Consider the following 72,089-nt stretch of genomic DNA (forward strand, 5'->3'; position numbering starts at 1 on the left):
CACCCCCACCAGCACTTATGCAGCTACCCAGATACACGAACTTCTCAACTACTTCCATCTGCTCACCATCCAGGGTGAGTACAGGATTAGAATCCTGCCAGTCTTGTAGAAGTACCTTGCACTTCGAAGGTGCAAAGCACATACCATACCTACGGACACTGATTGCCAACTGATTAAGTGCGGATTGCATGCCTTGGGCATTATTGCACAGTAAGACAATATCGTCCGCATACTCAAGGTCAAGAAGTCTTTCTCCAGGCAACAGATCCACACCCCCATTACTTACATTCATCAGAGCTGTTTCCAGAATGTCATCGATGGCAAAGTTGAAGAGGAATGGTGAGATTGGGCAACCCTGCCTAACCCCACTGCTCGAAAGGAACAATGGAGAGAGGTGGTTGTATGCCCTCACTCTGCCTGAGGTGTTTTTATATAGGGCTTTCAGGATGTTAATAAACTTCTCAGGCACACCCTTCTTCAATGGACAATCCCAGAGAACAGTCCTGTCCAACGAATCGAAGGCAGCCCTGATGTCAAGAAACACTACGATTGTTGGCCTTTGATAAGTATGGCGGTGTTCTAACATTTGGCGGAGGGTGAAGATATGATCAATACATCCTCGACCAGAACGAAACCCAGCCTGCTCCTCGCGAGTCAATCTTTCTCGGGTTTTGAACAGCCTACGAAGAATGACGGAAGCCAATAGCTTGGACGCAATCGGAAGTAAACTTATCCCCGATAGTTGTTACAGGAACAACGTGAACCCTTTTAAAGATAGGGACAACTATCGACTCATTCCATGACGTTGGTACACACTCTAGTTCCCAAACCTTTGTAAACAACGTCGTCAATTCCTTAGTCAAAAAGTCACCACCATCTTTAAAAAGAGCCGGAGGTAAGTCATCTGGGCCAGGTGATTTGTAACGCTTCAAGAGTTGGAGTTCCTTGCGGACTTCCTCCTCATTTGGTGGATCAGTCGTCACCGGCCATGGAGTGGAGGACAGTCTGACCGATGTTGCCGGAGCAGCAGGCCAGTTGAACTGCCCTTCGAAAAATTCTGCCCATCGTCCAAGACGTCGATGGATGTTAGTGATTGGCATCCCATCATCCTCGCAGATTGTTTCACTCACACCAGACTTCTTGCTGCCAGTGGCTCGGATGAGCTGGAAGAGCTTCCGGTAGTTACCAGATGCAGCTGCTGCTTCCAGCTCATTAGCACGCATCGACCACCAGGCTTCTCGGTCCTTACGCAAGCTTTGCCCAATTTCCTTACGTAACATCCTTCGTTTATGGTCAAACTCACGGTCACCCGGAGTAGACCGACGGGCTTCAATGAGTTGTAAGGAGCCTGGAGAAACCCAGTGCTTAAAAGCGGGACGTTTCGCAAACCCACAACTGACTGTTCCCGCCATTTTCATGGCGTCATGCAATTGCAACCAATGCTCATCTATACTTTTCGGTGGAGTGGTAGCTAGCCTAGAGGCTAGCTCGGTTCGATACTTACTTGCAACAGAAGTTGCAACCAGCTTGCTAACATCAATCTTTTGGTGGTGGTCACTTCGTTGGCCACTGAAAAGTAAGGCAAGATTGGCGCAGACCAAGGCATGGTCAGAGTCCAGATGGGTACTCCAAAAGGAGCGGCAGTCTTGTACACAACCACGCCAGCGGTAGCTGACCGCGATGTGATCAATCTGAGTCCAGGCTTGAGATGCAGAGGGAGGACGCCAGGTGGCACATCGGCGATGACTGTGCCGAAAGTTAGTGCTAGCCAGAAACAGGTTGTGGTCTGTGCAAAGTTGCAGTAGACGGTCCCCGTTATCTGACCTGCGACCAACGAGTCCCCATCGGCCACCTAAACGACTCTCTTCTGTGCCTAGACGCCCGACCTGAGCATTCAAGTCACCGGCTAGTACTACAATATCTGTCGAACGCACTTTCTGGAGAAGAACAGATAACTGGTGGTAAAACTCATCCTTGATTGCATCCGGGCTGCAATCTGTCGGGGCATAGGCGGAGATGACGAAAAGACATCGTTTCTCACGCCGATTTCTTCTCACTTTGATGGAACTTTCTAATCTAACAGCACATAACCGACTGTTAATGGGGATCCAGTCGACTAGTGCTGCCTCAGCTCTAGCGCTTAGTGCGACACCAACGCCAGCAAGACCAGACGAAGATGCCACAGGGTCCCCGGATAAGCGCACGTAAAACAAGCTTTTCGAAGCGACAGATGGAGATCGAATTTGTAGTACTACGCCAGAGTCTTGAATACGGGTCTCGGATAGACAACAAACATCAATATTAAGACTTTCCAAAGACATAGCCAGCCCTATCTGTTGTCCGACCTGCATAAGTATGCGAACGTTGAAGGCAGCCAGTTTGAATGGTGCACGTGGTTTCAGAAAAACTGCTTCAGTACTCATATTCGGTGGTAACATACAATTTTCAACCGGACAGTGACTCGAGAACGTTTAGATACAGTCGAATTTCCACCAAAGACGAGCCGCTGTATAAGTATAAAAGAGGGTGAATAATGTGGATAATAATAATAATAATGACAATAATAGTAACAATAATAATAGTATTAGTAATGACAATAATTGTAATGATAATAATTTGAATCAACTGATTGTTTTTCGAAGCGAGAAAAGTAATTTCCACAGACATAGAGAGTTCATCATTTGTGTGTGGGCTGTGAAACTGCCCGGGTACCCACACAAAACAATGCTCCACGCTGTCATTTGAACACCTGACTGAAATAACTACCGGTTTTCTCATGAAGACGTCAACGTCTGAAGGGAAGCGCGGGATACAATGAACATCTAAGATGCAGTTGGATGATCTAGACTTTGCTGATGATCTGGCCCTTCTATCCCAAACGCAACAACAGATGCAGGAGAAGACAAACAGTGTGGCAGCAGCCTCAGCAGCAATAGGTCTCAATATACACAAAGGGAAAAGCAAGATTCTCCGATACAACACAGAATGCACCAATCCAATCACAATTGACGGAGAAGATTTGGAAGATGTAAAAACCTTTACGTATTTGGGCAGCATCATTGATGAACAGGGTGGATCTGATGCAGATGTGAAGGCGCGGATCGGCAAAGCAAGAGCAGAATATTTACAACTGAAGAACATCTGGAACTCAAAACAACTGTCAACCAACACCAAGGTCAGGATTTTCAATACAAATGTCAAGACAGTTCTACTGTATGGGGCAGAAACCTGGAGAACTACAAAAGCCATCATCCAGAAAATACAAGTGTTTATTAACAGTCGTCTACGCAAAATACTTCAGATCCATTGGCCGGACACTATTAGCAACAACGTACTGTAGGAGAGAACAAACCAGATCCCAGCGGAGGAAGAAATCAGGAAGAAGCGCTGGAAGTGGATAGGACACACATTGAGGAAAGCACCCAACTGCGTCACAAGACAAGCCCTCACATGGAATCCTCAAGGCGAAAGGAAAAGAGGAAGACCAAAGAACACATTACGCCGGGAAATGGAAATAGACATGAGAAAAATGAACAAGAATTGGATGGAACTAGAAAAGAAGGCCCAGGACAGAGTGGGTTGGAGAATACTGGTCAGCGGCCTATGATCCATTGGGAGTAACAGGCGTAAGTAAGTAAGTCTGAATATATTTGAGTAAATTCGGACGCTTCACTTCAACTTGAAGTTCGTGCTGATGAAGCCATTAAAAAAACGGTGAAAGCTCCAAGAACGAGCAATTCAGCTCAGAGAACAAAGCTTCACCAAAATCATCCACTGATCAACAAATCTTCTCTACCATCTATGAAATAATATGATTTTCTTAAAATATAGACAACAAATCAAGTAATCTACAATTACGGATGACAGAACCTTGCTTATTAGGTCAGTATTGAAAAGGCTGGTAAATAACGAGTCAAGATATCCAAAGCTTTTCTTTTTCGTTGTTCTCAGGATATTATGGCCTCCAAATAACTCTCAAGTCTCACGCTAACTGTAACAGAAATGCCTTTCAAGCAAACATTGCAATGATAACATTGAAGAACATTTTTTGGCCAGTTTAACGGAAGAACTTTCTATTTAATCTTCAACAGTTTCCTTCGTCCTCATTTAAAGTACGGAAACATAGTATTTCTTCCCTCACTCCTAAAGGACAGGGCGCTCTGGAAGGTATCCAATGGCGAGCCACGAAATCAGTTCGGGAATTCAGATTCAAGCCTTATGAAGAGCACCTGCAATCGCTAAAACTTAACCCATTAGAGTACAGGCATCTTAGAGGTGACCTTTCAATGGCTTAAGCTATTCTTTACTTTTCTGAACATCCCCTTAAACACCTATCTATGTTTAGCTTCAACACAAACCTAAGAGTTAACATCCAGAAACTGGAGACACAACACGACAGAACGGACTGTAGACACGACTTCCACTTCTAGAGAGTAGTAGGAATTCGCTGCCGGCCGAGCTAGTCCAGGCGACTACCCAGGAGTTCATTAAGAGAAAACTTGTCATATTCTTAAGGACTAAGGACAGTGTCTTACTATGACATCAACTGCTTTTTGCTCTTTTGTCGTTAACATACTTATGTTTCTGCCTCAAAGTATTGGTGATCCACTTCTACTAGACACGGAAACCCGTCAAGCGAAAGCTTCTTCTATTCCGTCCACAGCCAATTGAACCATTTGAATTGCATTAGAATCAGTTCTTTTTATCCTTTAGACTATCTTCACTGAACGAAAGAACTGAAACCATACTTTAGCACAAAGATACAAACATCAGGAAATCAACTGTTTTTTACACATCGGTTATGAAGATATCAATTAATTGGTGTTGAAAACTGAGTTTGGGTTTATTCATACCCAACAACCTTGCTACTTGTTTAACTTGAAATTTTTATGATGAGTGGTTCGAGACCGCATATCAGTATCACCTTCCGTAAATCAAAGAAGCCACAACTCAATGACAGTGTTAGAATCATGCGAAATAGGGGGTTGTTAAATACATCGAGAAGATTACTGCAAAAGTCAGGTAAGTGTCGATCGATTGCCTCAGTTTTGTCAGTGTTTTTCGTAAACTAACAATACTAATATATCAATCCTGACATTCATAATGAATTTTTACGCGTATGTATTGTTAGAACATAAGCTTAAGACTTAATTGTAGTTCAGCAATCGCTTACTGTACTAGGGATCAAAATTTGGAGAAATGTTGATGCACTTGGAAAATATTCTAGGGAATAGGTTAACATATCAAGTTAACTTGAGATCATTAGGATTGATTGAAGATAATGTTCGAGTGTGATTTCAAACAAGGTCTATCTTTTTCCAGTTGTTTCCCATAGAAGCTTCCTCTTCTGTGAGTAGAGATTGTAAGGCTTTGATTCGGTTGCTGTGGGCTATTTTGAATGCGTTGAGTTTTTCAGTACCACGAAGGAAGGCTGTAATAAACCATTGTAATGCTGTTTCTCCAGTTTTCCAGTGCTTGTTTAGCCTACGTGTCATCTTGAAAACCACTAGGTGGTGATATGAAGCTATGTCAGCTCCTCTCTCTGTTCTCATGTCTTCCATTGACCTTTCGAATATTTTAGTGATGCTAATGCATGGATTAGTGGAATAAAAGTGGATTTATGAGATTTAGAAACTTAGGATCTAAAAGAAGACAGTAGATGCACATATGCTATTGCGAATGAGTTTGAGCCATGTCACCTCAAGTATCTAAATATTAGTCATAATAACCACTTGGACTTCAATGAGATAGTCTCCACCTACCCACCTATATGACTCGGTCAACAGTCATTACTTTCACATCTTGGTTTGACTACCCCTAGTCTTATTTCATGTGTAATTATCCACGTATCATTCAATAGCGGATTGATTAGCGTTGAGGTTAGGAATAGAGCGCTAGGCAAAGGCAGAAAATTAGTTGATAAGGTTGTGAATCCTCATCGCTTGAGGTCGCTAAGACATTTTCTACGTATGAATGAACACCGCTTACTTCGACAGGCGACATATACTGATGTAAAAGTTGTTTGAAAGAAAACTAGGGGTTGAGAATGTAAGATTTCATCCTGTATGATTTTTAACTATTGTTTTCAATATTTTGCTACCTGATCAATTGCTGTGCACCGCCAACGATTTATAAACAAACAGAACAAAATAAGACATTTTGCAAAATTTAAAGACATGGTTTAATGATTAACACTAAATCGTTTTATTTGCTTTAGTTTTAATGGCTGGCTGGTTTCATCTCACTGACTTGTATGAAAAAGAGAGTTCTTGACTCGAAACTGAGCATATAAAGTTCCGTTTGATAAATCAGGTGCCCTTAATTATAATTCAGAGAATTATCGCTGTTGTTAGCATAAAGGGTTCGTGAGAAGTTTTGGTTTTTACAGTTTATATCGCGAACTGACTTTAGTTAGATAACTTGTAAACCAATGATCTCTGAACAGCTGTCCCATCCTAGTGTAGAATTCCCCAATCGTATACGTTATTATTATTATTATTTTGATGCTTATCTGCCAACTTTGTTAATAAAGTAGATACCAACGAGGTTAACTGTGTGTTTTGTTTACTTTCTCCCTCTTGATTACTTGTGACTTTTATTTTCTTTGACAGTCAATCAATCTTTCACTTCAGCCACCTCTCTTCGTGCTAATAATGCTTCATTAGCGAAAAAACTAGCCGAATTGCAAGTTGAATTAAATAACCAGAAGATGGCTACACAGCAAGCGAATATTGAACTATTGAATTGTCGTATGGAAGTAGTTCGTTTACAAGCGTATAAAGAAGCCAAAGAGAGAATCAAGGTATCTTATACAAATTGATTCATTAATAAACTGTAAAAATTGTAAAAAGAACGAAATTTACCGAGTAAAATGAATTCGTCAATCTATTTTAAGGCTTCTTATCCACTGTAAATAGCATCAAATTACGAGGAATTGTCTAATTATAAATAAAGCTTTGATGTGCTTTAGTTAGTATAGTTGAGTTATGTGTCCAAAACGAAACTAAAAACCATGAAACAAAGGGATAAGATTTTCGAACGCGCATCCAGGAATGTTCATCTGGATGACAGTAAGGTCTTCACAAGTTTCATCGTTAGGCATTTAATAGTTAATGGATATAGTGCGTACGTCAGTGAAAATTCAAACCCATTTTCAAGCAACCAACGGCGATTGCTCTCCCTTCTAACATAAGTAATAGCTACCAAACATTTCCAATCTGATCTATTTTTGTGTAATATTGTTGATGCTTGCATATTAATTTAATATTGGCTCTAATTTTGTTGATAATCTGTCCAATCATTTATTTTCATTAATATTGCGTAATCCTTTTTTCTCTTAATTATGACTAATAGTAACCATAACATAACCTCCTCTCCTCCATATTACTATTTTTCTAACATGTAAATTCACATCCGTTTTAACCGTGCTAAATCATATGACTTTTGTCCAAATTCATCTGTTCATGATTTTCGGTTCCGTTTTAAATATTTGTCTATACTTCACATAACTAAAAGTATGTCGAATATTTGTCTCTTTATTATTACATTACTTCTTGTGGATGGGAAGCATTGAAGATTGACTAATGAAGTCATTTCATCTCACAAATGTTGTTCTTCAGTTTAAAATGGTTTAGATTATCCCGTTGTTGTTGTTGTTGTTGTTGTTGATATTTTTCAGTAAAGCTCGATCAATTTTGGTTGGCATATGGGAATACTGTTCAGGTTACCTTTACATAGCTATTATGACACAAAATAATATAGAATAGATAAAATTTGGCTAGCAGTGGGATAGAGGATACACGTCTTATCTTATTTGGAATGGGATAATCCGACCCGTTTCAAGTTGGATCGAATCTCACACCTGTTGCACAAGTGAGTGACTATCTAGACTAGGCAGCTAAGTGAATAACGCCACGGCGTTTAACGCTAAACGGTATCGGGTACGAGTCTCGACGTGAACATCAATTCTGGGATACAGGTACATCTAGCTGTCGAGTTTCAAACGATTCTTGTTTAGTTTAGATAAAGTTATTAAATAATTTTATATTATTTCTGTATGTAGTCATGTTCCCCCTTCTTTTTTTCAAATAATAAAATAATAATTGTTAGGCTTGTATTCTAAACGTACATGAATTATTGTGTTCACAAATTGAAATGGGAATGTCCATGATGAATTATGTGAAAGATTCAATATCGGTATTGGATAAAAATGATTCATTGGAGCTATTGTCAAATCCTACATCAAGTCTGCTTGGTGAAACAGTAGTTGATCCAAATGCATTTGATTCTGTTTGTAGGTAAGATAAAATGGTAATTGTTTATATTTCTTGCTCCGTAAGAGTTTATCATTGTTATTTGTTTCTATTAATTCTCTGACAAAGTTTATTGTAAAATACATTTTCGTCGTGAAATAGTCGGTATTAAAAGCGCTTTTAAACATAAGAGGATAGGTTTAGAGTTATTTATGGGGAATTCACTTCCAATAAATTCAGTGATAGATTACAGCCCATTGTACTTCATCTTGAATAAATGACAACAATAACTCACTGGTCCCCATAAAAAGTATGGCTAGAAAGTCGATAAAATAAACTTTTATTTGATAAATAGTTTATTTAGACTTCGAAATAGTCACATGTGATTCGTTCACCGACACTAATGATGCTACATGGAATTAGTAATTTATACGTTCTTTGTGTATTAAAGAATTATTACCCATATCATTTGTTAAGTGTGATAAATATAGTTAAATTTCGATGTACTATTTTAGATTAATGTGAAATATTTTGAAGTGTATCACTATGCAGTAATAGACCTAATCAGGTTATATAGGGTTATTTCAGCTTAGCAGTTAATGAACCATAAACGTTTTGGTGCTTTCTACTGATATGTTCGTTATGTGAAATATCACTAGAAAGGTTTTTGTGAATATTAAAGATAACATTTGAACAGTCAGTCGGTCACGAACGACTTAGAACCTGAGACATGTATCCATCGGTTCAAGTTTTCACACTATATCAAAACAGAGAGATGATATTGTTAGGATAGGTTCCAGAACAGTAAGAGAGTAGCAACGCCACTATTGGTAGCAAAAAGGGTTAGAAAGAGATAATTCGAGAGGAAGGAATGAATTCACAAAATAGTAGGTATAAAATAATTCTGAAACTCATTATCTAAGGGTAAACAAAGAATAAATGCATATGCGTTATTGTGATCAGTTCTGAGCCATATTACTCAGTATCTCTAACCCTAGGCAATGATAATCTCACGAACCACAGCTAGGTAGTCTGCAACTACCTACACGTTTCGATACTACTGTCAATGACTTCACAGACTGGATAAAAATGTGTGGGTTAATATTTTTTCCTACAGTACTCTCGTGTTAAGATGGTTTATTATTTTTTCTCCTGAGTAATAAACTTATCAGCATACGTGAATTAACGACATTAACTGAGTGTTTAGATCATTTGACTCTCTCTAACATTGTTGTAAATAAATAAATATCAATGATGTAACTCAAAGACGAATTTGACCTAACAATATATTTCTGACATTTAAAATGCCAATTCAATAATTCGATAGGTTTCGACTGACACCTTGATAATGATTGGTCTTACTCTTTGTAATTAAAAGAACATATATTCACTTTAATCTGCTTTCTACGATGGAGCTTCTTTATTGGTAGTGACACAAATTGAAGTTGATTGCGATGATTTTTTGTATCTCTTAAATCTGGAGTTCCAAATTTTGTCACATATTTTGTACCAACTTGCGCCATTTATGGCGTAGGCGAGATATCCGTCTATCAACCAAAGGACGTGTTTACTGCGCAGCAGTTCGTTCCGTCCTACTTTATGGCAGTGAAACATGGCCGGTAAGAGTAGAGGATATCCGTAGGTTACTAGTATTCGATCATAGGTGTCTTCGAAATATTGCTCGTATATCCTGGGGCCATCGACTAAGTAATGCAGTTGTTAGGAAACGTGTACTAGGTAAGGATGGCAAATCAATTGATCAAGTGGTGAAATTTCATCAGTTGAGATGGCTGGGACATGTGCTAAGTAAGCCCAAAGACCGACTGCCTCGATGTGCGATGTTCAGTGGTATAGGAGTAGGTTGGAAGAAAGCTAGGGGCGGCCAGACCAAAACATGGCACAAGTTCATGAAGTCACTGACAAGTAGACTGAGTTATATTGGTAGGTGTAGACTACCTGGTTGGGGACCGCGGGATGATATCAACCGATGGTTAGAGACCCTGAATGACATGGCTCAAAATCGTTTGCAATGGCGCAGGTGCATACACTCTGTGTTCTCCCAAATTCTAATCTTCTGAATTCTTCATGTCCCTTTCCTTTTTTTCTTTCCAAATTTATTTCACTGGATTATACTCCTTGAATAACATCTTCAAACCCTAATTTTTCTGATTACAGCTTATAATTTTATTACACTTAGCACTACGGGATTTGAATCGACAATTGTATCTCTGTGCTAATGTGGTGTGACAACTCAAACTGATGTACGTACGTACGAAGTTCTACGTTGTTACTGACTGACCGACTGACATATATTTTTGTCATATCTCTTGATCTCATTCATTTTTCTTAGGATTATATTCTCTTCAGCTGCTTCCTTTATTGCTACTGTTTATTATTATTTCAACTTGTTATTTTCTTCCATTGTTGTGTTGATTCGAATAATGGCGTACAACATGTCGGTGAGGATTTTGCTCTATGCTTGTGAATCCTTGCCTCTCTGAGGTGAGGATGTCAAAAAACTAAGTATTCGGTCATAATTGTCTCCAAAGAATCGTAGTGGTAACACCATTTTGGTAATGCAGGGGTTCAATAATGTGTGTTCAAATACAATGACGATCCCTCACTTGGTGTTACCATATTCAAACACTAGGTTTGGTAGCTGGGACACGTTTTACAATGTATTCTCAGAAGCTTCTATGTCGTGGATTATTTGCCGACTGTGGGGAGGAGTATAAAAAGTGTAGAAATAGTCGGTTTATGCCTTGGCACTGCATTATGAAAGAAAAGGAACTTTATATGACTGGAATCTGTCCGTTCAACACGACACTCCGGTTGGAATCCCGAAGGTGGTGTAGTCCTGCGACTTGAGGCGTGTTCAAACATGGGTCAGAATAAAATCCAAGGGCTACCCTGTTGCAGTTTTCATAAAAGTTGAAGGGTGTGTCCTTACTAAAAGAAGTCCTTGCTAGTTGTATTTTTAACTAAATTGTAACTCCTGTCTTAAATTATCTTTGTTTACTTATTTTGTTTTTGCCTATGCTCTCATCCCCTACTTTATTTCTATTCAATCTTATTGTTTGTTTGTATACCTCATGTCTTCAGTGCCCAATTGTACCAGAATTAGTGTATTAAATAAACTAATTTCAACTTGAATTCATCTATTTCATACTATAATAATGTTGTAGATTACTATAAATAATTTTAGATTGACATCAAACATATTGCAGAATATCTATTGTCTGTCCATCTTATGATGGAATTCTGTCGGATATTTTTCTCCATATGACATTGTTTGCTAGTCTTTTTTTCAGTTAATTTTCTTGGTATTGGGACGGTAGCTTAGTAGTGAGTAGTAGTTAAAGCACTCAACTTTTAACGAGTGGTAGTAATCGTAGGCTCGAAATCTGTTTCATCTACTTCTATTTGCGTGGGTGGGAGGCAATGTGATGTCCGCCTCTTATGTGAACAGATATAAGTAGTATGTAGCAGGATTAGGAAATGGAATGCTTACCAGCAGAAAATTGAAATGAATAGAACAGGAAGGAAGACGGAGAGCAGTCAGAATAACAACAGAATTGAAAGAATAATGGAGTGTGTAAAGGGCGATGCAAAGATTTGCAAATGAGGTATTTAATGTATGATTTTCATATTTTACAAAGGGACCGTGTGATTTTGCATAAAACAATAAATTGGTTTACCGTACCTGAGTTTTCGGTAACTACAGTAGTAATACCATTGTCCTTCAGAAAACTAAGAAATTAAACATACATGTACTTTGTAAATGAGTTACATTGAGTTAAATTAAACGAGAAATTTGAAGATTAGTTGCATTTATTCTTTGTTATTATTATTAATAATATTATCAACATTATTATTATTGTTACTGTTAGAAAAGAATTTACAAAGCCTGCTCAACAGATAACAGAACAGAATGTTCGTCAGCTATCTATTGTTTATCCTGAAGTTCAATCTCCATCATCATCCACTTCATTAATAACAGGTCCGGTGAAAATGGCATTCAGTCCTAACGATCACAGTATTGCTAAGAATATTAGCACTAATCATATTAACAATAACAGATTTAATGTGAGTTATCAGTTAAAAAGAAAAAAATGACTAGTAATGCAAGTTTACTTTTTACATGAAGTAACAAATTGAAAAGACAGTCAATAATATTGAAGATGTGAGCTTGTCCAGCAGTTTACGTCCCTATTCTTTTGACTAGACTGAAATTTTTTTCGATAATAAATCAGGTTTTAAAATTCTTTAGTTTCAGTGGTATAAATACACTTTACTGAGGAACTTCATTGACCCTCGAGATGATCTTGAGAATGGAATGAAAATTGGAATGTAGGTGATATAAATAGGTAATTTATTACTTAAGATTCCCAAAGAGCTTAGGAGTTAGATTTTGGGTCTAGTTAGGAAGGAAAAGAGTGAGAAAGTGCTTCCACAGTTATTTCTTCCATCTTTAAACTTCAAGATCCTTTGAGCCATTTTCATAAATCATGATCCCTATTATTTAGTCTTCCGATTCTATCAATTTTCGACGTCTTAATAATTAAATACTGATAGGTTTTATTCAGTTTTCAATAAACTATCGGTCATCGTGTTTCGAATTTCGCGCCAAGCTAGTAATTATTATTATAAACGTAACTGCTTCATCAGTTCATCATACTGTTACTGATTTAGTCTACTCGTAGTTTGAATATGTGAATGGTGTCGCATCACTAACACCTATACGTAACATGTACGTGAACTGTACTTTGCCTACATATATATTTTTTATAGCACATTCTAAACTAAAACTGTTGTACGTAAAACATTTGAAAGTTGGTCTTTAGAAACAATACAATTAGAGCAAATAGGAATATTTAGTCAAGTAGAATATGGTATAATGAAACATGTAGACACATAACAATAAATAAAACTAATGATATTCACACTTAAATGAACTGTGTCCAAGTGCTTAGTCATGATCAATGAATGCTAGTCGTCTAAGTAATTGCTATTGGTTAGTTTTTTTAATGCCCCATAACTAAGAATCTATGGATAAAGGGTAATTCATCTATCAAGTACAAATTTGTGGATTCAGTTTTGAGTTATTCTGCTATTTTGTGAAGATCATTAATACTACTCGTTCACCCAAATTGGATTACACAGAACGTGACTCTAACAATATATACTTATTCATAACTAATATTAGGTTAACTTAGGCAAAGTTACCGTCTGTTACAAGCGTTGTACAATTGAGTTGAGATTTGATTTAACAGTTCAATAAATTCGGTAATATTCAACATAGATTTGAACTCCACCAATTCACTCTTTCAAGCAATAAAAAAATATTAAAGGGTAAATCAAGATAAATAAACATAAGATAAATTTGTTATGCAATACTACTTCCACTGGTAATTACAGAGTGAGTCACGAATGAATATTTATAAAACTTCTCAGCATATGAGCTGTGTGATTGATCATTACTGTGATACGAGTTTTCTGTGAATCTTTTTTAGGAATCCTGAAATTGTGACGTAGCCTATTTCTCAGGATCAACATTCATGAATGGCTGACCTAAAGCATCTGCAACTTGCAAAGTTATTAAATTTACGATAGCAGTAACATCTATTGTAAGCCATGTTTTAAAGTTATTACTTTGGATGGGATGGTATAGTTGATCTACAATATAGTTACTTTCGAGTTCTACAGCAATGCATTTAGTTCTTATAAAGAACTAGAGTATTATCATTTGATCACCGAATTTCTGTTTTGACATGTTTGCACCAAGTCATACGTTGTTGATGTTTGACCTTTAGATATAGTTTTTCACCATCAACTATTCTATATGAGACATTTTCATTTGGAAAAAGTTTTTTTTTCTAGGTACAACCGATACCTCTTATTGAAACATTAAATACTGACGTAAAATCATCACAGTCTATCTGTCAGGAACCAGGTAAGTTATTGGCTTTTCTTACCATTCAAATTTAATATTATTTCTTATTAACAAGGTTTATTCTTTTAATAATGAAAATATTCCATGTAGTTTAAACTTGGTTTTATAATTTATATGCGAAGTACATCTCTCCCTTGTAGGATGTCTTAATGACAGTAAATTTATCATTATTATCATTATTATTATTATTATTATTATTATCATTATTATTATATAGAAATCCACTCTTTCCTTCATCAATTTCTTTTATGAATAACTGAATGGCATTATTTTTAAGTATTACATAACTGGTGAAATTTTTAGTTTTCTATATAAACTATTAACATGTTTGTTAGTATTAGAATGCTTGAAGTGGGAAATATTTGGCTATGTTCTTCATGATATATCTGTAATCTAATTAAAATATCAATCGGATGCTATAGGATTAATATGACTAGTTTTTTCTCCATTTTATTTCATATATCTAGTCGTCGAAGATTGTTATATGCCAGTTGATAACTTCTTACCCTTTAAAAGTTTGTAAACTGCAAAGAGACTGTCCTAATTTCATTCATAAATAGTAATGTAGAACCTGATATATTTGTTCACTATTTGCATAACAAGAAAGACAGTTAACAGGATAACGAAAAAAGATATATTGCTTATAGTAGTAGTAGTAGTATTAAGGTGTGATGAATGTTTCAATAGTTTTTCAAACTTCCTAAGAATGGAAGTACACCGTAGTCATACCTTACCGTAGTGAAACATCAGAAGAAATCAAACGGATTCTAAACAAACATGATATAAGAGTATATTTTAGAGCGAATAACACATTAAGATCGACATTAGTGAAAGTTAAGGACAAGTTAGCAAAGGAAGAACAACAGAACATTGTGTATGAGATTCACTGTCATGACTGTAATGCTACCTATGTTGGAGAAACATCCAGGCAATTGAATGTAAGATTGAAGGAACACAAACAATGCTTGAAAAATGTTCCAAAATCCTCGGTCGATTTAAAGAAACTTGAAAATAAGTCAGTGATAGCGTTACATGCGTTAGAAACAGGACACAAGATTAATTTTGAAGGGACCAAAATACTTCAGAAAGGTTTTAACACCCATAAAGAAAGATTGACAACAGAAGCGCTGCATATATGGGCGAACAAGAACAGCCTGAACCGAAAAGATGGTATTGAACTGGCAACTACCTGGCAAATTTCGTTTGACAAGTAAATTTGGAACCCATCTCTTGTTTAAACCTGTTTTTAATATCACATGCATCGTTATTATTATTGAAAGAACTCTGAGTATTTTAAACAATACAATTTATGTTTTGACATGTTTCATTATCAATTTTTCATCCTTGGGCCCCCAAACGCCCTGGTATGGCCGAGAGCGGGGTGGGTTCGCCCTCCCTCTCGAAATACTCTCACACGGCCGCGCGTATATAGCCTCTGCCAGGGAAGTCCTACTCACTGCCTTCTCGTGGCGGGGGTGTTGTTTACGAAAATGAGAGGACGAAAAGCGAATGTCCGGCGCTTTAACCAGATTCCAAATCAATGGTGCACATGGGCACCAGTATCCTGTGGGAACAAATGGCGTATGAACCAATTTTCGGTCACCGGCTACCATGGGACTGCATCTCCTTACGATGCTCCACTGCCTTGTGGGTTAGACCTTTAGGTCAAAGGCTCGGGGTGTGGCCCCCTAAGATAACCACCTGCTTCGGTTTGGGCACCCGGGCAGTATCACAGCCCACACACAAATGATGAACTCTCTATGTCTGTGGAAATTACTTTTCTCGCTTCGAAAAACAATCAGTTGATTCAAATTATTATCATTACAATTATTGTCATTACTAATACTATTATTATTGTTACTATTATTGTCATTATTATTATTATTATCCACATTATTCACCCTCTTTTATACTTATACAGCGGCTCGTCTTTGGTGGAAATTCGACTGTATCTAAACGTTCTCGAGTCACTGTCCGGTTGAAAATTGTATGTTACCACCGAATATGAGTACTGAAGCAGTTTTTCTGAAACCACGTGCACCATTCAAACTGGCTGCCTTCAACGTTCGCATACTTATGCAGGTCGGACAACAGATAGGGCTGGCTATGTCTTTGGAAAGTCTTAATATTGATGTTTGTTGTCTATCCGAGACCCGTATTCAAGACTCTGGCGTAGTACTACAAATTCGATCTCCATCTGTCGCTTCGAAAAGCTTGTTTTACGTGCGCTTATCCGGGGACCCTGTGGCATCTTCGTCTGGTCTTGCTGGCGTTGGTGTCGCACTAAGCGCTAGAGCTGAGGCAGCACTAGTCGACTGGATCCCCATTAACAGTCGGTTATGTGCTGTTAGATTAGAAAGTTCCATCAAAGTGAGAAGAAATCGGCGTGAGAAACGATGTCTTTTCGTCATCTCCGCCTATGCCCCGACAGATTGCAGCCCGGATGCAATCAAGGATGAGTTTTACCACCAGTTATCAGTTCTTCTCCAGAAAATGCGTTCGACAGATATTGTAGTACTAGCCGGAGACTTGAATGCTCAGGTCGGGCGTCTAGGCACAGAAGAGAGTCGTTTAGGTGGCCGATGGGGACTCGTTGGTCGCAGGTCAGATAACGGGGACCGTCTACTGCAACTTTGCACAGACCACAACCTGTTTCTGGCTAGCACTAACTTTCGGCACAGTCATCGCCGATGTGCCACCTGGCGTCCTCCCTCTGCATCTCAAGCCTGGACTCAGATTGATCACATCGCGGTCAGCTACCGCTGGCGTGGTTGTGTACAAGACTGCCGCTCCTTTTGGAGTACCTATCTGGACTCTGACCATGCCTTGGTCTGCGCCAATCTTGCCTTACTTTTCAGTGGCCAACGAAGTGACCACCACCAAAAGATTGATGTTAGCAAGCTGGTTGCAACTTCTGTTGCAAGTAAGTATCGAACCGAGCTAGCCTCTAGGCTAGCTACCACTCCACCGAAAAGTATAGATGAGCATTGGTTGCAATTGCATGACGCCATGAAAATGGCGGGAACAGTCAGTTGTGGGTTTGCGAAACGTCCCGCTTTTAAGCACTGGGTTTCTCCAGGCTCCTTACAACTCATTGAAGCCCGTCGGTCTACTCCGGGTGACCGTGAGTTTGACCATAAACGAAGGATGTTACGTAAGGAAATTGGGCAAAGCTTGCGTAAGGACCGAGAAGCCTGGTGGTCGATGCGTGCTAATGAGCTGGAAGCAGCAGCTGCATCTGGTAACTACCGGAAGCTCTTCCAGCTCATCCGAGCCACTGGCAGCAAGAAGTCTGGTGTGAGTGAAACAATCTGCGAGGATGATGGGATGCCAATCACTAACATCCATCGACGTCTTGGACGATGGGCAGAATTTTTCGAAGGGCAGTTCAACTGGCCTGCTGCTCCGGCAACATCGGTCAGACTGTCCTCCACTCCATGGCCGGTGACGACTGATCCACCAAATGAGGAGGAAGTCCGCAAGGAACTCCAACTCTTGAAGCGTTACAAATCACCTGGCCCAGATGACTTACCTCCGGCTCTTTTTAAAGATGGCGGTGACTTTTTGACTAAGGAATTGACGACGTTGTTTACAAAGGTTTGGGAACTAGAGTGTGTACCAACGTCATGGAATGAGTCGATAGTTGTCCCTATCTTTAAAAGGGTTCACGTTGTTCCTGTAACAACTATCGGGGGATAAGTTTACTTCCGATTGCGTCCAAGCTATTGGCTTCCGTCATTCTTCGTAGGCTGTTCAAAACCCGAGAAAGATTGACTCGCGAGGAGCAGGCTGGGTTTCGTTCTGGTCGAGGATGTATTGATCATATCTTCACCCTCCGCCAAATGTTAGAACACCGCCATACTTATCAAAGGCCAACAATCGTAGTGTTTCTTGACATCAGGGCTGCCTTCGATTCGTTGGACAGGACTGTTCTCTGGGATTGTCCATTGAAGAAGGGTGTGCCTGAGAAGTTTATTAACATCCTGAAAGCCCTATATAAAAACACCTCAGGCAGAGTGAGGGCATACAACCACCTCTCTCCATTGTTCCTTTCGAGCAGTGGGGTTAGGCAGGGTTGCCCAATCTCACCATTCCTCTTCAACTTTGCCATCGATGACATTCTGGAAACAGCTCTGATGAATGTAAGTAATGGGGGTGTGGATCTGTTGCCTGGAGAAAGACTTCTTGACCTTGAGTATGCGGACGATATTGTCTTACTGTGCAATAATGCCCAAGGCATGCAATCCGCACTTAATCAGTTGGCAATCAGTGTCCGTAGGTATGGTATGTGCTTTGCACCTTCGAAGTGCAAGGTACTTCTACAAGACTGGCAGGATTCTAATCCTGTACTCACCCTGGATGGTGAGCAGATGGAAGTAGTTGAGAAGTTCGTGTATCTGGGTAGCTGCATAAGTGCTGGTGGGGGTGTGAGTGATGAGATCAATGCACGTATAGTGAAAGCCAGAGCGGCTTATGCCAATCTGGGCCACCTTTGGCGCCTTCGTGATGTTAGTCTGGCTGTAAAAGGCCGGATCTACAACGCGTCGGTGAGAGCAGTTTTGCTCTATGCTTGTGAAACCTGGTCTCTCCGAGTTGAGGACGTTGGACGACTCTCTGTGTTCGATCATCGCTGTCTCCGAAGGATTGCTGACATTCAGTGGCAACACCATGTCAGTAATGCAGAGGTTCGGCATCGTGTGTTCGGGCACCACAGAGATGATAATTCAATTGGTGTCACCATCTTGAAACACCGACTTCGGTGGCTTGGACATGTTCTCCGAATGTCGTCCCAGAGAATTCCACGTCGTGCATTATTTGCCGACTCTGGGACTGGTTGGGAAAAGCGGAGAGGTGGTCAGTGCATGACATGGTGTCGTGGCATGAAAGAAAGCTACAAAGGACTGGCTTCTGTTGGTCCTTCACGACTCCCTGGTTGGGGTCTGAGAGATGGTGCTACACAGTGGCTAGAGACGTTATCAGATATGGCTCAGAATAGAAGCTAGTGGCTATCCTGCTGTAACCTTCTTTTACTTTCTTCATAAGAAGTGGTTGTGTCTCCCTTACCTGAAAGATTTCTTCTGATTGTACCTTTTCGTTCCGTCGTTACTACCACACTACTTTACTCCAATCTCTTCGTTATTGTTCTCTTTTCTTTTGCGCTCCTTAGTTTTTTTTTCTACTTCTCTTCGAATTCTCATTGTTTTGTGTGGCGCATATATATTGGCGCTCTCTTGTACCAATATTCATGTGTTCAAATAAATAAATTTCATCCTTGGACTTTATTTATTCCTTCATATGAATGTCTCATACATACATACATACATAACTACACACTCACACACATACAACTTGGTTACTCAGTTAAGTATTTCCGTGTAGTTGAATTCTTCACGTGATTTGTAGTTAACTGACTCATTCTATCCTATTTTACAAAAAATCAACATCCAAATATGATTGATTTAACACAGTATAATCCTGATTGTTAAAAAGCTATATATTTCTTTGATTATTACCCTGATGTGAAGTCCAGACAAGTTAGCTGGACAAAACGTTGGAATTAGTTAAATTTCAATCGCTGAGACTATTTCAAATATAATTTTCACATATATTTAATGTATTGTTTTCATGTTTTACAAAGACACTATGATTTCGCATAATACAATAAATTGGTTTATCTCCACCCAAGTCTTCATTTGTTACAGTAGTGCTCACTTCGATGATTCATATTAAAATTAAAATGATGCAGAAAAATGAAGAGATTATCTACTGGACTGAACCATGTTAGTGTATGTAGACTACTTGATTGTGGTCTGAATCATAGTGCCTATATCTAATCTTTTCTATTACCACTGATACCATTACTACTTCTATACTAGTGTGATGATGACCGTTCTTATTTCATGTTAAACATGTATGCTAGGTTTTTACTTTACTGTATGGCTAACTAAATGATTTCCAATCTAAGTAAGAAACTAGACATCAAGAGGGTGGATGAAATCAGTTCATAAGATGTTTAGACGAATGATATATAAACCTTATAATTGAAAAGAAAATGAAAATTAATGTATTTTAATCATGGTGAATAATTTGGTGAGTCATATCTCACCGTATTGCTTCCAACCATAAATGACTATAACCATGTGAACTTCAAATAGAAATCTTTGAACTCGTCGAAAGTATTCTGACCATCTTATTTTGTATAGTCTAAGGTTCTTCTTTAGATTTATAATTAATCAACCGGCATAGCATTCTAGTTTTTGTGTACAAACCTTCTTAATTTTTAAATTATAACCTTATCAGCTATAATTAACCACCATTACTAAAATGGCTTTGTTTAATATAGAGTGTTTGATTACAGTAAGGAGTCCTCAGTATAAAATATGTAATATTCCCAACGAAATTCTTGTCTTATGCATACAATTAACCTGTGAGTATAAAAAAGTTTTCCAACTGTGACTAGTTCCCATCCATCATCATCATCTACAAACGTTCCTAACTAAGTTTACTGTTAATAATATGTTCAATACATGAACTTCATTGTAATCACTAGTCTTTTCTCCGAAGTGTAAACAAAATGGACAATATACTCCTACCAATTGTGGTGTTGAGATTTGAATTTTGCTGTTAAACAGCTCCATGTAAGATGGACTGTAAGTTTTCTTATTAAAGGTCGAGTAGAAAGTATTGTGTATTTAACTAGATGCATAATTAAATCACTTGAAAAAATCTATTGCAAAATATATGATATCATTAATACTGTGTCTCTCTCTTTTTGTGTTTACCATTACATTTTAATGATCAACGATTTACTTTCAGTGGTCTCATTTTACGCAGGTTTTGTTTCTATGCTCTTTACGATCGCATTTTCTAGTGATCTTAAATTCTTAATGACTTCTTTATCACTGTTTCTTTTTGTTAAAAAAATCATTTTCATTGCAACAACAACAACAATGGTAGTAGAACCATCTTGTGAAGAAGTTTTACCTGAAATACTGACTAGTCCAATAACTTGTATTTCTGAAAATAATATTGCAAGCAAAAGATGTCCTCCAATAGTAGATACTAATGTAAATAATGTTGATTTAGACAATGATAATGATATTGATAATACCTACAAAAACATTAGTCCTGTACATTTTTCAGTTCAAAGTTTACCACAATCGTGTGTTTCTGTAAATAATAAACCTTCCGTCATTGATTCAAAGAATATTGATCAACTGGTCGTTCCTAATCTTGTCAATAGTTGCAATAGTAAGAACAATGAGTGTGTAGTTAACCCTGTTGATCATCATGAAATACAATCAGCTCGACCTCATCTGGTGCGTCAAGCTCGTCTAAATTCAAAACCAATCATTGACACATCATCTTTTATGGAATCGTTTATTGTTAAAACAACAACAAAAGAAAAGAAGAAAAAATCAGGTAAACATCGCCTGATTCGTGTCAGAGATAGTGATGATGAAGGTGAAAATGATATCAACATTAAAGGTGATAAATTAAAAAATAATATTGGTGTTGTTGGTGGCGATGAGGATGGAAGTGGCCGAGTCATTGAAACCTGTTTCCGTCGGCCTGGTGAACTTGTATTTAGAGTTGATTCAAAAAATGTCAATCCATCATCAACGATTGGTGTCAGTGACAAACAGACAACTCGATCCAAGTCGAAATTACCAGCAACGACAATCAATCAACAGTCAAGATCGAAATCAAAACCTCAAACTACTACTACTACTACTACTACTGCTTATATTAATAGTATCAATAGTAAGAAGACTAACAAAGATGTGAATAGTAATGAATTTAAAAAATTGTCGAAAGTAGTTGGAACGGAAATTAAAACAGTGGTAAGTTCTTTCTCTTCTTGGTATTTAATATAAAACTGACCCTTACAGAATGAGTTTGATTATAAGTCAACGTATACAAAGCTCTTGTTTGATTAAATCATGTTTCTTATAGGATTAACATTTTTCTATTTTTTTTCATTAAAAAGTTGGACATGAAACATATTTGTATCGATTCAGGTTGTCGCAATATATCAACACAGTGAAATGGAATTATGAAGAGATATATCTGGGCTGTAGAAGTAGTAATAGAAAAGATTAGTCATAGATAATGTGATTCAAGAAGAAACAAATAGTGAGTGTATCTGTGTAATTGAGGCAGATTTTAAATCATATTATCTAACTCCAACCAGGAAGTAAACATTTACTTATACAGTTATGTCCATTTGTCAATGACTTTATGAATTGATACTAGGTTTTGGTTGGGTTTTCCCCTAGCTTTCTCTCGAACTATTATATAAACAAAAGTCGCGCGTTGAATTAGATGGTGCCTGGTCATATGTATCATATTCCGAACGTATTACTCCATGAAAGTCTCACTAATTCACCAACCAATTTACCATCTTAACAAGGTGCTGTGTTTTAATTTCAGTATTATTGGTTAGGTGATCCCATTGGACGTGAACAATGTTCTGAAGGTATCAATGATCGCATACTAGTAATCTACAAGTATCCTCTATTTTTAAAGCCCACTTTTCACAGCCACTAAGTAGAATTAAACAATATTTCACAGTATATTCGTCCTTCAATTGCTACACAGAAATCTCACGCCACAGGTGACGCAAGTTGATAAAAACCAAGCGATATGTCATACAACTAGCCAGATGCATGAATTATAATATCTAGTTACTACAGTGGCCGTTGAATTAAATTCTCTGAAAATGAGTATCACATTTGTGTGTATTTGTAATGGGATTTCCGGCTCTTAGTTTCAAGCCAATTTTTATTGTACACATTCAGTCATAAAAATTCTAAACCTCACTCCAACTGTACCACTATGTTTGAACCACCGGGTGCTTTCACATTATCGCTGAGTTTCATGTATAACTGTTGTGTCCCGATAAGCATAATGAATGGTAACTTTAGGGATCTATTTGTGGACCAATACCATACGTATATTTTTATCGTTTAATTGTTAAATAATTAAAGTGTTCATATTCATGTCCCTCTTATTGTAAGCTTTATTTTGACCTATGAACTATTATTATACGATCTATCATTCTTGAATCATGCCCTGTGTATTGATTACTACCTCCCACATTCACAGCCACATTTGGCCAAATCTTGTATAAATGTTGTTTCCTATTTTATTGGTACGATGTGGTCTGTCTGGTTTGTATATGAACCCAGTATGCTTGGAATAAACGATTCATATCACAGAGGCTGAGATTTGTGTTGTGGACTTAACTGGCCGGGCTAGCCGGAAAGCAGGACTAATCAGGACTCTAGACTACTTGTACGGGTTTTACGCGTCCTTGGTCCGATCGATAATTCACTGCTTTCTAATTGGCGGTATCGTTACGTTATACATTAACAGGGCACTCAGGCTACAAGTTATAACTAATGGGATTGAAAATTTAACATCCACTAACTTTACAGGAATAATATCTGTACTTGGATATTCTTAAGTTGGGCTTGATTAGACGAGGTCATATTGACATGTAACGATCATTCTTGCAATAAATCAATTTTAGATGAGATTCTAAGTATTATGTAGCTTAGGTGACCTGATTAACTAAAGTTAAACACTGTTAGATGCAAGCTCAGTGGCCTCGAAGTTAAGCGTTCGCGTGAGACCGAAGTTATCGGGTTCGAGTCCTGTCTAGGGGGTTGTAGGTGCGCACTGTTGAAGAGTCCCTTACTAGTACGAAGCGGCCGTTTAGCGCTCTCAGGTTTGCGGTCGTGGTCTAACGGTAATTGGCTCATGGTCTCAATAAAAAAATCCACTTTTGTATGTTTTAATTTAAATCGTGTTTAATATTTCTGTTTATTATTATCATTATAACATGGTTTTCACTTTTATCTTTCTCTCCAACCTTTAATTTCTTCATCATCTCAAATTACAATTTAATTGTAGAATATTTTCGATTTATCAATGAATCGAACTGCTGATCTATCTGTTCTTCCGCCTACTTTAAATGATTTACGCATTAAGCATAAAGAACAACGACAACAACAAGTGGACTCAAACACTGAAGCCCAGAAAGATACCACTGCCAAGATGGCGATGACGACAAGGAAACGTTCTGTTCTTGGTGAATTACAACAACAAGAAGATGATAAACTCTATTCTGTTGTAAAGAATAATAATATTGTAGATGAACACCGTCGTCTTTCAGTTGTCTTGACTCCAATGTAAGCTTGTTTTTGGTTTTAACAGATAGTAAAAAAATGTAAGGTTAATTGAGAGTTAGATTAGAAGACTATTAAAGCAGTTTGTAATGACAATACTCATAGTAATAAGAAAGAATATAAATTTGTATCTAATCAAAATCATCATTTACGTAGTAAAGATTTATCTACATACAATTTAGTTGTAAAAAGAGTATGAAAACCAAATTCTATGAAGCGCGGCAATTTACATCCACAACTCGTTAAAAGTTTATAGCTTTAACCATAGAGTTATAGTGCTCCAATATTTCACGTATAAAGTTTAATGCAGACATCCGGCTCTTAAACCGAGTCGGTAGATGTAAGTAGTCAATGTAAACGGTATGAATATTCATTTCAAATCATTAGTGCATAATAGATTTAACCAACCTAAAAACTATGAATAACACATGAATCTGCTTTTAGTGACCAGCTATTACGAATAGAGTTTTCTTGATATTTCTGTACTGTCTTCTGTGTTTAGGATACTTGTCCAAACGATTTCGGTTAAATAGTTCCGTGGTTATGTTCTTCAACTGGTTAGTTAAAATGATATTTCATATTACTGAGAAGATTTCAAATTATCCATTTCTTTTAATTAAATAGCAGTTCTGTTATTCAAATATGTCATCAATAACTTCCAGTTTCACATTTATGCATTGACCGTTATTGATGTCTGATTAGTTTTTCTCGCTTTTAGTTTTCTATTTTTAATGCATCTGAGGGTTCAATATTTACTTCCACAATAAACAGGGCTGTTCTGTCATAATTTTGACACCCTTTCGGAATATTGAATCTGTCCTAAAAATCGTCTATTTAGTTCGTTTAGGTTCAATTTCATAGAAGAATCTCTAAGTCTTTCGTAATTCTGGCTCTCACACATGCACGTATTGAGGGATCTTTTCACATCAGACACTCGAATGGAAGCGAAAAGAATGGATTGTTTCGTCTATCAAAATATTTTTATGCTATCGGGCTAAAACTCGTTACTGAATAAGAAAGCGACAGACAAAGAAAGTAATATCAATCTGTCATCTCTATGCTGAAACTAATTGCAACTTAGGTGCGGTCATCAACTGAATCCCGTCCAGGTCAAGAATTGTGATGCTAACCAAGTACTTGAGGATACCCGGGTCGCTCATTTACGGACAAATTAGACCTGTGTAAATGGATTTTATTGAGTGAATATTAGCATCAGCTCAGATACTGAGAATTTTCTGTTGCAGATTTTTACATATCACATACAAATACTGTTTTCCTAGTGTCATCGCCAACTCCTTCAACACAGTAATCATGGTTATGCTGCGTGACTTGTATGTGCTCACATCATCACCTATAATGATCGATGATTACTTTTGGAAAAATAATTGGTCATGGTATTTCATGCATAGTTACAATTTGTTTATTTATTTTTCTAGATGTGATGAAAATCAACCTCCATTCGATGCACCAATATCCAATTCAAAAAATAATAAACGTCAATTTCGTCGATTATATTTATTCGATCAAGAGAACGAAGACAACGATGATAATGGCAATGACGTTGATGATGGTTATAGACTTAAAAATATGAAAGCTGACGTTGGTAATACTGCAGGTAAACAATCAAAAGATAATAACCCAACTTCTTCGATTGGTAAGCTCGGTAATAATCGTAATAGTAATCTACCAATGACGATCAACCCTAAAGTAACTACTAGTCGATCACGAAAAAGGAATTGATTGAAAAGAAAAGCACATTAATGTCCTGTTGAGTTATTTTATCCCAATGCAAAAAGTATCTTTTTTTGTAAGTTGATTAAATTTCTCTCTCTCCATTCCCGTACTTCGTACATTTCTTTCTTCTGTGTCTGTGAAGATTCACACTCACTAGGCATGCTTACAATTTTGTGGGTTTTTTTGAAGATTAAACCAATCAAGCTCAGAGTAATTGTTGTGTATTTTAAGAAAAATGTTATATTTCAAGATTCACGTCGCATTCGTTGAAGACTGATTGTACACTGAGTATTAACTACTCAGATTAATGTAGATAATTTAAACATGAAATGATATTAGAATATCATGATAAATTGTGGATTTATACTGTCTCTTTGATGATATTCAGTTGAAAGTAGTGAGTTGAAAACTGTAAATTTAGTTCTCATTACTAGTTGTGACACCAGTCAGGATAGTTACATCTGTTCAGATTCCACTAAATGTCACAACTAGAGACATGAGAAAACATCTCGGATAATCACTTTTCTATTATCGTTGATCTTTTGAATTGATTATTCAACTTGTTGTAGCTTGTGCAATGTAAATTATGTTGGTCATTTTAAAGGTTAATCATGGGAATATTAGTAAATTTTTAAGTATTGTCATCATATTATTACACATTGACTGATAGTTTGCTGTACACTGATTTTGTAGTTATAGTACTAGTAGTTCAATCAACCGGAATTTGAATTTATTTCTCATTCTGTTTTAAAATAATGGCTTAACAGTTAAAAAGCATTCAATTTTAGACGGTTAAATTGCAAATTCAAGTCCTTTTACATATCTATTTCAATCTAAACAGTTGTGTAGTGGTAGTATCATTAAACATCATGTACTGCCATTGTGGTATGTGCTACTTATATCGACATGATGAGTAGTATATAACGATAGTCACGATTAGAATGTCTGGCAGCAGAATGTCGAGAAGGAAAGAACGTGAACAGAAAGTAATTGGTATGAAAATGCAGGAACAATAAAGTCTCAGACGATTGATTAATATTTGCAAAAGAAACAGTCAAGTTTGAGACAATTAATTGATATTTTACAAATGAAGTATTTACTGTGTGATTCTCAGATTTTAGTAAGATGTTCTGTAATTTTGTTTTCAAATGCATTTGGTTGTCCTCACTTATGTTCTCGTTCACTACACTATGAGTATGTGTAGCTTAGACAACTGAGTTCTGTTTTTAGTAAAATGAGCATCACTTTTCAATCTTTTAAATGAGGTACGTTAGTCTGTCAGTAACAACGTAGAACTTCGTATGTACATACATCAGTTCGAGTTGCCATACCACATTAGCACAGAGATACAATTGTCGATTCAAATCCCATAGTAGTAGGTAGAGGAAGTAAAAGTTTAAGCAGTCATCGGAACGATTTACGTTTGAAGATGTTCTTCAAGGAGTATAATGCAGTGCAATAAATTCGGAAAGAGAAAAAAAGAAGGGACATACAAAAATTTAGAATATTAGAATTTGGGAGAACACAGAGTGGATGCACCTACGCCATTGCAAAGTCTCTAACCATCGGTTGCAAATCCCAACCAGCTAGTCTACACCTACCAAAATGGCTCAGTCCACATGTCAGTGACTTCATGGATTTGTGTCATGTTTTGGTCTGGCCCCCTTCAGATTTCCTCCAACCTGTATATAGAAAGCATTTAATTAAGACAGTTAGTTTATTTCTACCAAATGTTTATATATATATATATATGATAATAAATTATTTTAATTCCTTTCCAGATTTTGAATAAATGAAATAGATACTCTTATGGTTGTGTATATATTTTCTATGAAAACAGCATACTCAGTTATATAGAATTGACTTGTCTATTATTCTTTGTAAATTTAAATGAATAACTTCATGTTATCCGTAGTTATTCCAGTATCTAATATATTTTATTAAAGATTTTTAAATGGTGAATAATTTTTCTTTAAAACAAACAAACAATACAGTTTACTTGTTTTAAATCGACCTAATGGCGTTAACTGTACATTGAATTTTGTTTATAGAAGCTAGAAACTTCCTAACAGAAATATCCCATTTTATTTTTGTCGAAGTGTTTGTTACTGATTTTTTATGTGTGTTTATCTTTTTTTTCTTAATTTTCATTGTTCATCTTAATTCTTGTTTAAATTAATCACAATATTCTAATTCTTTGTTGATGATCATACGATACTTGTTATACCCAATTAAATCCAATGTTACACAACTAAAGAAAATAGTCTTTTTTTATTGGCGCTGTTAAAATGTACACTGATTTGGTAGTGATAATTTAGTGAAGGAATATTAACAATCATGTTTTATGGCTTTAGTATGTGTAGATATGAGTCAGGGTTGATACTTCGACGTACAGTGCTAACAGGTATAGAAAAGTCGGTTGGAAGAAAGAAAAATTATTAAGAGGTGATCTGTGAAAGTCATGGTATCAATTCATAAAGTTATTGACATTTGGACTGATTCTATATGTCGGAAGATACGAGCCTTTAGATAAACATCTTAATCTACGGTTGGAGACTTTACTATTCGTCCAAGTTATCAGTTAAAATAAACATGTCTTAGAGCTTTTCCTGGTTATTTTCTAAATTGTATATATTTCTGAGTTAAATATTGAGGAGTTAAAACTGTACTCTTAGATTTAAATAGTACTAAAAAGGAATTTCTACTACAATCAGCTCATGTGTCTCAATGCTGTTTATTTGCTTAAAAGAAAAAGTATATATTCAGAGAAATCTTCAAGATTACAAATGCTGTAATTTTTTAGTATTGATAAGATGTCTTAGTAAATAACAGTTCTACATGTTCATTGTGATCAAATTTTGAGGGAAATTGTAAATATTAAAATCCCACGTCGTTGTGAAAGTATCATTTCACATTATAAGACTATTTCATCATAAATTCAAGTTGTTTAATATTGGGCGAGTAAACTTGCAAGTATTTATCTTCCAGTAGAATTTCTATATCTAAGTCATAACATTTAGCTTCTATAATACGAAACAAATATAAGTATTTCTTGTACTATCCTAGATAAAAACATGGTATGATTTACATGATAAGAATGATTTTACAGACACCTTTCCTGGGCTTCTTGTTTACTAAAATTCTGCCTGGATCTCTGTGTTGTTTAATGTAGATAAATGATAATTGCTATAGAGACTTCATAAACAAAAACAGAACTTACTATTCATTCAAATATACAATCCTGAAAGCGGGGCTAGTGACAATATAGTACTGTATGATTACTCAATTATTATTTCTTTCAGAAATGAATGAATTCAAGAGCGACTTTTGGAATTTTGATGCGAAGTCATGACTGGTCATATCGGGAGTAAATAAACATAATCAGTAACACTATATGACATGAACTATTAGGTTGTTTCTCGTCGGATGAAAAGGTATTGTAGTAATTAAATGGTCTAGACTACGATATACAACTTCGACCTTGAAGAGATTTTAGCCAATGGGATGTTAGTAGATGGTTATATTGGGTTTGTTAATAAAAGACAGATGTACAGGCTTGACGTGAATGACAGGTTTTTCTGTGTTGGAAACGGGCTTACCCTGTGATATGAGGAAGCGTTCGTTTAGGAAACTCATTTACATGGCACAAATAATGTTTGGAAAAAGCCTACTGAGCTCTTACATTGTCGATTTGGACTGCAATATCTTGCTCCGTTATTGGTCGGCTGGAATGCCGTTACGCAAAAGTAACTTGTCTGGGAAAACAGGACAATTCGTACATCAGTAAATTCATGTTATACGGAGGACCTTGAGAGATAATCAAAGCATCCCTGGGTATGCCTTAATTTACGTGAATTATGCTCAACGTGTATTTTTTTCAAACAATCTACACAATTAATATAAAGCGTCCCTTATGACGTAACTTTCACATCCTTTAGTGTATGATTACACAAGAGACATGGTCCTAAGAACTAAGTGTTAGGAAGATTACATTACTCATAGTGAGGTGAAAAGACTAGCTATAAGTTTTTGTTGATCAGTATTACCAAAATTAGACTATGCTGTTTGAAAATAACCGCTGTTTACTCTACAACATAAAAAACCAAGAGTTTGAAGAACAGTTGAAATTTATTATTATTGTAACTGAAATATTCAAGAAATGTGCTTGTTATATTTACAATGTTTTTAAGAATATACAATTTTGTTACTGAAAATAAAGTTACAAGGATAAAAGGATTTGTTCTTTTTTATTTTCATAAAGATGGTTTTCCGTGTAATGCACAGTGCTAATCGATGTAGTTATTTGGCTAAACATGGTCACATTTATACAACTAATGCTCACAAATTAGTTATATCTATATGTTTGTTAATAGGTATTACGTCACTCATATTTATTTTAAAAAAGGGATACTGAGTATTTTGATGTTCAACAACAGAACGATTTTCCGACGTGAAATCTAAAAAAAAAGATTTTTAAACTCATTCAGACAATGCACATATATGTACAGTATTTACAACAACTTTATGAACAGAACACTGCAACTCATATTTTTACCCAACTTTCAACTGCACAGTTTGAACAGCAAATATATTCTGTTTTCAATAAAGAAACTAAATCAGTGAGGCATTTTATATGGACATATCTGTCAGATCAACATGATCTAATCACGTAGTTATTCTGATACAAAGAGTAAAACGAATCAATGTCTGAATGAAAAACTAAACCAAAATTCGTATAACGGGATGGCAAATATTGTTTTACATGAATTGCGCTTGTCAATGCATTTATTTTCTAGAGAATACTGTAGATCATTAGGGATAGAGATATTCTCTAAACCTTACATTTTTTTGACTATAATGTCCAGAGAAATGAGTTTAGCCAAGGTTATGCACTTTAACGGTTCGCCTAAGAAATATTGATAACCACTTACATTTATTTTAAGATATTTTGACAGTGACTTTATTTTAGCTACCGATCCCCATATTAGAATGTTTGTTTTTGAAAATGTTATGTTCTCTAGGCTGGGTGGTGTCTTTTCAGAAGACATAATCTGCCGAGCAATGAGTGATTAGAATTTCATTACAGTTGTTTAAAAGCTTGTTCTGTCAGTATGGATTTTAATATGTTTTCTGTAGTTATGGTTTCACTATCTTCTCTGAAATGATCTTTTATACTAAACGATCACAGTCTTTTGCATTATCAAGAATAAATTCAGACATATGGGACTGGTTAGCTGGACCCAACAGCTTTGTGAACAAAGGATTGTAGCAATTGTAGTACGCAAACATACAAGCTTTTTACTTACTGTGGTTGTTTTTACGAAACAAGTTATCCCGTAAAGTTAAATAACTTATATATCGTGCTTCGAATTTTGATTCATTAATCTGCGGAGTTTATCGTATTTTTAATTCAAAAGACGTTAATTAAGGTTTATTTCCGTGTGCACTACGTTTTGTTTATATTTCGGTTAACGAATGTTAAAATTCCTTGCAACAACTTATTAGTCTGCAACTGTAATAAACTTATAGCCAGTCAACGAAGAAAAAGGAAAAAGAGGCTGGATAGTGATGTGAGACTTAAAAAGCAAGTACGTCCTGGATTTTAGTGAAGGAGAAAAGTTTGGTTATCCTGAGGTTCTTATTTTATAACATTGTATTGCAAAGTGTGAGCTCTATACAGCAAAACAGTGGTTGACCAATTAGTTAAAAGAACATATTTGCTTCGTTTCGGAAAACTTGTATTCATAAAATGTGACTATTTACTTACTTTTCCACAGTTATTTCAACTGCTTATAGGATCATATAAATTTCCAAAATATGCTACACAGACAGATGATGAAAAATGTTGTATAGGTATGAGGACTCCATACTCGTAGTGCGCCTCCCTACGTCAAAAATAAAGACATTTTCATGCAAATAACCATAACATTTCGAAAACATTTAAGCGTGAGCGTGTAAACATCAAAATGTTTTATAAAAGAGATAAACAATATTTAGAGTTCACTGTAAGTAAACAGGCTCATTTATACTTTCCGTACATTATAAGGGGTTAGTTTAGTGACATTTATGGTCACTATGCATCAAATGATATGATGAAGTTAGCTCGATATTTTGAAGAATAGAAAAAGTACATTTCTAATTATGTTTAGCATGCGATAACTTATGTGTGCATAGTATAATTAAATGTATCTGATAAATTTTAGGTACAACTTTAATACACGGTGAACCTTGGGAATCATGGCACAGAGAAATTCTTAGAATAAGTTCCGGGAAATTATAGAAACCGCAATTAAGCTTCTCACCACTGAACTGGTCCATATTTATAAAATATGGGCACTCATCCATAACATTTACTTGTTAATGATGCAATCTAACTCAAATTTTGCTCAGCTTTTCTAACTGTAACAACACGTTTAGACTGACAACTATGTGCTTTTCAATATATACCAACTTGTGTTTTGGAATTTCTATTCTCTAGGCCAATTCAATTCCGAATGTGTTATTTGATGTCAGTATTATGAGACAGATATTAATGGTAAAAAGTTAACTGTAACGGTACTCATATTTTCATACGTAATATGTGTTTTGTAGTTGTAAAATCAAACATAAAGAGAATTAATGTTTTTTTATTGCTCATAAAGTCAAAACACAAATAGGTTTATTCATTTTTTCTCTAATTTTGCTTACATTATTTTCAAACCAGATACTTGTCTAACAAGTATTATTGCTTTCTTAAAGGGATACTTTATGTGATAGCTAGTAAAATAACTTACAGGCACATAGTAATTGCATCGATCACTGTTACAGCAGTAAGAACAAATCCAGTCACGGGTTTTTGATCTGGAACAACGCTCTGAGATGACAGACGATGTCATTTGACAAGCAGATGTTGTTGTGCAGCCTTTTGTAACAAATGCCCTTCTCTCAGCGAGAACGGTCCAGAAAGAAGGAGCTATGATATCAGAAGGAAAACATTCGGTTACTTCGATACTGAACAATAGACTGGCAGGTATCTTGTAAAGGTTCGCAAGTTTGGATAGTTCTAATGCAGTCATTCCAGTTTCCCTCCTCATTTGTACAAATATAGCACTCAAGAGCTTCTGAAATTTACGTAAGCAGTATATAAATCTTAGAACGCAAACCTAGATGAAAAGGCAAACTCGCAACTAAACTTAGAACCTCTAAAATCATTTCCTCCTTTTTGAAAAGTTGCTGTTTATATTAAAAATGTTAAACAACCCTATCGCATTTAATAAACATAAGATCAGCTGATCTTCGTTACACTTACAACAAACACATCTTCAGAAATTCCGACTTTGGTGTTATCTGATAATTCTCCTGAGTTCGATCGTTGGAATAAAGCTCTCATGCTGACGGTTGTTTCCTGGTCTATTAATGATCCCGTATATGCTTATAAATGATGGCGTCCCTTCCAAAGCTTCGCCATCTACTTTGATTTGGCTTCCGCTTACCGCGTTACACTTTGGGATCTTGCATTTACTTGCTCTTGTTAAAGCCTTCTAGTATGGAAGCTAGTACCTCCCGGGCAATTTCCGTGTATGGGGTAAAAAGACAATTCACTCTGCTTACTCTGAATAGTGTGGTTTTGTGGATAATTTCAACTGTATCCCATGTTTCTCCTATGTTATGAAAGCCTTCATGATCCATCCAACAGCTACAATAAAGATACGAAAGCAGGAGCCTATTCTGAGACCGGTCTTTACTAGGTAGACACCTCTGAACTTATCTGTATGCAAAATTTCAAACCCAGACCCTCATCAATATATCGTATGATGATATTAATCTTTTTCAGTACGTCACAGTGTCGAAGAGCACTCTGTACTCTATCCAACGTCCGAGACGTTAATGTATACCGACGCTTTTTACTAAGTTGGTGGTCGAACATGAACCCATAGTGTCGCAATTTGTCGGCATACGATCGATCCTTGTGAAACTCAGACTGTCAGTCTGAAAGTTCAGGGTCCATTGAATATTTCTCTGAATTAAGCGAAACTTTTAAAAACTTTGTCTAGTACTGATTAAAGTGTAATTCTTCTGTAGTAACTTTTGTAAGTAACGCTCCGATGTCCCGTATGTCCAATGTGGTTTTCTACAGAAAATCTATTCTAAGTTTTCCACTAAGCTGTATCATTGCTCATGAATCTCAATCCTTGCCTGATCTCTCCGGTTTACTCGCTCCTTATTTGATTTATGTAATTAATTAAGCTTTTTCTGCTGCAGCTGCCAGGTCTTCGCATATTTTCGCTTGTCAGCAACAATGCTCTTCTTTCCTAAATTTACTTATTCATTATGTGCCCTACGTTATTCTGATCACATTCGGTTGCCGTTGAAAGGTTGTTTATATGCTCTGTCCGAGATCCTACTCAAAATATCAGTAGGGATCCACTTGTTGCTGTAAACAAATCTGCGAAATCAATAGCTCTGTAAGCCTTCGACATTGGATGCTGACCACATTAGTTTTAATGGACTCACCTAGCTGTAGGCGCTCGGTCATGCATCCGCACCAGATCACGTGTGGGAACGCCATGCTCAACAACCCCTTCAATCGCTAGCCAGATTAGATCAGACGATTCTCGATATACTGATAGCCTATCAAACATATCTTCGGACCTCCTCTCTTCTGTCTTTTGATTTCACTTGGTGGGTACGATTCATATCAGGTCTTACTGGTCAAAGCGTTATCGAACTCCAAATACTTGTGGCAGCCTCACACTACTTACAGTTGTACCATTGCAGCCTATGACCTCCATAAATTTCGAAGTTATCGCCTCTTCAGTCTCTTACCGAGTTTGTCAGTACCTCGAGCTAAAGAGGAATCAAAATTTTGTAACTTGGTTTCTCTAGTTATCTGGGCTTGTTTAGCTGCAGTTTCGGCTTGTGTGCCATTAGATGGCGAGCTGAAACTTTACTTGTTTTAATCTTTTCCTTAGCTCTATTGAACTTTCTGTTAGGGGAAATGAAAACAACTTGGTTCTCCGTAACGTATATATTTCTGGAATTTTCTAACCATTCTCGTTCCTTAGTCAAAGTCCATATCATCACATATTATCCTCAAACTAGGTGTTCATTTCTGACCACTTCTCTACAATCGACTAAAACCTCCCATAAAACTGAACTTTATCGTATACAGAGCTATCACTGGTGAAAGCATAGTACTTTATAATAGTGATTTTAATCCATCCCTTCTTTCTTCTAATGAATCATTTGTATATTAATTCATGAAATTACCACTTTATAAGTACTTTTTTTGCTTCTTTGAAAGACCTCGGTCTAACTCTTCGTGTACACACGGCATTTTCAACTTCATTGAAAACAGCTTAATCACACCTTTTTTGAGGTTGGTATTTTCTGTAAAGCCCATTTAGCTCCGCACTTTCGGTACACTACTATGATATATTTATACATATAACTGTAGATCGCCAACGTAGATTATCTATGTCGAAATTTGAGACCTACTCGAGTTCGACGTGAATGGTGTGACAAACTAGCTAATGTCGTAGTCACACCTCATGGTCAGCACCTTACGTGGACTACCCCATCGAAGTATCAAGGTGCCATAGATGCTTTGAAGACTGTACAACGCAGAGGACGTTACTACAGAAATATATTAGTTAAAGTAGATACAATCGAAAGTAAGACCAATGCCGCATGGGCCAGTCCATGGCATACGACTAACTGATGCGCGTTGGTTGTCCCTGACCTTGATGAGGATCGATGATTTGCTCGATATTCAATGACCCAACTGCCGGATGACTTGGCTAGGGCTTGATGACATTTCGCTGGCCTCACATGATTAATGGAGTTACTCGGATGGTCCCCTGTCTCTACATCGTACATCCTCTCCATGTACACATGTTAGCTGTTTTCCTGGTCGTCAGACGTTTCATCGACCAGGAGATTAAGAGAAAACTCGTCTTCACCACGGAACGTTATAACAATTTTCCGTCAAGAATCTTTAACCGCCGGGTAGAACCTAAATTCTTCGAATGGTTTTTTTAGTTGACGTTTCTTAGGTAAAGTTCGTGTCTATCGGATGGCGTTGTTAACATCACGAAAACCCTCCTCTGCTTACTACTACCTGGTACAGAGAGCAACCCCCCTAGGAGTCAAGCAGTAGTTAACTGGTGGAGGAAGGAAAAATTATCGTTTGGTAAGAAATCTCGCTTTTTCAAACAGACCAACTCTACTCCCACTCAACGGAAAAAGATATTACTAGTAGACAATCGTCATGTGACATAATTCAGAACACGTGAAAGTCACGATTCTAAAAATTTGTTTGTGCTTCGTGACCACATTATCAGAATCTGAATATTGCAGTTTCATGGACAGGCTATCATAGGCGAGTCTCATTTAAACACACGATAAAACTGGTTATTTCCAACAGACTTTTTTTGTTTTATTATGGCGACGAGCATCTAAAATCTACGAGTATTTTAATCACTCGTGCCACGAAAAATCGGTTATTCAATATTGGTACAGTTTGTACATTGACGTAAGGAGAAAGTAGTTATCCTCTTGTTTCCTTCCTAGTTAATGAATATGTTTATTCTGTGTATAGATAAACGGGGCATAGGTCACTGGATTTACACATTTATTTGCGTACTAATGGCTCTGATTTTATCTTAATCTATGTTAAAGTTGTACGATTTTCGAAGTCGGTGACAGATGTAAAAACGTAAACAATATATTTGAGGGAAGAGACTGCAGATCAAATTTCGAATTTACTAACTAGTGTTATTACTTTGGATTTCTTCCTATCGGGTGCCGTGCAAGGATTTCAAAGTAGTTGTAGTAGGTTGCGTGGATTAGCCTATCAATCATGGTCATTCTGTATAAATTGTTTTAATTCACTCTATATGTATTTATCCTATCTTCAGTCTGAATAAGATCTTTACAAACTCCAGACATCATATTGTTAACTGTTACGATACGATGAGTCAGCGTAGACAGTGATGTGACTCATAGATTAGACAGTCATACCATGAAATATCTGCAATTTCAGGATTAGGTCTATTATTATAATAATATTAACAACGACGTAGACCATAATCCTGCAGATTTCCTCAAACTATTTCAACAACTAAGACTCTATGGTTGTGTGGTGTTTGTGCCAAGCAATGATTGTTTTAAACTTGATTCCTTCTTGATATCGAATTCTAAATACAGTACGTCCGTTTGTACTCACCTAGTCTTATTTGGTTTAACTTGCACTGTTCCAGGAATTCTTGTTTAACAATATAATTCGAGTACTTTTGATTATAATACCTCGTTATTGGTGCATCTCCCATATGGATGTTTGCAGTTTTAGTACAGAATAGCAAGCTTATCATTATTGTTCCTAGAAGATGATGCAAGAAAGGGCAAGGGTATTCCTAAACTGTCAAACTCAGAAGCTAATAAATCCAACGCTCTTGTCAGAATAAGTAGTTATTCACACATCTCAAATCACGTTGTTGGGGGATCAGATGGACCAATATCTCATGTACAGTCAGTCAGTGCAAAAATGTGTAGGTAACCAGAAAAAAATGTGTGAAAAAATACGAATAATTCACACTATTTAATGGTAAACATTTTTTAAACGAACAGAGAACTCACTTCAAAATCAACCTCATATGACAGAAGCGATCAGTCCACAAAGTACAAACTTAAGCAAGCAGTCTAAAATGTTGATCACCGCAAAGAAATGTAATGTAAAACAAATGTAAACACTTACTTGAGGACTTATCAACATCAGTCATTTATTTACTATTCAGAATTTTTTTTAACAATATAGGTGTAATAAATGCAAGCAAACCAAATATACGAAACTGCAAACATTAGTAGGAGCAGCAATAAATACAACGGAGCGAAAAGGTGGTGATTGAAGATGGCACAGGTATCCAGTGTTTGACAACGCTTTTACCAGTAACACCTTCTAATATAACGCGTACCAACCAAGAGAAATCAAAAGACAGAATCGAGGAGAACAGAAGTTGTATTTGACGATTGTCAATATATCAGAATTGTCTGATCTAGTCTAGCTAGCGATTGCAGTAGATGTTGAGCACGGCGTTCCCACACGTGATCTAGTGCGGATGCATGACCGAGCGCCTTCAGCTAAGCGAGTCCATTAAAACATATGGTCAGCATCCAATGTCGAAGACTTACAGAGCTATTTATTTTGGGGATTTATTTACCGCTACATAATCATAAGGAAAATTATTCAAGGAGGTATTTACTCCCATATTTGTACAGGGAAACGTCGTAACGAATCTTAAAGTAGTTGATGATAATTTTAATTCCGATGATTCTCTAGTCAATCCTATTTATGTACATAACTCTAAACTATAGATAGATAGTTCTCATTCTAATTCTGATGGTTTACTTATTATTAATTATGTTTTGATTGATTCCAAACGACTACACAGGCGATCTGAGGATCTCATTGTCATATTTAGATTAAACTCACTTAAACCTGTGAAATTTGAGACGCCCTACCTGAGAACAGATCATCAGTTAGATCAATACTCACTTCGGAGTTACCTGAAAAATGAAAACCACTGTTTTGAGGTCATGATCTAAAGCGGCATCCAAGATGTTTTATCCCAAGATTCCTGTCAAAACATTTCCATGTGATGTAACGGATGTTATTCTTCCTTGCATTTATTACGAAAAAAACCTTAATAAGACTAATCATGTTATATCAGAACTGGGATTCACGACTTAAAATAGAGAATCAAATAAACACTACACAATACTTTGCTGAAAGCAATCACATTCAGTGAGTTCGTAGTAGAAATCAATCACAAGAAAGGAAATCACACATTTAATAGTACGTGGGCTCTGTGTTTGTCCACGTTAAACGACGACCACCACACAATATGATAAATCGTTCCACAAATAGTCGTTCTCCTCATTATCTATAAAAGTAGTTCAGACTACTTCATACGTTTTACTCCCACCTTCTTGTCCGAAACCACTGCTTCTCCCGTGGATATAAAGTTCTTGTTGATCCTTTCAATAAAATTGATATGGATTTACGAGAGTGTAATGGTTGGTGAAATCCGAGATGAGAATATGACTATCAGTGTTTGTCATGACGCTTGGTTTTACTTCGTCTAATGTTATAACGGTTGGGTTTCCACGCTTACACGTATGGGACGTTAACTTACCTTAAACCATTATCTACACTAGATTCCCGCCCAGTGTCTATTCTACAGGACTTCAACACTACTCAGATCATGAACACATGATTAGCCTGACCACAACGTAAATATATTTCCACACCAAAAGCCCGACACAATCAAACAACAATGAACAATCAATGAGTCCCAATAATAATAAGGATAGGGGAATATATAACTCATCTGACACCTGTCAGACTATCTACATGTCTGACTAAGCAGACAACCAATCATTATCATTCTCGCCCACACATCAGTGTTCCGCGTCTGTCAATACTTAACAGGTTATTTACTATCATTAAGTGAAATGAAGGGGATCAGGCCATCCCAAGTCACTCAGTTCATGTTCAGGACGGAACATTATCCATTGATATTCTTCTGTGAAATAGGTATGATGGCTCGACTAGTATGACCTGAGTTGATAATACGTGGTTATTTTTCAAAAAGTCAAAATCCCATATATTAAGTCAAAAGTTGTGACAAGACACATGACTGAATTGCAACTACTTTTGTTACGTTAACCAACCACTGTAGTCTGAAATTTCAAAATAATCCGTCAGTTTGCCAACTAATGTAAAGTGGACCAATCTTCCTAAGTCGATCCACATTCACCTTATTTAGAAACATATTTCCCAAGGGGCTAAGTAGAAACACTATCATATTGTCTTAGAAATCAAATTTAGGTATATGTTTTGCAGAAAATATCTGAAACACAAGACTTAACAGATATAAACGATACATCGCACAGGTTCTTCTTGTCTCTCTTACACAAGTTGAACCATTAGTTAGCTTCTTTCGGGAGCATAAACAAGTAGCAAACCCAAATTTTTTTAAACTAACACTTCCTCAGATCATCTGAAATTCACTTTTGAAATGAACTTTATGGACTATCATGTTAAAACCGAAGTTTTGAACTAACCATCCATCGCAAGTTGACACTCGAATAATTACTTTAATTTCAGCTTAGCACACCCACTTAATGCAAAAATTTTTTTCGCTCTAAATTTCTTCAGATGAGGCACTATAATCGTAACATCAGCTGAGAAGAAAAACAACTAGCAAACTCCAGGCGAATTACTTTATCCTGAATATTACTAAACAAAGTACATAACTACTAAATTACTGACCGATCATCAAAATATTGTTAGTCCCTTCTCTTTTTTTATATATAATGCAACGTAGCACCTGGTTGATTTTCGAATAACTACTCTAATTATTATTAATCCTTTCTTTCAATTACTCAATATTAATGTATAATCGATATGTCATTATATAATTATTACGTAACGTATCTACTCGATAATTATTATTTCATTATTGTGAAACGCATAATAATAAATTGAATGGAATATCACGGGTTGGTACTACAGTTCTACCATACCTTTATGGCACAACAGACGAGCCATAACGAATCCTTAATCCCAAAAATAAAAGCATCCTATAAAACAACCAACACTTCGAAATGCTTTAGTTGAAATAAAAGTTAAAATCCCTACCAATTCGACACAGCGTTACGGATTGTTATGGATTCTATATTGCAGTCTTGATGTGAAATCATGACTTATGCGAGAGAACATCTAAGCTACACAAAGAGAACTCCAGGTAACCCTTTAGAACCATAAAATCAACAAAACAAATAAGCAATAGCAGTAAATGCCCTTCTATCAACCATAAAATCCTTATTTATGCCAAATTAATCCGAATATGATTTTCCGTTTATACAAAAAAACCAGTGGCTGGTTTTTGTATTGCTAAAACTTACAGCACTTGATAGAAAGGAAGGTTTAATGATCTACTTGATATGGACCATTTACACAATGTCCATACATATTTCATCCTGTTCACATCTCATACAACTAACAAACATACAAATATCTTTCACATCATTCTTCCAGATTATAATAATTGCATTTGACAAACCCAACAACAGATACAAATAAGTCTCAGACAAAAAACCATTTTGGCCAAATTGTCATGTCATTAACATCATCAGGCAAATCTTAATTTCGATCACACCAAAAATAGTCAACTTCGTATTATTTTTCATTCTCTGAAGAAGGAGCTTACACAATAAACAGTTATTAAAGCAAAATCATAAAAGTCATAAGATCGTTCATGATTGACTCGATCAGAAAACAAAAAGATACTAATAACAACAACAATAAAAAATGAAGTGATAATAACACAATAAGAATTGTTTTGAAGGAACTACATAACAAAATGAAAGATGTTTTTAAAAAAGTCGAAAGACACGCTTAGTTTCTATTGTTTCATTGTTGTTTTCCTTCTATTTTCTGATAATATCTTATTCCGCCGAAATACCCAAACTAATACGTACACTTCGAAGTGCTAGACTATTGAAACGCGCTTTATCTTCACGCCATGTTTTTGCTGCATCCACATTAGCCGCACTCTCATCATTCGGTTCTAAAAAGTAATAATTAGTTTTAGAAAAAAACGAAGAATGAGGATCGTTTTTAGCCAAGTTATGATGTGAATTATTTACTAAGTATACTCTTTACAAAGGTGATGAGGCTAGTGACATAATTTAAGTGCTTGGACTAACCCAAGTAAAGAGTTTGAACCTTTGGTCTGTTAGTCAAAACGCGCGTCCTTGAACGATGAAGACGAGAAAAATAACTTGCCATTGTTGGGTCATAGGTCTGAACCGCATCGAGCAGCATCACTACCTCATATACTAAAATGAATAGTGTCTTAAAGCTGAACTCATAAACCTGTACTTGGAAAACCAGTTACGGTAATTACTGGAAAATTGCATAGCGAACTGATAATCGTTAGGTGCGAAAATCCATTAGTTCCTATGAAACTGATTTGTAACTAATGAAAATTGCAATGTAAATTCGAGCTCAAGATACTAAAACTAACTTGAAATTGTTATCATCATTCTTTAATCCTTGGAAATCAGCGCTGTCATCTTCAATTAAACGAAGAAAATCTTTATTATCAATAACCTTGTCTTAGGTTTCATAATAATGAAAAGTTGAACAGTAGTGCCGCAATAACTCATTTACCTAATTTAGTCAGTAATCAACTGCGAATGTGGTAACAAGGGGTTCACAAACTTTTATTTCTTTTTGATCTAACCGAATTTTCAAGAAACCTGTTTTGACTAAATCTAACCCTCAACGATTACGCAAGTATATATCCATTGATGTTAATGATCATATTATCACTCTGCAGTTGGACACTGCATCCGATATTACTTTGATTTCTCGAAAAACTTGGCACAAACTTGGTCGGCCAAGCATTCATCTCACTACTTGCTGCATAAAGAATGTATCGGGTATTTCAATTCACATCTCTGGAATTATCAAATGTACTGTCAAATCTAATGATCTAATAATCAAATCCATATGTTATGTAAGTGATGAACACTTCAATCTATTGGGTCTTGACCAGATCACATAATTAAAAATGTTCGATCACCCATTTAATCTTATTTGTAATCCATTTTTAAAGATGTTCGACAGGTCATCTAACATTATTTGCAACCAAATATCTTCATCTCCTCATATGATGCACAAATGGTGACAGAAATTTCCTTATGATATTCAGAATGATTACAAGGTGATGGTGTAGTGAGTGCTACTTATATTGATATAAGTAGTATATTATGCGAGTCAGGAATGTAATGTCTGGCAGCAGAAGATGGGGAAAGATCAAGAAAGCAAGAGCGGGAATAAAATGCAATTTGTATGAAAATGCAAGGACAATGAAGTCTGAAGCATTTTGAAACAATTGGTGGACATTTTGCAAATTAACGATTTGATATATGGTTCTCAGATCTTATTGAGATGCTCTGTAATTTTGTGTTAAATACATCCGATTGTCCCCACCCGTGTACTGTTCACTACAATGGTACGACCGAGAGAATCGCCATCAATAACCCTCAATCCGGCCTCACCTAAGGTTTTTCTCCTGTTGAGTCAATGTTCGGAAGGAAGATTCGGAATTAATTTGATATCATGTACCCACAAAAAAGAAGACCAGATTATAGATCCACGGTGAAGAGAATTGAACGTCAGTCTCTTAATGTGTTACCAGTGTACATAAGGAACTTTCAACAATGGGGACCTACGTGGATAGCCAGTGTCATCGTAAGACGAGTCGGTGACGTGATGTACGCAATATGTAAACCACATCCGAGATAGACGATTAAATCCGAAAAATAATCCCCTTGCTCGAACTTGTGACTGGATTATTTAATTGATACGGTTGGTCTGGAGCGGCAAGATCAGCGCAGAAGAATTGATATCCAGACCCCAAGAAGATTATCAGGACGACATTTACTTCAACGCCTTCAATTAAATCCAATGATTTATGTTTCAGGAGGGAAAGGTGATATGGTAAGCCAATAAGAAGTAGCCTAATGAGGTCAAAAGATGACAATCAGAAGTGACTTAAAGGTCAAGTGCATTTTATTGACTCAGAAATGAATCAATTTTCTAAGAGTTAGAGTGGCATGTATGTAAATGAGTATCTGTGCACTTTATTGGACAGCCCAATATACTTCTTTGCTCACTCTTGTGTTCTCGCTCAAGTAGTTGGTTGAGGGGTTAGCGCGTAGCACACTGTGTATCAGTGTCAGTATTTGGACACTGCCCGTCACGACAATATTGTTTTTCTAAAAAATGTAGGAATCACTCGTAGAAATAAGCGCTAATCACTTAAAGCCTATCCAGTTGAAAGTTGCAATACAAACAAGATTAACTCTTAAGTGAAGAGTTAGACCGTGGTAAAATCGAAGTGTAGGACACAATGTATTCTATAACATGAACTAGACCAATTTGAAAAAAATATTTTCATAACCTACAATTGACCTTTTAATTGGAAGCATGTAAAACACTGTTTCGACTGAGCATGACACAAATCTACGATAATCAAATACGAAAATTATTATTGTATTCACCACTAATTGATCCGTGTGAAGTAATTTTTTGTAGAACGACCACTACTAACAGGATTAATAACATACTACCACGCCAGTAGCTTTTCAAGTGTTTATGTCGTTCCCAAAACCGGGTAAAGGAGGAGGGTTGTACATGGGGTCCGTAACCACAATCCCGTAGAAAACAACATTACTAAAACAAAGCTGACCGAAAATAAACAATTTAAACCATTTAAACTTCATTTAGAAAAACTAAGACACTTCGTGGTGAAAGCCAATATTCTTCGGAAGTCAAGAGACCTATAACCCTTCTAACAACCACATCAACAACTAATATACGAACATGCAATGTCCACACAATGTGAGAGACCTTGAGGACCGACCAAACAGCTACAGAAACGAGCAGATACAACTTGACCGTGCTACGAATAAGCGAAATCCATTAAATCCAAGCTCGACAGAAAAGGTTACACATTCGAGAGAAATGCTGCTGCATTCTGACCACGAAGAAGAAAATGCGCCGCACACTCACGGAGTCGCTCTGATCCTGCCCAAACGAGTACGTAAAGCTTCTATAGGATGGGAATCTCATAGACGCAGAATCATCATAGCATTTTTTAAAACAAAGGAGGGAATCACAATGAGTGTTATCCAGTGTTATGCACTCAACAATAATAGAAACACACCCAATAAACGTAGGTTTTGTGAGAGGCTGCAATCGATCATAGCGAAGTGCTCAGATGAAGACCTAAAAACCCTCATACGAGATCTAAACGTCAAAGTCGAAATGGACAACAAAAGGTATCAAGATATCATGAGACGACATGAACAGACTGGGATAAAGAAACTAGAATGGTGAGAGATTCGCAAATTGTGCATTCAACAAAGTGGTTATAGGTGGTACAATATTTTCACACAAATGCACACACAGAGCTACATAGGTCCCACCAAATCACACTACACGGAATCAGATCGATCATATTTGCATCAATAAAAAATCCACAAGGTCAATGGAAGACGTGAGAACCAGGAGGGGAGCTGACATAGATACATGTCACCAAAAAAACACTAGACAACGAGGAAAACAGCACTATAAAGGTTCAACAAAGCCTTCTTTCGACACATTGACAAACTACCCAACCAATTCAAGACAACTCTCAACAACACGTTTCAAGCCTTACAAGATCAACTCAAGGAAGAAGAAACTATTACGGAGGGAAATTGCAAACGGATCACAGAAGCACTAGCTTCAACATGTCAGGAGGTTCCGGGCCGCAAGAAGCATCATCATATGGAATGCATCTCTATCGAAACCCTGCACAAGATTCAAGAAAAGAACAACAAGAAGACAGCAATTAACAACAGCAGAACAACGACAGAGAAAACAAGGGCACAAGCTGATTACACAGAAGCAAATAAACAAGTAAAGTGGAGCCTAAGAGCAGACAAACGGAAATACACCGAATAACTATCAACAACAGTGGAAAAAGCTGCAACACAGAAATATATCAACCAACTATATGGTACAACGAAGAAAATGGTAAGAAAATATTGTAAACCAGAAAGACAGGTCAACGACAAACAAGACAAACCAATCACTGAAATTTAAGAACAAAGGAAGAGATGGGTGGAACACTGAAGGACTCTTGAATAAGCCAGCTCCATTGAATACATTGGATATCGAATCGGCACACAGACTTTATTATGGATGTCACTTCACCAATGATAAACCTAGAAAAGGGTAAGCAACAGCACCTGACAACATAACAGCCGAAGCACTCAAGTCATACATACAAGCAACTGCAAACATGATCCACATTCTATTCAGGAAGATTTGGGAAGAGGAACAAGTCCCGTCACACGGGAAACAAAGATACCTCGTCAAGATACCAAAGAAAGGAAACCTGAGCAAATGTATAAACTACGGAGGCAACACATTACTATCTGTACAAGTAAAACTTTACAACAGAGTGTTTCTGTACCGGATGAAAAATTCAGCAGACGCTCATCTTCGAGTTAAACAGACTGGATTCCGTAAGCATCGGTCGCGCACAGACTGAATAGCGACACTATGGATCGTTGTTGAGCAATCAGTTGAAAAAACTCATCGCTATACAGCACATTCCTTGTCCATCAGGTGTTTGACAAAGTGGGAAGAACCTTATGGAACCTTGTTCGACATTACGGTGTAAATCATCCGAAATTCATACGGCGGACTACACAAAGGAAAACCCAAGGTCCTCAAATACATCACGAAGAACACCGATCCAATCACACTTTCTAGAGACGTTCTGAAAGGGGTGGAAACTTTCATGTACTCGGACAGAATCATCGATGAACAAGGAGGATCCGATGCAGACGTAAAGGCGAGGATTGACAAATTAACGACAGCATTCCTACAGTTGAAGAACATATGGAACTCAAAACAACTGTCTGTCAACCTACATCAAAGTCACAATCTTTAATATGAACGTCAAGAAAGTTCTACTATACGGAGCTAAAACTTGGAGAATCATCACAAACATAATCAAAAAAGTACAAGTACTTATAAACAATTGTGTATACAAGATACTCAATGTCCGTTGACTGGATACCATCAGCAACAGCCTACTGTGGAAGAGAGCAAACCAGCTTCCAGTCGAAGAAATTAGGAAAAGAAGTTGGAAGTGGATAGGACATAAATTTCGAAAATCATCAAACTGCATCACGATGCAAGTGCTAATTTGGAATACTGAAGGGGAAAGGAAAAGAGGAAGATCCAGTAACACACTCAGTCGGGAATAAGAAAATAGACCTCAAAAAAGTCAATAGCAACTAGAAAGGATTGCTCAGGACAGTGTTAGATGGAGAATGCTGGTGGGCGGCCTATGCCCACTCAACGAGCAGTAACAGGAGTGAGTAAGGTGGCTATCAGTGTTACAAACAACTAGTTAAACTTTTAAACGGGGATTACCGAGTTTCAAACTTTATGGTTTAAAGATTGAGATCATGAGTCAACTAAAGATAGACCACCATGGGAAACCTGGAACCACTGGACAGCCGTTTCGTCCTATTGTGAGACTCCTTAGCATTGCGCATCCACGGTCCCTCACTGCTGAGGAGCCCCACAACAGGACGAAATGGCCTTCCAGTGCTTCCAGGTTTTCCATGGTGGTCTAGCTTCAACTGACTCATGATCTCAACTATTAAAAAACTACTATAATATCCACAAAAAACCCCTTCTGATATTACTCAACATATGCTCACTAGCGACTGGTTTCAAGAGGTATTTCCTGGAGTTCTAGTGAGACGCAGTGACCAGTGAAGTTCAACTGGGTCTGTTGTCAGATAGTAACTTACTGAAGACAATGGTGGGTATGTTGCTCAATTTCATGGACTAGTTGACCTAGATGTTAAGCGTCCGCGCACGAGATCGATAGGTCTTGGGTTCAAATTTCACGAGGTGGGATCGTGGATGCGCACTGTTGAGAAGTACCACGATAGGACGAAATGGCCTTCCAGTGCTTCCAGGTTTTCCATGGTGGTCTAGATTCAATCGACTCATGATCTCAACTATTGAACTTAATTTTTAGCCGAATCCTAGTCCCCCTAAGGGATTTTCTACGCTTTAGCCTCAAACAGACGACAAAAGGCAGGAAATATGAAAACGAAATTTGTTTTCAGAGTTAATTTAGGCATAGAATGTATGGCTCTAGAATTTTAGAAGCTTCCAGAAATATGGATAAATTAATAGGGAAACCACTAACTGTTGAATCAAGATATGAAACACAACACGTCGTCTTTTTAGAACTCTGAAGGTTCTAATCAGCACTGGTTAGACGAAGTATTTTTACTCTTCTCCTAGTTCCTGAAGAGTTCTCTGAATTCTTAAGAGCTCGCAACAAATAAATCAGATAGTTGGATGCTTAAACTAAATACAACTAACCAATCCTTTCTGATTTTTAATGATTGCCAAACTGATGTTAATCCATGAAATAAAGTACTTTCATTATGAACTGAATTTCAATGACCCCCCCCGAAAAAAGAAAAACGATTCAATAAAGTTCTTATTATATAGACTACCAAATATTAACTTATAAGAAACTGTAAATATGATAGGGGTAAGAATTAAGTCTCAATTTCATAAACACGAACGAATAATCTACAGAATTTTTATTTCTGCACTCCTTTCCCGACCGCCGATTGTTTAATGATTCCAATAACTGCTCACTATTTATAATCTCATGTATTCACTACTTTGTATGGCAGTATATCATTTTACTAAATTAAACAAAAACCTATTGAGCTAGCTAGCTTTCTTTTGATGACAATTCATTTAATGAGAGGGTTGGGTTGAGTTACGTCGATAATTTGATCTCATAAACAGTTGTTTGTTGTCAGTATGACTACCACTGATATTTTCCAGCATTATCTACTAATTATTAAACACTGGTATTCAATGGATTATCATTTTAACAAACTTAAAATGTAATCACAATGGAAAATGCTTCTTTCTCCTACGTATCAAGTTACCGATGATGACAATTTAGAATAGTGAGACAAAAACTTTGTGATTAAAATGATTCCGACTCGGTGGTCCAGAGGTTAAGTGTTCGCGCGAGACCGGAGGTCGTGGGTTCGATCCCCGGATTCGGAGTTACGGATGCGCACTGCTGAGGCGTGCCACAATAGGACGAGACGGTCGTCCAGTGCTTCCAAGATTTGAATAACGATCTAACATTGGTCGGTTTGTGATTTTAATAAAATGTGATAGTTATTTAGTCGGACTCTATGGTTTTTGAGTAGTTTTCTAAACAGGACAATGATTTCCTGAAAAAAACAAATAATTTAAAAACTAGATTTAATTCATCTTAATCATTAAAATCAATTACCTGCAAGCATACTAACAACAGATAATAAAATTTTTTCGACTGATTGAACTGGACTCCAACGTTCAACGGAACTTTCATAACCCATTGGATCATCACCAGGAGCATGAAGTATGGAAATGCACACGCGTCCATCTGGATAGACTACATAGTAAGAGAGGAGATTGAAAAAGAAATGCTCACATACGGTACAAAAAACATACTAAGAATGGAGTTGTTAACCAATACTTAATTTACGTTCATTTTCTTTGTTTGTTGTATGATAATGAGATGCTGATAACGAGGGATGAACACAATTGGATTTCAGACCAGATATGAAATATTGTCATTTGATAAATCTTCGTAATGACGTAACTGTTATATACGGGGGTTTGGTTCTAATATGATCATATGATTACTGTTCAGTCATTCATAAACAACGTAGAGCTTGACATATATATATTCGTTTATGTTGATGCACTTCATCACCATAGCCAAATAAATTGGCAAGACAAATGTCAGCGTAGTGGGAGCAATAACAGTATCAGAATGGGGTGGAAAACACTAGGCATAATCAATATGATTCGAAAAGCAAGAATGAATCTGTGAAATAAAAAGTACAAAGTTGTTTTGAGAGGGAAGATAAATAGTGAGCACATTTGTGCCATAATAAAAAATGCTGAGATATATCACTCAACAAATCCAATTATTGGTTACGATAGTCGCAAGTATCCTAGCCAATTAGTCTACACCTGCATACATGGTTCAGATCGACAGTCAACAACTGAGTGGATTGATTAAATATCTTGTTTTGATTACTTGTTTCATTCCAACCTCCCACACCAGTGGTAAATATCACGCGTCGAAATAGGCGGTTTTTGAGCATACATAACATGTATCTTAACCACGATTACTGTTCAGAGGAAGAAATTCTTGATCCCAACCCGTTTCAAAATAGGTTAATATCAAAAGACTAGAATAACTGGCCAGTAAATAAGGCCATTTCTTTCAAATAAACTGTTACACTTTACAGGAAATATTAATACGAATGAACATCATTATATTTGGGCGATTCCAAGAGTATAATAATATAAGACAGAGACTTTGGAATAAAACGAAGACTACTATTTTCCCTAATTTTTGTTCTTCAGATTCAATATAATAAAACTGAAATTAAACACACTATATTCAAAATGTCATTGAGTCGAGCGTGAAAAACTGTTTTCAAATAAGTTATTCATCACTGATTATAGATGATTATGTGATTACAGATGGCTAAGGTCATCTGCAACATTTCCGACGTCCAGTATAAGTGTGCTGCACCCATCATCTTCGGTAACTTATCCGTTCGTTTAGTAGATGGGTCATAAGTATCAGAGAGCAATTTACACCAAAGATATGCTTTTGAGCGTTCAGATTTATCCGTAACTCTCTGCTATGAATGTCAGCCAATCGCGAAGTGATATTCCTGATGAAAAAACATAACATAAAAGAGTGAGTATAATTTATGGACGAACCAGTCAGATATAAGGCAACGGGTATTAGACTTTGGCGTGAAATTCATTCACCCATTCAGCTGAATAGCGTTCTGGCATTTTAGTTTATGTCAGTCCGTGATGAAAACCCTAAATCTAATTCCTAACCATAACCATCAACTGTAAATCACAATTCCAATTCCTCACATTGGTTTGTAACCCTCATTTAGTCCTGGTTTTATTATTTTATTTACTTATTTAAACACATAAACATTGGTACAAGGAGGCACCAAATACATATGCGCCACATAAATCATTCAATTTGTGTGAGGGCTGGGATACTGCTCGGGTGCCCAGACCGAAGCAGGTGGTTTTCTTAGGAGGCCACACCCCGAGCCTTGGACCTAAAAGTTCGACCCACAAGGCAATGGAGCATCGTGTGGAGATGCAGTCTCATGGTAGCCGGTGACCAACGATTGGTCCATGCGCCATTTGCTCCCGCAGGATACTGGAGACCATGTGCACCATTGGTTTAGGATCCGGTTAAAGAGCCGGACATTCGCTTTTCGTCCTCTCAATTTCGTAAACAACACGCCCGCCACGAGAAGGCAGTGAGTAGGACTTCCCTGACAGAAGCGGTAATGAAAAAGTATACTCTAATGTGTAGCAATTACCCTTTAAATGAATAGCAAAAAGTGGCAAAATAGCTGGGTACAACAACCTTATTGAACATTGAAAATGTTGTGGATAACCTCAGCCCTACAAACGACTCCGCAGCAACCTAAATGATGTAATTTTATTTAAAACATGATGGTGACTAGTTGTTAGATGTAGGATGTGTTTCCTTCTATTCAGTACCCGTCAGCTGGATAGGCTTGCAATTCAAGGTTGACATTTACACTGAGACTAAATGTTTATGTTCAGCCATATTTAGGCTAATAGAAGTGATAAGCTGATGTTCAGAAAGCAACTAGATGTGGCAAATCGATATTTATCCACATGAATCCAAACAGGGATGTCCCTAATGTCATAATTGAGTCCCAATGGGAATTGTTTCCTAGCGGGAAGCGTGATAATCGAAGTTCACTAGTTTATTTCCATAGTACGGCAGATATATTACTTGGAACGTTCTTGTTTGGATTCATCTGAATAAATATCAATCCATCACTTACACCTGTGTTCTAAATATGGGCGTGTCACATATTTTGGCCTAGATATCCCCGAAAATATTTGATAACATTGCTTCAAACGTCAGTTTTATCCACTATGAGAATCACTAACTTGTTCAATTAGGTATATTTGTTATTAAATGGAAAGTTAACAAGCTGTTTAACTTTGAGTGTAGTAATGACTTAGGCATCCATCTATCAAGAAGTGCATGTTACAGTAAATATTTGTCCATTCTAGTCTATGAGTGTCAACAATGGGGAAAGATCAGTAGTTAATAGTTAATGATAACTTGAGCGATTATATGAATTTTCTTTACACACTGTCGGATAGACAGTAAAATCAAACGAAAAATGATCAAGTATCGGTATATATATATATATATATATATATATATATATATATATATATATATATATATATATATAGTAGTAAGACAACCCGTCCAATTTCAATGATGGAAAATTGTTGAAACTTAACAGTTAAACCTCACTAGACATAAATTCACATTTGCACTTTTAGAATCCATCTCAAAACTAGACGCTAGTGATTACTGTTATGACCTTGGATGTCTGACTTTTCGATCACACGACTTATCTACCAATCCGAATACGACTTATACGAATCTTCACACTAGGCCAACCAATGACGTTCAACCGGTGTGGGCAGTTTAGCGTCCTTATTGGTCCTATGTCCTACGAGCCCTTCCACTTGAGTCCAGAACACAATACCAGCTTCCGAATCAGAGCAGATCGTTTATTTCAGGCATACTTGGTTTATATATCAATCATACAGACCGCAACGTACCATAAAATAGGAAATAATATTTGTACACAAATAAGCCAAAAAGTGGCTGTGAATGAAGGAGGCAGTAGTTAATAAACTGAACATAACTTAAGGACCGTAAATCGTACAATAATAAATTATAGGTCAAAATAAAGCTTATCATAAAAGGAATATAAATATCCATAGTGTAATTGTTGCGTAGTTATACAATAAGAATATTTATAGAATATTAGTCCATGAATAGTCCTTGGAATTTACCTGTAGTTTAATCTTCACCGGATATAACACCTCCCCTTTTTTTTGAAGCATTAGAGATAATAATGATCCTTAGGATTTATTTTTATCCGATTGGGTTTTCGTCTGATGCGCTGCGACCTCCTTGGGAGTGTTTCACACGTCTCGTTATTATTCGGATAATTTTTAATTTCATTATTCAACTCAGTTAATATATCTATTGGTATATTCGACTTTGTAGCATTTCCTGTCTCTCGTTCTTGTCTGGTTGGCTGTATGTGGTTTGCATGTCTCACCCATATCTTTTTTCCAACTTTTACTTCGTAGATAACTTTCCCTTTTTTTCGTATTATTATGCCAAACTTCCAAGTTGGCTTTACTCCCGTGAAATCTCTTGTTATTACCGCTTGTCCCACCTTAAACCTTCTGGGCAATGCACCGTGCCGCTTGTTGAATTGCTGTTCCATTCGTTTGTTCTTTCGGAGGTTGGCTCTAAGCTTTGGTTTCATTTGCTCCATAGGTATTCTAATCTTTCTCCCAAAAATTGCTTCTGCTGGGCTTTCTTGATTATTTGTTGTTGGGTTTGGTGTTGCTCGGTATGTCTGTAGAAATCTTTGAATCATCTCGTCTATTTCACCTTCTCCCTCAGCTTTAAGTAGTGCTCTTTTAAATGTATCTACGAACCTCTCAACTAGACCGTTTGACTGTGGATGATATGGGGGTGTCTTTATATGTCTAACAGCGTTGGCGGCGCAGAACTTCGAGAATTCGGCGGAGGTGAACTGTGGTCCATTATCGGATACTAATACATCTGGACACCCAAAACAGCTAAATACTTGTCTCAGTTTTTCAATAGTAGCTTTTGTAGAAAGAGACTTTACGTAGTGGATTTCTGGCCATTTTGAGAAAGCATCAACCATCACTAAGTACTGTTTTCCGTTTATGGGACCGGCGAAATCTACGTGTACTCTTGACCATGGATTTGTTGGTGTCCCCCAACTCTGCATTTCTGTCTTACGAGGGGCTTTGGTAGCTTTTGCACACGCAGAACATGTCTCAACATACTCTTTGATCTGAGCGTCAATATTCGGCCAATATACATATCCACGTGCAAGTGCCTTCATCCTTGCTACTCCTGGGTGTGCGGCATGCAATTGTGACATCACCTTACGGCGTAAATTTATGGGTACGATTACTCGACTCCCAAACATCAAGCATCCATCCACAAGTGATAGGGAATTCCGACGGTGGGAATACTGTTCAATATTTTTGTCGTGTATATGGGCAGGCCAACCATGTTCGAGGTATCTAATAATTTGCTTCAATTCATCATCTTCTTGAGTATAACGTTTAATGTCTTCACAGGATAACGGTGTTGCTTTTATGGCAACTTGTAGTATATGGTGAACATCATTCTCCAACGATATCGTTGCAATAATAGAATCTTCACTTTTCTGCTTCTGATTAGCAATTAATCTAGATAAAGCATCGGCTTGTCCAAACTTTTCAGTTGATTTATATAGGATTTGGAAATCATAAGCAAGCAACGTAATAGCCCAGCGTTGTAACCGATTCGCTGTATAAGCAGGAATACCTGACTTTGATCCAAATATAGATAAAAGCGGCTTGTGGTCTGTTAAAAGCGTAAATCGACGACCATAAATCATTTTATGAAATTTCTTTACTGCAAAAACTAAAGCTAATCCTTCCTTCTCAATCTGACTATATTTTCGTTCGGCTGAGTTAAGAGTTCGGGATGCATGAGCAATTGGCTTTTCTTTACCATCAGGAAAACGATGACTGATAACGGCTCCAATTCCATAGTTTGAAGCATCGGCGGCTACAATTATTTCAAGCTTTGGATTATAATGAGTCAGCAATAGTTTAGAAGATAAAATCCTTTTTATTTCATCGAAAGAATCTTGGCATTCTTTCGTCCAGTGCCATGTTGTATTAGCCATCAAGAGCTGATTTAATGGTTGTCGCAATTTATACATCTGGGGTACGAACATACTATAATAACTAATCATCCCCAAGAATGAACGAAGGGTTGTAACCTCAGTCGGTTTGGGCATATTTTTGATAGCATTTATATTGTCTGGATCCGGTCGACGACCATCTTTATCAAATATATATCCCAGGTATTTAACAGACTCGAGCAGAAATTCACACTTTTCTTTTTGTAACTGAAACCCAGCTTGTGATATTTTAGTGAGCACCACATCTAACCGACGCACTAATTCCTGCGCGGAAGAGCCAACAACTATAATATCATCCAAGTAAACTGCTACACCTTCGACGTTAGACAAAATGGTATCCATTATCTGCTGGAAAATTGCTGGAGCTGGTTTAACACCAAACGGTAATCGGTTAAAACGATAAAGTCCACGGTGGGTATTAATGGTTAATAACTCCTTTGAATCTTCGTCAACTTCCACCTGTAAGTAAGCTTCAGACAAATCAAGTTTAGAAAAATAACGTCCACCGTTTAGTTTAATAAATAAATCCTCTGGCAAAGGTAATGGATATGAATGATTTTGTAAAGCGTCATTTAATCCTGTTGAAAAGTCTGCACAAAGGCGAATAGCTCCGCTCGCTTTCTGAACTACTACAATTGGTGCTGCCCATGCCGAATAATTAACAGGTTGTATAACACCGAGTTTCTCTAGTCGGTCTAATTCTTTGTCGACTTTGTCAATAGCTGCATATGGAACTTGACGCTTTGGACGGAAAACAGGTTTTACATCCTGTCGTAGGTATAATTTTGCCTTCTCAATTGTGCAGCATCCCAATTTATTCTGGAACAAGTTTTTATGTTTCTGCAAAAGATCTTCTATAGTTACGACTTTCTTAGTTACATGAACTGTGGGTGGATCTCTAGGATTACTTGCGCTTTTCATTGTGCATATTTCATTTAATGGTACATCCCATAAATTTAGTTTATCTATCCAGTCTATACCAATAAGGTCTAACTCATGTCTGTTCGTTAAGTAACAATTTCCTGTAAAGTAATTACCTCGGAATTTAACAGAGCATTTTATCATTCCCACAAGTTTCAATATATCTCCGGACGCATTCCGTGCAGTGTGCTCTGTTGGTAATACTTTCGGACACCCAATTAAATACCACGTTCGTTTCGAGATTAGTGTGATATCTGACGCCGTGTCCAGTTGCAATCGAATATGAACACCATTAACAATTAATTCCACATATCTTCTTTTATCCGCTACGCTTAGAGCCAGTGTAGAATATACGCTGTTTATATACTTATTTTCGTACTGGTGCGGACGTCTGGTTCGTTTTGATCTTAAACTTTCTCTAGTTCGGCAGACTAATTCTTTGTGGCCAACTTTATTGCATATAGTGCATCTATGATTTCTAAACCGGCAAAATCTTGAGAAATGCCACGCACCACAATACCAACATTTAGTTGCAGGTTTAGGGCTTTTCGAGTGATATTTATGACTTTTGGTACTATTTCGTCTTTGACCTGTCTTAACAGCATGAACAGAATTCGATGGAGCAGCACTTCTGGTTTCCAGCATAGCTGTATCTTGTTTTAAATTTATTAATCGTTGACATTCAGTGGTGATAGTTTGTAACGTCATTTCATCATCATGTTCCATACGGGATAACAACTTCATGCGAAAGTCGGCATCAACAGGAGAGTTCAGACCAGAAATAAATAATAAGCATTTAAATTGATCACTGGTTAATACATTTAATTTAAATCGTTCTGCTTGTAAATTTACTCTTCCGGCGTACGTAGTATAATCTTCATCAGCCTCTTTAGTCAGCTGTAGACAGTTATACCGGATACGGAATAAAGACGACTGTTCACAAAACATTTTATTTAGGATGTTAACAGTTTCATCGAAACTAACTTCTCGCGGATGTTTAGGCAGAATATGGTTTTTATACTTTTGATGCTCATTAGGACCAAGTTTTTGTAATAGCAGCCGAACTTTCTTTGCGTCATCTATAGCAGCAAATTCAACTCGGAAAATATCTTCAATTCTGCCAAACCATGCTTCAAAAGTGTGACCGTTGTCTGCATCAAATATAAATTCTGAAACTGGATTAAGGTATGACTCAATACTTTTATGTTCTGGAATCTCTTGTTGGATAGATAGTTTCCCCAAAAGTGTTTCCAAGAGTTTCTGTTGAGAAGCTAACATCTGCTGCTGCTGTTGTTGAAGTTGTTGCTGCTGTTGTTGATATTGTTGCTGCTGTTGTTGTAATAATAACTGCAACTGTTCTAAGGAAATCGACATTTTTTTTTACTGCCAATAATAATACTAACTCCAAAAGAAACACCGGCAATTATAATAGCTAATTTATTTCCAAAATCTGAGTCACCACTTGTCGTATAATTATTTTGTTTTTGCCAAAATCCCCGTCGCCAATTGTTATGACCTTGGATGTCTGACTTTTCGATCACACGACTTATCTACCAATCCGAATACGACTTATACGAATCTTCACACTAGGCCAACCAATGACGTTCAACCGGTGTGGGCAGTTTAGCGTCCTTATTGGTCCTATGTCCTACGAGCCCTTCCACTTGAGTCCAGAACACAATACCAGCTTCCGAATCAGAGCAGATCGTTTATTTCAGGCATACTTGGTTTATATATCAATCATACAGACCGCAACGTACCATAAAATAGGAAATAATATTTGTACACAAATAAGCCAAAAAGTGGCTGTGAATGAAGGAGGCAGTAGTTAATAAACTGAACATAACTTAAGGACCGTAAATCGTACAATAATAAATTATAGGTCAAAATAAAGCTTATCATAAAAGGAATATAAATATCCATAGTGTAATTGTTGCGTAGTTATACAATAAGAATATTTATAGAATATTAGTCCATGAATAGTCCTTGGAATTTACCTGTAGTTTAATCTTCACCGGATATAACAATTACATTATTACTATTATTATTAACACAAAAGAAGTCTTTCTAATATGCCATTACGCCACCTCAACCTGAAATCCACTGGTCAAATTTTTTCAACCTAGACATATTTGTGATAAAAACTAGTTTCAGCATTATTATTATCCTAAGTATCTATTTCTCTGATTGAAACCAGGAGGTTGGATTTATCGAGATTTAAACTTCGTGGTAACTTATGTGACTTCCAGCTTTCCGTAACATTATGAATTTTTTCTCAGACGGGTTGGAGGAAAGTCAATGACAGCACGATTACCAGCTAGTGATGATGGAAGGACATTTTCGTGGTGCTGTTTTCCATGAGTTATATAGTTTAATTGCAAGGATTTCATTGTAACTCTGAACAATATCATTACAGCTTACTACTTGTGAAAAGGGGTTCAATCACTGTACAAAAATGGAACGACACAAGGTATCACTGCTATCAATGCATGCAGAGAACCACGGGCACGAATTCAATTAGGAAAACATCAAACTTCTAGGTGCAGGAAATTCTAAGGGTCTCATAGAGTTTCGAAAGGCGTGAGATTCGAATTAATCGGCGATCAAGAGACACATCATCATAGACTAAATCTACCAATCCATAGGGAAAAGATCAATCGACCACATAGTCAAAGGTTGACCGAACAAAGAAATCAACAGGAACACAAAAAATGAAGACAACGAGAATTACAAAGACCATCAACAACAAACAAATTCATAAGAACGAAGTGGTTTGAAACTTATGGAATAGTTGTGAAGCTTAATTCTGCATGACGTAAGCGCTGATAACGTTGTTCAGAACGACGATGTGATTCCAAGTTATCCAGCTCAAGAAATGCAACACTACCAAAACCGGTTAAATTATCTTCTTTACATGTAAACATAAAGTAAATAAAAACTGAATATACTTACTATTTGGATGGAACACTTCAGTTAGAAATTGCATTTTTGGTGGAGACAAAGGGTAATCTGATGGGAAGTTCAAACGTACAGCAAAAACACCACCTTCAAATGGAGTACCCTCTGGTCCACTATAATATATCACATACGGAATAGAATGAAAAACTATAAAAAACTAGGAAGTTCAATAAGTAATAAGTAACTTTTACAAAGAAAACTGTCAAAAATATACATATGTACTTTTAAATACGACTCATAAGTGAACAATTATTGAATTTAAATTTGATAATTCAGTTAACATAATAATAATAATAATAATAATAATAATAATAATAATAATAGTAATGAGCCATATTTTAACCGATTAATTACAGATTTACGTACTCAGCTTAATTTTAAACTGTTGATGACACTATTTTTAGCTTCCCTACCCAAAGTACTTGGATCAGGGTTTGGACTTATGACCTATTAGTGGAAGGTCAAGTCACTTAGTCACTAAGCCATCAACTTCATATTTAATAAGAAAAAGAGAATTCAGCGAAGAAAATCTTCTTTTCGACGAAATGATACAGCGAGGACCATAAGAAGTCCATAACTAATTTATAACAGAATGAATGCGTAAGGTGCACTGAACTTGTGTACTGATGACTTAAATATTCAACAATAAAAAGTTAAATGAATTTTTAGCTATTTCGCTACAATTATTTAGAACTGGACACTCAGTACCACATAGTTAGTTTTTATCAAAATGTAGTTACCAAATGCTATTACATTATCTCACTTAATCTTCCTTATTAATTTAAGTATCAATTAACTCACGCAATTAATGCTTCCCACTCAAAAAAATTCCTTTCATCTACTGGTCCAGCAACAATCCCCTCTGGTGGATTGACTGTTAATTCTAAAACAGAGGAGCGAGTAATATAAATCAGAACGTGAGATAATATGATGTGATTAATTTACCAAGTATAGGTTTATTTATTAAGTTTCGAGTCACATTTCAGGCGTGATTATTGACACTAATGGGCTGCCTAAGTCGAAGTAGGTGACATATGGTGCAAACCTGAAATATATGGGCTAAAATAACAGTAATTTAACCACTAACTTGATGTTTCACAGACTTCATCATACGAGATCATTTTAAATGCATATTCGTATTTACTTTTTAAGAGAGAATTTTATTTACATGATGATACCGACTTAAACTTTCACAACACCTATCAAATCGCACAGTTAGTCCTACACAATGTCGAACATATGTCTGATTCGGACAAAACAAGTTGGTAAAAACAATATATGGGGTGGAGAATGAGCATTACCGATTTTTTTTGAGGACGTACTTCACGAAATGTAAAAGATTAGACATGTTTATAGGTAATTATTATTGACGACCAGCAACTCATGTTCTTCACATGCTACATTTGGGTAGTGAATAGAGCAATTAGAAGCAATTACAGCGATTGAGAGCCACTAAGACAGATTTATGAAAAGCTTGCTTCAGAAGCGCACAGTATATGCCTAAGATATGTGTAAGGTGGATCATATATGATCCACCTCTTTTATATAAGAGAACTGAGAACCAGCTTTCGACAATAATAATAAAGGCACAAAAACCAAGATTACATCTTCGCTTGTTTAGAGTGAAAGACGGTTGCGAGGACTACAATTTGACTTAATGGGGCACCAGTTAGATAATAGAGGTCATACAACTAAAGATGTTCAGTTGGTCCTCCAAAATGTACACATGACATGGCTTGTTTTAAGCTAGTCCAACAAAATTATAGCGATTGAAAATTTGAGAATATTAGTAATTAACTGAAACGCACGTTTGTACTCTGCCATGAGTCTTTTCAAAGCATTGCCTGCCATCCTAAAGCAACGTGTAGGCAGAATGTAGCGCCAACAAAATGCACTTTCAATATCCTTGTAACGATAGACTTACTGAGCACTAACACATCCCTCATGGTGCTATGGCAGAAAAACTTGGAAACTCACTAGAAAGTCAAAATTCTGGTGTTTTACTTGTTAAGTAACATTGAGAGTAGTTTTAAATGGCCATTAGATATATTGTTCTTCCTTTCTACAAGGAGAGTGCAGTCTTTACGCACACGTAGATGTTTAACTAAATCACCCTAATTACATTTTGGATAGTGACTTCAGACCAGTTTAAAGGCTTGTGCTGGGATATGGTAGAAAACAGAAGTTCTAATGTCCAGTGGTCTTTGATGAAACGGAGGATGCTGATTGTTGTGATCTGGGCTACCTATGGCTGCCATCTAGATATTTCAGCAAGTGCGTTTCTGAAAAGTGTACAACCTTTCGCTGTCAAAGTTGCAAGAAGCCCAATAAGAGATGTTGTGGTCGCTGGCAATATGCAACGAAAAGTATATACACTATTCAAATGTTCATTTACTGGACTGCTAACATCTAACTGGCGATCACTCAATATTTATCGGCAGAATCGACCAAGAGGTATGGAACGGAAACCTTTTGAAATGCTTTGTGCCGAGAATTCTATACTGTATCAAAAATATAATATTGACTAAAGCCGATAATAATAAGCATTCTTACTTTTAGGTAGCGGTCTATTTTAACGAGATACTCAAAACTTCGATTGTTTACTATGCTATCGATGAGATACAACGTAATGACCTTCTACACCATGCAGGAAAGCCTAATATGGTAGCTGATGATCGTGCAATAAATATGCTTGTCTTAAATGGAGTAGAATTATCATGTGTACATATTCAAGGCGTTGAATACTTCTGATAAAACATCCGACTGTATTTCAATCAGGTATCTGGGATTATATATATGCACATGGAAGTACTTTTATTCATAAATAAACATTGGTTCAATTGAGATAATAATAATCGAAAACAGAGTTGATACATGGTTATATCAATCAAGTGTAAGATTTTGTTGCTACTGCTTTGACAAACCGAAGAGACGCTGTGTTTCTTGTCTCCTAATGAATTTTAAAGCTTATGGAATGCCAGTAGTATACTTATTTAGAGACCTACGTCTGTCACTCCTTGTGGCCGAGCACAGCCCGCTCACCAGGATTTCTGAGCAAACTCTCCCAGGCAATCCTTTCAGAGTTGCTCCTTGCAGTTACTCATTCTTTTCGTCTGTGCAGCCGATTCCCGACTCAATATGTTCGGTGGTCTTCTAGTGGCTTGCTTCCATAATAATTCCTTAGGCTTCGTGTATCAATCACTCTGATAACTATCATTAAATAAATGTTAACGGTGTATGAGTTCAGAAAGCAATACGAAGCGCCGACTATATTTTATCACTGAATAGCGCGCAAGCAGGCAATTACAAAGGAAGAGTCAGAGTCAAATAGAATTGAAGCGAAGAAACTATTAAGATATATATATGTATATAACTCCGCCTGGAGTCCCTCCGGGGGCTACTGCCGGTCCCAAGCCCGGATAAAGGAGTAGGGTTGGGCATGGGGTTAGCGTCCCCATCCCGTAGAAAACTAACTCGCTAAAAAACGCTAACCAGAAAAAATTATTCAAACCTTTTAAACTCTGCCCTGGGAGTCAGAAGATCTTCATTTAGAAGAATTATGACGCCTCATGATGAAAGCCGAATCCCTTCGGAAGTTACGAGGCCGATGCCCCTTCTGACAACCAGAGCAACCATTTATTTAGGTACATGGAATGTTCGTACAATGTGGGACACCGGAAGAGCCTTCCAGATTGCTGCAGAAATGAGAAGATACAACCTAGAGGTACTTGGGATCAGTGAAACACATTGGACACAAGTTGGACAACAACGACTAACTTCAGGAGAGCTCCTGTTATACTCCGACCATGAAGAAGAAAATGCCCCACATACACAAGGAGTTGCATTGATGCTATCCAAACAAGCACAACATGCACTTATAGGATGGGAATCTCATGGACCAAGGATCATCAAAGCCTCCTTCAAAACAAAGAAAGAGGGCATTTCAATGAACATCATCCAATGCTATGCGCCTACCAACGACTACAATGAAGACGCTAAAGATCAATTCTACAATAGACTGCAGTCAATCGTCGAGAAGTGCCCAACAAAGGACTTGATCATTCCGATGGGAGACCTAAATGCCAAGGTTGGAACGGACAACACTGGATATGAAGACATCATGGGACGACACGGACTGGGAGGAAGAAACGAAAATGGTGAGAGATTTGCAAATCTATGTGCCTTCAATAAGCTGGTCATAGGCGGCACCATATTCCCACATAAACGCATACACAAAACCACATGGACTTCACCGGATCACTCTACACAAAACCAAATCGACCATATTTGCATCAACAAAACGTTCAGGAGGACTATAGAGGACGTGAGAACCAAGAGAGGAGCTGATATAGCATCAGATCATCACTTACTGGTCGCCAAGATGAAATTGAAACTCAAGAAGCACTGGACAACGGGGCAGACAGTATCACAAAAGTTCAATACGGCCTTTCTCCAGGATACTAACAAACTCAACAAATTCAAGATAGTCCTCAGCAACAAGTTTCAGGCCTTTCATGATCTACTCAATGGAGAAGGAACTACTGTGGAGAGCAACTGGAAGGGGATCAAAGAGGCAATCACTTCAACATGTCATGAGGTCTTGGGTCACAAGAAGCACCATCACAAGGAATGGATCACTGTTGATACACTGGATAAGATTCAAGAAAGAAGGAACAAGAAGGCAACAATCAATACCAGCCGAACAAGAGCAGAAAAAGCCAAGGCACAAGCTGAATACACGGAAATAAACAAACAAGTGAAGAGGAGCATCAGAACTGACAAACGTAAATATGTGGAAGATTTAGCAACGACGGCGGAAAAGGCTGCAAGAGAAGGAAACATTAGACAATTGTATGACACGACAAAGAAACTCTTTGGAAATCGCCGCAAACCAGAACGACCAGTGAAAAGCAAGGAAGGCAAGGTAATCACCAACATTGAAGAGCAACAAAACAGGTGGGTAGAACACTTCAAAGAACTGTTGAATCGACCAGCTCCACTGAACCCACCCAACATCGAAGCAGCACCCACGGACCTCCCAATCAATGTTGGCCCACCAACAATAGAAGAAATCAGCATGGCCATCAGACAAATCAAGAGTGACAAAGCAGCAGGACTGGACAACATCCCAGCAGAGGCACTAAAAGCAGACGTGGCGGCAACTGCAAAGATACTCCACATTCTCTTCAATAAGATTTGGGATGGGGAACAAGTACCAACAGACTGGAAAGAAGGACTACTGATCAAAATACCGAAGAAAGGCGATCTCAGCAAGTGTGATAACTACAGGGGCATCACTCTTCTCTCAATACCGGGAAAAGTCTTCAACAGAGTATTGTTAAACAGGATGAAGGACTGCGTAGACGTCCAACTTCGTGACCAACAGGCAGGATTCCGTAAGGATAGATCGTGTACAGACCAAATCGCAACTCTACGGATCATTGTGGAACAATCAATTGAATGGAATTCATCACTCTACATCAACTTCATTGACTACGAAAAGGCATTTGATAGCGTGGACAGAACAACACTATGGAAACTTCTTCGACACTACGGCGTGCCTCAGAAGATAGTCAATATCATACAGAACTCATATGATGGATCAAACTGCAAAATCGTGCATGGAGGACAGTTGACAAAGTCGTTCAAAGTGAAGACCGGTGTTAGGCAAGGTTGCTTACTCTCACCCTTTCTCTTTCTCCTGGTGATCGACTGGATCATGAAGACGTCAACGTCTGAAGGAAAGCTCGGGATACAATGGACATCTAAGATGCAGTTGGATGATCTAGACTTTGCAGACGATCTTGCCCTTCTATCCCAAACGCAACAACAGATGCAGGAGAAGACAAACAGTGTGGCAGCAGCCTCAGCAGCAATAGGTCTCAATATACACAAAGGGAAAAGCAAGATTCTCCGATACAACACAGAATGCACCAATCCAATCACAATTGACGGAGAAGATTTGGAAGATGTAAAGACCTTTACGTATTTGGGCAGCATCATTGATGAACAGGGTGGATCTGATGCAGATGTGAAGGCGCGGATCGGCAAAGCAAGAGCAGCATATTTACAACTGAGGAACATCTGGAACTCAAAGCAACTGTCAACCAACACCAAGGTCAGGATTTTCAATACAAATGTCAAGACAGTTCTACTGTATGGGGCAGAAACCTGGAGAACTACAAAAGCCATCATCCAGAAAATACAGGTGTTTATCAACAATTGTCTACGCAAAATACTTCAGATCCATTGGCCGGACACTATTAGCAACAACCAACTGTGGGAGAGAACAAACCAGATCCCAGCGGAGGAAGAAATCAGGAAGAAGCGCTGGAAGTGGATAGGACACACATTGAGGAAAGCACCCAACTGCGTCACAAGACAAGCCCTCAAATGGAATCCTGAAGGTCAAAGGAAAAGAGGAAGACCAAAGAACACATTACGCCGAGAAATGGAGATAGACATGAGAAAAATGGACAAGAATTGGATGGAACTAGAAAAGAAGGCCCAGGACAGAGTGGGTTGGAGAATGCTGGTCAGCGGCCTATGATCCATTGGGAGTAACAGGCGTAAGTAAGTAATATGTATATATATATATGGGAAAGGGAATGATAAGTTCAATAGTTGAGATCATGAGTCGATTGAATCTAGACCACCATGGAAAACCTGGAAGCACTGGAAGGCCATTTCGTCCTATCGTGGTACTTCTCAACAGTGCGCATCCACGATCCCACCTCGTGAAATTTGAACCCAAGACCTATCGATCTCGTGCGCGGACGCTTAACATCTAGGTCAACTAGTCCATGAAATTGAGCAACATACCCACCATTGTCTTCAGTAAGTTACTATCTGACAACAGACCCAGTTGAACTTCACTGGTCACTGCGTCTCACTAGAACTCCAGGAAATACCTCTTGAAACCAGTCGCTAGTGAGCATATGTTGAGTAATATCAGAAGGGGTTTTTTGTGGATATTATAGTAGTTTTTTAATAGTTGAGATCATGAGTCAGTTGAAGCTAGACCACCATGGAAAACCTGGAAGCACTGGAAGGCCATTTCGTCCTGTTGTGGGGCTCCTCAGCAGTGAGGGACCGTGGATGCGCAATGCTAAGGAGTCTCACAATAGGACGAAACGGCTGTCCAGTGGTTCCAGGTTTCCCATGGTGGTCTATCTTTAGTTGACTCATGATCTCAATCTTTAAACCATAAAGTTTGAAACTCGGTAATCCCCGTTTAAAAGTTTAACTAGTTGTTTGTAACACTGATAGCCACCTTACTCACTCCTGTTACTGCTCGTTGAGTGGGCATAGGCCGCCCACCAGCATTCTCCATCTAACACTGTCCTGAGCAATCCTTTCTAGTTGCTATTGACTTTTTTGAGGTCTATTTTCTTATTCCCGACTGAGTGTGTTACTGGATCTTCCTCTTTTCCTTTCCCCTTCAGTATTCCAAATTAGCACTTGCATCGTGATGCAGTTTGATGATTTTCGAAATTTATGTCCTATCCACTTCCAACTTCTTTTCCTAATTTCTTCGACTGGAAGCTGGTTTGCTCTCTTCCACAGTAGGCTGTTGCTGATGGTATCCAGTCAACGGACATTGAGTATCTTGTATACACAATTGTTTATAAGTACTTGTACTTTTTTGATTATGTTTGTGATGATTCTCCAAGTTTTAGCTCCGTTTAGTAGAACTTTCTTGACGTTCATATTAAAGATTGTGACTTTGATGTAGGTTGACAGACAGTTGTTTTGAGTTCCATATGTTCTTCAACTGTAGGAATGCTGTCGTTAATTTGTCAATCCTCGCCTTTACGTCTGCATCGGATCCTCCTTGTTCATCGATGATTCTGTCCGAGTACATGAAAGTTTCCACCCCTTTCAGAACGTCTCTAGAAAGTGTGATTGGATCGGTGTTCTTCGTGATGTGTTTGAAGACCTTGGTTTTTTCCTTGTATATTTTGATGCCTACTATTTTATTGCAGTTGCTTTACCAGTGTTCTGACGTGCATGTTTTGATATAGTGAGATAGAATAGCTAGATTAGGTCATCTGTAAAGTCTATATTAACTTGTTGCAATTAATCTGTCGATCGTATTCTGTGCTTTCCCTGGAGAAATAGAAATTAACGAGAGTAAGCAATATTGTAAGGGGTCAATTAAGTGCCCATAAATTAAATTGTTCGAAGCAGTTGTGACTCTCCATCTCAAATCCTTTGGAACGTTTTCGAAAGTGAGAATATGTGCTTTGCTCTCTATTGTCCCACCGCACGTGCTTCTCCGAAACACTAGCAAAAAATCTCACACTTGATCCATGTATCCTGAATGCGACAAAAATCAACCTTTTAAGGCGTTGGTCAATTATTATTTTTCGCTATTACCATTATTGCTAATTGCAGCTTTTGTTACGCGGTCTTCGCCGAACTAATTGTTATTTTTGTATATTCCAAACTTATCTCTTCATTCATAGGTTTTAATTCATTCCAAACCTGTTCACTTATTACGCAACCCATTTTAGTAACTTCTTATTTCAATAATCTTATTTTAATCATTCACAACCTTGAAATTATTAAGCAGTCTATCTAATCTTTTTGCGGACCATTTTTAAGCATTGCTCCACGCACACACCCAATGTTTTGAATTGCATCTCCAAACAACCTCTCGCCTGTTCTTACGTCAGATGCTTTAGGTGTGACAAATCCAGACTGTCTGCAAGTCACACTAAAATTCTTAATTCGAATCCTACTAAGTTGGATTGTTCTGATAATTATCCTATATTATCCTTATTTTCTACTTTGAGTAACTCACGTCGAATTGGAAAACGATTATATCTATCCAGTGCTTCTTTTCACGAATTTATTGTTCGCACTGGTATTACTAAGTTCATCATTTCGGTTGTAAAATTGAAGTAATTATATTCCAGTGCTATAATTAAACCTATCAAAGTTTCTATTCCGAGTATTACATGTAATAAACTTCCTGTTCTTAGGTATTGGAATTTGCTGACTGAAGACGATAAATTTTCGGTCATAAGTTGTGGACTCTTACTTGTTGATCTTGAACCATCTAACCCACGTCAAGAGAATTTAATGATGCTATAGTTACAGTTTTGTTGCTGACCACTAAAGACGGTTCTAATGAAATGTTTGATACCTTGCTAATCACACAATCAGAGTTCAGAGAAGTAAGCATTATTTTGTTGGCCTATGTAAACTACAAGAAATGTAAGGTGAATAAACAGGACGTATGACTCTTGAGCTCTTTCAAAGCACCCGACAGTTGTCTCGACTATGTCCACCTGAATTTGATAGAACCCTTGCCAGACTCAAATGGATAATGTTACCTTTTCACGTGTGTGGAGCGTTTCACATGATGGTCTGAAGCAGTACCCATCAAGAAAGTTACTGTTGAAACAGTGTCCCGCGCCTTTGTGGGACGGTTGCTAGCAAACTTCGACTGCCCTACAACTAACACTACAAAACATGCAGACCAGATCAAAGCTGGACTTTTCCTTTGCTTGACTACGCTATTAGGAATCACGTGATTCCGAAAAAGCTTTTACCACTTACAAGCAATAGAAATAAAACAGAACGATAGCTTAAAGCTTCATTCTTAGCTAGAATCGTTTCGCCGTGGACCGACGCTCTTCTCGTTTTGCTCGGTATTTACAATGCATTAAAAGCTGGAACTAGATATACTGCAGTTCAACTCGCTTATGGAGCGATATTCTGACTTTCAGGATAAGCCGTGGATCCCTCATCTTCTTCAATGAACATGGAACTAAACTCCTGAGCGAATAGGCTTACAAACCCCATGAGATCAGCCAAACCTGTTTTCACTGTACTGCAGTCAACTGATGTTTTTGTCTAGCCTGCCGTACGATAACGTACACACGTTTCTGTACATCGCAACTCAACAAAGTGACACACGAAGAATTCTTCAAAATCCTTCAGCTCTAATAGCTTCGATAATAAAAGGAAGACAGCCAATTGTATATCACAATACTGTTTCTAGCACTATATTTTATTTTATAATCACACATAATCCCATACTCTCAGCTCCCCTCCGAATCGCCTCCATTTGTCAGTTGTATGTCCACTCACACCTTGTTAACGCTTATTTTCTCTAACCTATTAAAATGCTCTTGCTTAACAAATAGCTTAATAAAAGAAAAATAGACTGAGTAATCATACCTTAAACATTCATTCATGAATATTGGCTACTCTGCCTCTCGTGTTTTCTTTTACTTGCTCCCTCTTTCAGCCCCCTTGTGATATGGAACGAAAGATTTCATCCTGCACCATCCTCAAAGCCTTAGACATTCCAAAGGGACATAGGGTTGCGACATTTAGAAGCCCCCACCTTCAATGGACCTATCCTTGACTATCAGTTGCACATTCGCAACGCAACTTTCATGAAGCGCGCCAACTGTAGTACTGAATAAAACCATTTACATTAATATCTTATAAATTATCAACCCAGCTATGTAATTTACTACAGTGGATATTGTATCATTTGTATCAATTTGATCTTGCCTGTAAACTGGCATGCCTCATGTAACAAACTGTTATTTGAGAATAACTTATTCTTATCATTATCATCAAATTCTACATTATCGATACCAACGGAACTAACGGTAATATTGGAATCGATAGTCCTAAACCGCGTATCTAGAACAAGAACCTAATAGTATTGACATTGTTCAGGTACAATGGAACGACACAAGCCGGAAAATTACGATACCTCACTCGATAATTAACAGTGACGACGGAAGTTCGGTGGTATCTGACAGTCGATCTAGAACAACGCATTTTGGAAGAAGTGTCAGGTTTCTGAAACGCCTGAATGAAGAGTGAACGTCAGGCAAAACACATCATGTTGACTTAAATATTTTGTAATATTTCCACAAAAAACCAATGAAAAAATATTAAAATTATGCTCACATATAAGTGCATATCACTCTCCCCATAGAACTTATAGAGTTAGAGCCGGTCTATAATGATTTGAAATATTTGAATTGTATTATGAACTAGGAATCCCAGAATTAACTCAATTGAATTAAGAAGTGAGACACAAGCACAAACGAATGTATTGTATTTGGAATTCGAAATCGAGCATTCAACAAGTACAAAGGTACTATTAATTCGTTCAAACACCACATCCGCCACAGCTTAAACAGAAGTATAAGTGTTTGTAATCGGTTGTACGTCTTCTTGTTAAGTTCATCCTGAGTCTGTCCGACATTGTATAAGATAAAAACTTTGTAGTATCTAGAAAGTGCTCATTAGTATTGGAATTAACAAACAAAATCGGAACAGACTCACCTGGAATTGTATACAACCAGCATGTCGGTTTTGTAATGAAATCAATAATATCTAGAATTCGAACCATAGATTTTTCAACACTATCCTCCCCCACGAAATAATGTTGGATCTTTATATCCCCAAATTATGAATAATGTGGCTTCATTTAAAACATATTTCTCACATTGTTTAGAGTAAACATTAGAACTGTTTTTTGTGATAAGGGTAAACAGCAGTTGATATGAAATCATCTGAAATGTAATCAAACTCGAGGTCACTTAGTACTCGTGCTTCGCATTGAGCAGGTTTTTCACAAGGATCAAATGCATTATGAGGATAGGTAATATATGATATGACATCAGGATTTGATTCTTCTGAAATAGTCTTATGAAATTCATTAGGACTGTCATTGCAGAGCGTAGGATCGTTAGAAAAATCAGCATCTATCTAAACCACATCAGGTTTCCGATCATGATTAGGTTCATTTAACATATTTTCCTCAGAATTGCAAGTAATTTCATTAGAAATATGTGGATCATTAGGAAAAGTCATACCTCGTACAATAGCATGAGAATTCTGATAAATCGGTTGATTAGAAACTGTTGTCTCACAAGAATTCTGGATTTCATTTAACTCTGAACTGCCATATGACTCTGCACTGTCTTTTGAAATCGTTGATAAAGATAAGTGATCATCATGAATACTCGACTCAGTAGAATCAGAATTACAAGACTTAATATTAGTTACAGTAAGATGAACATTAGCATTACAAACTGACTGAACTTGTCCAATATCACGACATTTGAAGCACTTAGAATTACGAAATTTACATGAATTAGAATAGTGGAACTTGCAACAGGACAAACACTGACCAAACGTGTCCCAATCCTCGTGAACTGCATCCAAACTCAATGAATTGTCTGCATAACCTTGAGTATGCACTGGGTTGGGATGACGTAGTAATGTAGTGGTGTTTTTTATATCCTCATGAATCATTTTACGAGATCTTCCTCCTTTACCGCATTCGAAATTTGTATACTGGACATAGTCTAGCAGTAGTTCCTTGAGAGTTGTATAAGGAAGCGAGATAGGCTTTTCTGGCATAGCTAGAGTTCTTAATAAGCTGTATGATTCTTTTCCAATGAATGTGAGGAAGTGTGCCACAATATTAAGATCCTCATCTTCTTCCTTGGTCATAGCCCAGATTTCAAACCTTTCAAAGTAATCTTCAAAAGTTTCAGAAGTTGAATGAATATCTAACTTTTCCATTGCAGTCTCCATCACGACGCCAATATAATGTTTTGAATTATTTGAATTGTATTATGAACTAGGAATCCCAGAATTAACTCAATTGAATTAAGAAGTGAGACACAAGCACAAACGAATGTATTGTATTTGGAATTCGAAATCGAGCATTCAACAAGTACAAAGGTACTATTAATTCGTTCAAACACCACATCCGCCACAGCTTAAACAGAAGTATAAGTGTTTGTAATCGGTTGTACGTCTTCTTGTTAAGTTCATCCTGAGTCTGTCCGACATTGTATAAGATAAAAACTTTGTAGTATCTAGAAAGTGCTCATTAGTATTGGAATTAACAAACAAAATCGGAACAGACTCACCTGGAATTGTATACAACCAGCATGTCGGTTTTGTAATGAAATCAATAATATCTAGAATTCGAACCATAGATTTTTCAACACTATCCTCCCCCACGAAATAATGTTGGATCTTTATATCCCCAAATTATGAATAATGTGGCTTCATTTAAAACATATTTCTCACATTGTTTAGAGTAAACATTAGAACTGTTTTTTGTGATAAGGGTAAACAGCAGTTGATATGAAATCATCTGAAATGTAATCAAACTCGAGGTCACTTAGTACTCGTGCTTCGCATTGAGCAGGTTTTTCACAAGGATCAAATGCATTATGAGGATAGGTAATATATGATATGACATCAGGATTTGATTCTTCTGAAATAGTCTTATGAAATTCATTAGGACTGTCATTGCAGAGCGTAGGATCGTTAGAAAAATCAGCATCTATCTAAACCACATCAGGTTTCCGATCATGATTAGGTTCATTTAACATATTTTCCTCAGAATTGCAAGTAATTTCATTAGAAATATGTGGATCATTAGGAAAAGTCATACCTCGTACAATAGCATGAGAATTCTGATAAATCGGTTGATTA

At 37.1% G+C, this 72,089-nt stretch overlaps 2 protein-coding genes across 5 annotated transcripts; one reads left to right on the forward strand and one right to left on the reverse strand.

Annotated features, from left to right (window-relative positions):
• The first annotated feature begins 4,754 nt into the window (after positions 1 to 4,754).
• Positions 4,755 to 28,921, forward strand: MS3_00009585 (uncharacterized protein). Of its 3 annotated transcripts, XM_051217966.1 has the most exons (9): positions 4,755 to 5,022; positions 6,612 to 6,802; positions 8,110 to 8,297; positions 12,143 to 12,338; positions 14,133 to 14,205; positions 21,163 to 22,049; positions 24,124 to 24,401; positions 25,835 to 26,205; positions 27,914 to 28,921. In XM_051217966.1, the coding sequence occupies exons 1-8, from the start codon at positions 4,890 to 4,892 to the stop codon at positions 26,136 to 26,138; spliced, it is 2,250 nt and encodes a 749-aa protein (XP_051064401.1). In that variant the 5' UTR covers positions 4,755 to 4,889; the 3' UTR covers positions 26,139 to 26,205; positions 27,914 to 28,921. The 3 variants fall into 3 exon arrangements, with proteins under 3 accessions (XP_051064401.1, XP_051064402.1, XP_051064403.1); XM_051217967.1 differs by having other exon boundaries at positions 21,166 to 28,921; XM_051217968.1 differs by lacking the exons at positions 4,755 to 5,022; positions 6,612 to 6,802; positions 8,110 to 8,297; positions 12,143 to 12,338; positions 14,133 to 14,205 and having other exon boundaries at positions 18,943 to 22,341; positions 25,835 to 28,921.
• An 11,816-nt stretch (positions 28,922 to 40,737) lies between these two features.
• UBE2G2_1 (Ubiquitin-conjugating enzyme E2 G2) lies at positions 40,738 to 60,494 on the reverse strand. Of its 2 annotated transcripts, none has more exons than XM_051217969.1 (5): positions 60,401 to 60,494; positions 59,394 to 59,475; positions 58,587 to 58,705; positions 49,097 to 49,237; positions 40,738 to 41,743 (listed from the first exon to the last, which is right to left on the reverse strand). In XM_051217969.1, exons 1-5 carry the CDS (start codon positions 60,441 to 60,443, stop codon positions 41,622 to 41,624), a joined length of 507 nt encoding a protein of 168 aa, XP_051064404.1. In that variant the 5' UTR covers positions 60,444 to 60,494; the 3' UTR covers positions 40,738 to 41,621. The 2 variants fall into 2 exon arrangements, with proteins under 2 accessions (XP_051064404.1, XP_051064405.1); XM_051217970.1 differs by having other exon boundaries at positions 41,339 to 41,743; positions 59,394 to 59,466.
• Positions 60,495 to 72,089: the final 11,595 nt, after the last annotated feature.

This window comes from Schistosoma haematobium, chromosome 7, assembly GCF_000699445.3.
Source record: "Schistosoma haematobium chromosome 7, whole genome shotgun sequence".
In the NCBI taxonomy this organism is placed as follows: Eukaryota; Metazoa; Platyhelminthes; class Trematoda; order Strigeidida; family Schistosomatidae; genus Schistosoma; species Schistosoma haematobium.

Bases quoted from the DNA above. Each gene is read 5' to 3' on its own strand.
- UBE2G2_1 (XM_051217969.1), bottom strand. From the start codon at position 60,443: ATGGCAGGCAATGCTTTGAAAAGACTCATGGCAGAGTACAAAC. The intron at 49,238-58,586 runs GTAAGTATATTC...CTTACTATGTAG, and splicing joins TGAAGTGTTCCATCCAAATA to TCTATCCAGATGGACGCGTG. The intron at 41,744-49,096 runs GTAATTGATTTT...ATTACTTTTTAG, and splicing joins TGTTGTTAGTATGCTTGCAG to AACCGAATGATGAGAGTGCG.
- MS3_00009585 (XM_051217966.1), top strand. From the start codon at position 4,890: ATGATGAGTGGTTCGAGACCGCATATCAGTATCACCTTCCGTAAATCA. The intron at 14,206-21,162 runs GTAAGTTATTGG...CAACAATGGTAG, and splicing joins GTCTATCTGTCAGGAACCAG to TAGAACCATCTTGTGAAGAA. The intron at 24,402-25,834 runs GTAAGCTTGTTT...TTATTTTTCTAG, and splicing joins TCAGTTGTCTTGACTCCAAT to ATGTGATGAAAATCAACCTC.